The sequence below is a fragment of the Adiantum capillus-veneris genome, chromosome 19 (genome assembly GCF_014529385.1).
Source record: "Adiantum capillus-veneris isolate H3 chromosome 19, ASM1452938v2, whole genome shotgun sequence".
NCBI classification, from domain to species: domain Eukaryota; kingdom Viridiplantae; phylum Streptophyta; class Polypodiopsida; order Polypodiales; family Pteridaceae; genus Adiantum; species Adiantum capillus-veneris.
In genome coordinates, this window is record NC_140949.1 from 52,374,822 (window position 1) to 52,446,910 (window position 72,089).

A 72,089-nucleotide genomic window follows, 5' to 3' on the forward strand; every position below is an offset into this window, starting at 1 on the left:
ACTGATTAAGATCAAAGACTCTCAAATAATTACAAAGATTTTTGGAAAATTATTGATGGGACATCAAAATTTTAGGGCTCATGAAGAATGGTTTGACTAGAAGGGCACATGTCTTGTCCATCTACCAACAGCAGATGGAGCAGCAAAGTCTACCGAAGTACACCAAAAGAAATTAGTTCCTATAGACAAGCTGTAACATTTAGTGGCCTAGTAACTTGTGTGCAGAGAAAAATAACATGAACATAGTGAGCATTTCATTAGAATATATTCCCAATGATCATAGCAAGAGTGCTTGGGTGGAGAGAGCAACAAAAGGCATAACACCTAGTTAGATAGGCATGAACAATACTTCAACAGAGAGAGAAATTAAGCTATTGACAACAGTTGAGGACCAGATTTACATGGAGCAGGTCCGCTCTCCAAAAGGCTTTGTATTATAGGTTTCCCCCATCAAGGGAGACATTTTACAATACAATTTTTTGTGTTCCTTCAATAACTAGCTAGTGCAATGAAGATGTAAACTTCAAGCACTAAGCAAACACTTATTTAACACAACATCAATTCCCTCACGGTCTCAGACCCAAGACCTCACATACCTTCGAAGATGGTGAGAGCTAGCGGGGTATGAGAATAGATTGAGAGGAAGAAGGATTAGTCTTACGAGAAAGAAGTATATCTCCTCACCTAATCACTCATAATAGCTTAGCATAGCTTAGTAATTAGCATGGTAGAGGAGGTGAGCATGCATTGAAACTTGGCTCTTGGTTGGATTTGCATCACAAAGCCAAGAGTTGTTGGAGTAGGCCTCCCTTCTCACAAGCTTGGAGTAGGTGATGAGCTTTTTATTAAAGCTTGAGAAGGAGAGAGAGAGTCTTCTTGCTTCGCACATGAGATTGTGTGTGTGTGTGTGTGTGTGTGTGTGCACGCGCACGCGCGTGCATGTGCGTGTGTGTGTGCGTGTGTGTGTGTGATCATGCCTTGCCAAAATCAGCCCCCTCTCTCTCTTGGTCAACCCCTCTTGCAAATTACTCATGTTGGCACCCCATTGGACCCTGCAAAGCTTAGCCAATGAAAATTGAGAAGCAGAAGTGATAGCCTTGTGACATGTGTCCCCCTTTCTCCTTTTGTGAGAGCTTTAGGTAATGAAATAAATTAATTAAATTCTCATTGGACCTCTTTGTCTTCAGACCAATAGGAATCAGGCAAGCCATTGGGCTGTTGAATGCTCATTGGACCCCTTGGGAGACTGTCCAATAGTCTTCTAGAGAGCTTAATTCTTATTGGTTCTTTTATTAAGTGTTTTTAAATGAATTAAAATAGATTTACTCTAGCCTAATTCTCATTGGTCCACCTCTATGGCCATCCAATAGGATTTAAGTGCACCTTGTGGGCAATTGGCCTAGGGAGCTGACATGTGTCCCTTATTCCCTTTGTGTAAAGGGAGCCTGTGAGTGTGTGTGTGTGTGTGTGTGTGTGTGTGTGTGTGTGTGTGTGTGTGTGTGTGTGTGTGTGTGTGTGTGTGTGTGTGTGTGTGTGTGTGTGTGTTTCTCTCTCATCCCCTACTTACAGGGCTCGCCCCCTCCTATGTAGGAGTCTTGAAGACTTTTTGGTACACCCACAAAGCATCCAATTTCACTAAGCTTGACCATTGGACAAACCTTTGAATTTTGGAACCTTAGCATTTTGGAAGTCTTAATGGGTTGAACCTTAGGGTCTTGAAAGCCCATTTTTGCACATTGCTCTTTTGCAGATGGCCCACCCTTTGGATCCCTATTGTGGCTGGTCTGCAAGCTTAACCAATATTCTAGCTTTTTCTCCCCTCGTACTTCCCCATATTAAATGATCAGTTAAACATGAGAAAATATTTAAGAGAATTAGATATTAGTTATTATAACACAAGCAAAGATCCCATATTCAATCAATGAAAAAACAAAAGGTGGTGGATTGATAATCTTGACAAAGATAACATGAAAGCCCTAAAATGGTGGTTAAAATAATGGGAGCAGTGGATTGCCCATTGGGGAGGCATCCGATTGCATGGAAGTTTGCATAGTGGTGAGCGGCCAAGATTTTTACAATGTAATCTTCTAGACTCTTCTTTTCAACGCTCATATTTTTGTTCTTGGTGTAAGTTTGCAAATCTCCTTGGGAGCATGGTCAAATACCTAGCATCAACTTGTCTCGGAGTGTCCACGCCATCTGGTTATCGAGTGAAAGTGGAAAAAAAAAATTATTTAGGATGCATGTGTCACTGATGACTTGACTGCATATATCCGATATGCAAAGCGATTGGATTATGTGACAGGAAAGCTTATTAGATCTAGGTTTCCTATGGATTCAATGTTTTCCAAGGTGGATAAATAGCAAACACCAAGTCCTACGCTAGTCATAAGGGCATTGTAAGGTGTGGTTGTAGGTAGCAACCCATGCCTCCATGGCTAGCAAAATTACATGCATGGGATTCCAAGATTATAGTTAGTAGCATGATTATGACCTTCATGGTGGAGGTTACATAAACACAAAGGCTACATGTCACGTTTCGTTTACTCAAGGAGGGTCACTCTTATGATGTCCACATCAAAGAGGAGCATGTGATTTTTGGAAGAGAAAAACCGCTCAAAAAACATTTATTTCTTACAAACACATGTACTACGTGTACTTGATATTATTGGCCTTCAGCCCAAGGAACACGTGGTCATACATCATACCTTACCTTTGTGTTGAATCATCCATCTAAGGTGCATCTAATTCTACGTATGGAACTAACACAATTTTGAGTATTAGCTATTTTGTTGAATCCATCTATGTAATCATTTTGGATATGGTAATCATTAGTGAATATGTATTTTGTGGGGTCAAAACGAGAGCATGCAAATTTTGTTCAAAGGAGGGCTCTTCGACCAATGCCCTCTATATAATCTATTTTAGTACTGTACTGGATTTTAGCAGGTTTTCCACATTTTGGTGTGATGTAATTTTATGCACTTTGCTAGCGTTTTCTTTTGTTCTTATGTCACCCACATGGTCTATCGTCCATTTTTTATAATTGTGTGTTGTTGTGCAATAATCAATATACCAACGTGTAACTTTGTTGCTAGAAAGAAGTGACCAAAAGCTAAAAAATAGTTTTAGCTACCAAATCACAAAAGCAAAAGATCACAAATAAAACACTTGGCTAATGACTCATTCTTAACCATGAATACACAAGGGCAAGGGTGTGATTCTATTGGATCAACTGGTCATCGTTGACAACTATAGACATATGCCATCTAAACTCTCAAAGGAATCACTACTTTCTTTAATTCATCCCGAGTAATTTTTTACTATGTAATAGATTCTTCCTCCTTAGGTGTAACTATTACTATCCATTTTTAGGTGGAGTTGGGCTACTTCAAATGTTGGGTTGTCTTACAACTATCCCCTTTTTCATGCTACCTTTGACAAGGTTCTCCTATGAAACCTTTTTCTTTTAGCTTTGCTTTTACGTGTAGTACAATTGTAGAGACGATACTTTGCCAAGCTTAATAGATGCATCCTTTGGATCCACCTCTTTAGATTGTTGTAGCTCTAGGACTGCACTTTCTAATTGGTTCCCTATGACGAGATTTATTTTTAGTTCCTTTTCATCACATGATAGAATGCAAACTTACATCTTCTTCATATTATCAATGCTTGTATTGGCTTGTAGTTACAATTTCAAACTTATGACATTCAATATTTTCCATTTTTTATCTCAACAAGTTTAGAGGCTATATCACACTTGTATATGTTGACTTGTTAGAGGGACATTTTTGCATTACATAAATATTATAGACGGTGTAGAAATTGATTTTGTGTGATTTATTGAGAATCTCTTGCCCATATAGTAATTTTCCATCATTTAGGATTTTCAAATATTATTGTCAATGTTAGAGGCTAGTACTCATATTCTAGGGACAATTTGATTCATTAACAATCAGTAGCATTGTGTTTGTGATGGTTTGAGACATCATCTCTTTTCACGATGCATTGTTTCTTGAGTTAGATCTATCATACTCTCTTTGTGTGTGTGCCAAACTTTTCCTCACAAACTACAATCACGTTGGTTGATGAACAACCATCTTAGGTTAGCACTCAAACTCCAAGGTTGCTCCACTTCACCCGTTTCTCCTCACATTGTTATGAAACAAATCGGATTATCAGGTATTGTAGAATTTATTTTACTCAAAATCAAAGAATGCCCAAGAACATCATTAAATTTTCTTCTCATATTTAGGGGCCTTCAATCTCAAAAAAATAAAAATCCTTTAAAAATATATGAATTGCATAAGTGAAGGGTCAGTTTAGAATACAAAAACACCCGTGAAAGTGGAAAGTCAAAATACTTTCCATGTCCTTATAAAGTTATAAAGAGGTGGTCGAGTGCATATTGAGTCATTGATACACATCTTAATTGCATAAGTGAAGGGTGAGTTTACAATACGAAAAGACCCATGAAAGTGGAAAGTCAAAAGACTTTTCATGTCCTTATAAAGTTATAAAGAGGTGGTCGAGTGCACATTGATACATTTGTGTTTTTATAATGCTTTATGCTCCCGTCAGCGTTTTTTCTTCTTTAGAGTGTCTTTGCACTATGTAGGTCATGAATATATTTTTCTTGAAGCCATTAGAAAAACCTCAAATTTTTTTATAGTTTGTGACATTTTTCTTCTAAAATTAGATTGCATTCATTTAATTAGATTTCATTTATGTTTGCCAAAGTAAACATTATGTTATGCATTGTCATCATGCACGTTATTTTTCTTTCAAGAGATGGTTTTCCTTAAATTAGTGCTTGTAATCTGTAGGCTATTGTTGTAATACTCTGCATAGGGTTTGGTGGTCTGATATAAAGCTTCAAAGAATTGACAATTTTGCATGGGGCTTTTAACATTGTGACTATGGCATCTCGTACGGTGATAAAGATGATGCTAGTATAGAGGCATTGTATGGGAGACATAGTTTGCATCATTCGCACAAGTTGTCATGCCACAATTTGCACACCTCATTTGACAGAGATGTGACAAATGCTTTTGACAATCTTGTCCAAGCATTGACAAAGCACACTTTGCCCAGCTTCAAGAAAAAAAATTGAATTTTACTTTCTGAATGCCTTGCTCAAAGATGGAAAGATAGACAATGAGGTGCTTTGGATTCATGGCGTGTTATTTGTGATAGAGTAGCCTACCTAGACTTTGTAAAATATGTCTACCTCCATTTACACAATGCGAAGTTATCTAAAAACCAAAAGAAAAATGCAAAGGATCTCCCAAAGACAACATTCACACTCCAAGGCTAGATCTGACCTCTTCATCCACCATGTATGTGGGGGGATCTCTCACTAGTCTTAAAATGGCTAAGTAGCATGCCATTGAGATCAATGTTCTTAATTAAAACTCTAGAAAATGAGGTGATTGATTCAAATTTAGCTCTTCATATCCCTCCACAAGAGCCATGAGATCAATCTTTTCTTTCAATTGTATGGCTATTCGCATTTTTCACCCATTTCATTTTGTCATTAGGTGATCAATCTAGTCTTAAAATGGCTACTTAGCATGCTTTGAGATCAATGATCTTAAATAAAACTCTAGAAAATGAGGTGATTGATTCAAATTTAGCTCTTCATATCCCACCACAAGAGCCATGCGATCAATCTTTTCTTTCATTTGTGTGTCTATTGGCATTTTTCACCCATTGATTTTGTCATTAGTTGTGGAGTTGAAGGGTCAAGCATAGTCCCATCATCAGTTGTAACGGGCATAGTCACACTTGGAAAGTGCACCAAATATTGAGACAAGGGTTGAAAATTGGCATACAGGCACAAAACATTTGGCAGCTGAAGAGAAATTTTTACACACCTTCTAAGAAATCAAATCCAATATACAAACACAAGCCCCCCATATCACTAAATCCAGCAATCGCAAAATTGTAAATTATCACTTAGGCACTCTCAAACATTGCAAAAAAATACATATTTTAAATATAGTATTTGTTTACAAAACTTCAATATTGTGAAACTAAGAAATAAAATAGAACAGTTCGCTACGATTTGCAACTCAATCAACAATAGAGCAATCTCATAGCTATTGCAAGCACATGTTTTCCAAAGTTTGCTAAGAGATGCTTGATGCAACATGTGCTCATGTGACCATTATTCTTTGCAATCGTCCCTAGAAGATGGATGAACAAGGAGCTACCTCCTACATGAATAATTTGTAGGTCATGCCCTTGCTCCTACAACTCCTCTATGGCCTTAGCTAATGCTTCATTTGGGTCAAATAGTTTCAATTCCTTTGCCTAGGGGAAATCTACCTCCTCATCAATCTTTTGCTTCTGTTTTTTTTTATTGGCTCTTGTACCTCTTCCTCCAATTGTTTTGTGATGTGTTATTCATTTTTGCCATGTCATTTGGTATTCAAACTTGACACGTCAATTTTAGGGTCTGTGGTGAAGTTGATTCTAATAATTGCAACCTCCATATTGACCATTGCAACACAAGACCCATTGTTTTCACCATCCTAAATTTGTTGGAGCTCTTTGACCTACTATTGGGTTGCTCTCTATCTTCCCAACTGAAATGTTTGTGTGCTCCTTGACGATTTGCATGTCTTTGGAGTTGCAAAGGATAGTCAAACAAATCAAAATGCAATCACACCCAAATGTTCATTTGTATTCAAGACCATCTTTTTCAAAGGGGCAAAATGTTTGCAATGGAAAAATTAGGCTAGTTCTTAAGTGTAAAAGTTAACAATAGGTTTTTTTAATCCAATTTCCAAGAAAGCATTCAGATTTATTGGGGAGAACACGTTGGCAACTTCTTTGATTGGATAAAAGGAGTTATTGGTAAATGTTTCACTATTTCCAAGAGGAATAAACTTAAGTGAGATCAAAATATGCAAAGCAATGTGCTTAGTAACACCATTATTGACTTATGTCACACATTCTACACATCAATGGGTCATATGAGTAATATCAGAGGGAGATAGTTTGCAATAACAATTATTTCATGCCCAACTTATGCTCTCTTATCAATTCTGTGCTATTTATGGCCATTAGAGTTTGAGATTTGTACCAAAATACTACCAAAACTCTTATCACATATTTGGAAACTCCTTTGCCTATTGTTTATTGGATTTTTCTCGTGACTTTGCCAAAGTATCAGCTTGCATTTACCTTGGTCAAAAGTTTTTTAACAATATAGCAACATCATCTTCAAAGAGAAAACTCTTTAACATAAAGAAGTTTGATGGTAGTTATTTTGTTTTTGTGGCCTTAAGATAATAAATTTAGGATATTAATTATCTGCAAACTCTACAATAGGAGTACGATAGTTCCAATAATTGGTGTATGCCATCCATCTTCTAGATTTGAAGCCATTGCTTATACCACAACTAAGAAACTCGTTGAATTGTTGTACAAATACCATACAATTTCATCATATCATTATCAACGTACCAACAACATAAGATCAATAATGTACAATCCTTATAACCAAACTCGAGTAGACATTACTCAAACATCCAAATACTTATTTCCATTACGTACCAAGACAATTATCCTCAATTGTTACCAAAAAAATAACGACAATGATGTCGACAACTTGTAATATGGTTTTGTACTTGATGTTACTTAAACTGGTAAATCTAACCTCATGGTGTGTAAATTGGTGAATCTGTACTTGTGCATCGTAAACCACCATATCTACATTGTGTTTATGCTACTTAAACCGATGACTCTGCATTGTCTACTTAAAATGGCTAGTCATTGAGTCGATATTGTTTGGTATACTATCAATAGTATACCAAACAATAATGGATGCATGGGACATGAAAATGCTTGTATGTTGCTTATTAACGATGGCATTAATGTTGATTAGCATGACATTACGTGAATATAAATGATTTTAAGTACCAATTTGTCCAGCTATTGCACATCCTGAGTAGCATGCTACTTGACATTTCCAAACTACTAGTTACCTAATTACTAGTATGCAAAGTGGAAGGAACTCAAGAGAGCTCTTACATTTTCTACAAGGAGATCTCTAGCTTTGACTCTCCACTTATATTGGATCGACTTTCACCAATGCTTTTAGTAAATGTTGTAAAAACAAGTAAAATGGCTATATTTGAAGGTTTAAAACTTCCTCTAAATTTAGATGGTTTTCTCACCTTCAGATGTTTTAAAAACAGGTAAATTGGGTATATTTGAAGCTTTGTAGCTAAATTCCTCTAAATTTATAAGGTTTTCTCACCCTTAAAAGCTCTAAAAAATAAATAAATAAGCTGTATTTGAAGGCTTAAAACTAAATTCCTCCAAATTCTAAAGGTTCACCTTCAAATATTTATAAAAGTTAAAAGGGAAAACTTGTAGGTGGGATTACAATAAATCTTGGTTTTTTCTTGAGCAATGTGTATAATTCACATTTAATCTTTAACACCTTCCTGATACATCAGTTTTCCGAAATTGTAGGCGCCTAATCTTAGGTCTTGAGGAGGAACTCTCACTCTATGGCCAATCAAGTTATTCATTAATCTCTTATCTCCACAAAACCATCTCTTTTACAATAGAGTTTAAGGTGGGTCCACCAAATGAGTTCCCCCACAAGAAACGGCGATGCTTGCCATAAACATGTTACCACCAAGAGAGTCACATGGAGAACCTATCGCACTTAACTAGTTTACGTCCAACAATGATCAACTAACATGCACTACATCAAATGAGACAAAACAGCAGAGGTTGCATAAAGATCTAAAGTTTTATTTGCTATTACGAGGGTGAAGCTCTACCATTTATAAGCTTTTCATTTTCTGAGTTAAAATTACAAACATTTCAAGTCATCGACTTTCTTTGGAATTTTTTGGTGTTCTAAACCTTCCAAACCGCCTTGCAATCTCTGCCTCCGTCATAGTGTCCCAGACCTGCGCACAACGGCAACAAATGAGGCATACATAGCTCTAAATGCTCTTTCTCACAACATAAAAATTGGGGGTGGGGGGGGATTCAACCAAAAAAAAAAAACTTTCACCCACATCCAAATTTCCTTTGGATCCACCTACGGCTAACAAAAACGGTGCGTCCTTGCAAAATGCGGACGCAAATACAGCTCCCTGCAATGTAAGAAAACTGGTCACTCCATTGACATATCAAAACCCTGTTTGCCTCGAATGAAAATTTAACAAAAAAATACAGAACACAATTTTCAAAACAAGAAAATCAAGTGTTGTAAATGCCAATAGACAATAGACAGACCACTTTCGGGTTTTTCGAGCATAAACATGACGGTTGATTATCCTTTAGGTCCCATAGTTTCACCTGCACAATGAATTGGCAGCTACAATCTTATAAAGCAAACAAACCAAAATATCCTGAAATCATCATACTACCACTTCCTGCAAAAGTTTCAAATGAGTTACCATTTTGTCTGTAGAGCCTGTAGCCAATAGCTGTTGTGCCATACACAAGACATGCAAACTTAGTAAAATTCCAAAGGCTTAACAGATAATTGCAATCCGAAATGTGAAAAACAAAGAATTACATGTGGAGCAGCAGTATTATATGAGACCGTGCACACAGCTTTATCATGCGCATGTATGTTGAACAAAGGTTTTCCACCCTTCCGAGGACTACCAGAAGCTGAAGCAGGGGAAACCATGCGGATATCATGCCCGCTCACTATCCCGTCTTCCAAGCTTACCTACCAAAGTTTGCAACATTACTAGTGAATTGAATCAGGATGTTTTGTTTCATTGTCCACAATTAAGAAAAGGGAATACCCCTCGTATTTTATGGAATTCTCAAAACACCCACGAAATTTAAAAAATACCCAAATCACCCTTGTAATCTTCCTATAAGAAGTTGCCAAATATAATGCCTTGAGAGATGTTTGCAAAATTAATAAGGAGTAATTTGGAATTTTTGATAAAAATTTGAGGGCATTGGGATTTTTTACAAAATTTGCCAGATTTTGTGAAATTTGAGGGGTATTTTGGGAATTTCCACAAATTTCAGGGGCCTAAAAAAAAAGAGTACAATGGGAGCATATGTATATCCCTCCTCCACCTCCAAAAAAGAACATAAAAGCTCAAAAAAGGTAAACTTCACTAACCACAAAAGAATGGGACGTATGGGGATCCCAAGCAAGGGACTCCACATCCGCAGACACCGACCACCTCACCCCATCATGTGCCGGTGCCCTCATGTCCATCTGTCAACATTGCACCATCAGGAAAGCAGAAAAAGGACCGACTATTTGTGTGGTCAATGGGAGAAGACTCGGAGACTACATACAAGTAGCAGGGTGTGGTCGAAGGCTCCACTTAAAAGAACTGTGGGTTCTTGTTTATTCCATGCAACTGCCTGGACCTGATAAACATCAATAAGGACAGTTAGAAATGGAAAAGAATTGCAGATGAAAATTTTACGCTCTGAAAGCACTTCCACAATCTGAATAATTATTAACATTAATGGCAGCGACGCTTGCTTCTGCTTGCATCTCCATTGCCGTAACCGGTGACGGGAGAGTCTTCATCAGTGCTCGAGTACGAGCATGGGAGGGGAAACCTTGAACTTTCCAGGTGGGAAAGGTATGATGTTTTACTACTTTCCCCAGCATCAAGGATTTTCGTCATTGCCCAAAATCCCCCAAAAGACCATCATTGTCAGGTCAAGTTTAAAAAGACCTCTATCAAACATTTGCAAATACTGTCCCAGAAATGATATCTGTATTAATGCATGCATGCAAACGTAAAACAGTTGAAGCACATTCTTACAGCTGGAAACTGATATCCAGATGTGGAATTTCACCCAAGGACACAAAGGATCACATGGGAATGGGGGTTTTCTTCTTTATGTTTTAAGGGGGGAGATTAAGGGCTTTGCAGAAGGCAACTGATAAAATGCCTCTATCAGATCCACAAAAATAAAAATGAAGAGCTCCCCTCCAGAAAGCTTCCACCTTACTTTAACTGCACCTAAAGCCCTGCCCACAGACTCCTAGCCCTCCAGCTGAGTTGGGAGTTTAAAACAGCCCTTGGTGCAAAACAATCCATGAGAGAGCCTCTTTCATTGTCACGTGTTAAATCAAGATCTTTTGACAGAATTATACAGCACTTTCCAAGCACACGTGCTCTCCTACCATGCCCACCACATTATAAAAAAATAGATGTGTGTGTTCAGCTTCCACAATTCCTTGCAATTTGATGTAATGACAGTAGGCACCTTATCAGAATGCGAGGAAATAGTATGCTCACACTTCTGGGTTACAATATCCCATATTTTTATAGAAGAATCAGCACTACCACTTGCTAAGACGTTCCTGAAATATACAACGTCGACGAGATCATAAGTGAATCACTTAACAAAAACCAACACAACTCAAACTTGCAGTTGCCAAAGTCCTCACATTACCTATACTCATTGTTCCAAGCTAGACATAAAACAGCATCTGAGTGGCTACCTTCCTTCAGCTTTGCCCCCTGCATTCAAAAATACAATCATTTGAATCAAAGTTTGAAGCCCCTGTGTAAATATACTGATTTTATTCTAGAAATAGACATGCACAACCACATGCACCCAGAAATCCTTACTACTCATAATTCAGTAAAACCCTTTCTGTCGCAGGAAAGTCCCCTCCCCAACTTCTTGTTATACAATGGGAGAGATAGTGTTACTTTTCAGCAAACCTTTTTCTTCTTCTTCTTTTCACTGTGTGATTTTGAAGAAGAGGATTGTCTAAATCCCCCAAGTACAATAGCAGGCTCCACAGCATCCAACTGCAAAGAAGAAGAAGAGAAGTACAATATTATATTCTATAACCAGAAGCTATGGTCAGGATAAGCAACCCATTCGGAATCAGAAAATGAGAGTGCATACAACATCAAGGTCCCAAATTTCAATTTCCGGTTGCATGGTTCCAATTGCCACATAGTTTCCTACAAAATACTGTCACACACTCAGCCTAAGTGCTTTCCAAACAATAAATTTTCCAATGTCAAATCTTACCTTTGTCACCACCTTTAAGGTCGCAGTCAAGCCAAGCTAGACTCAGAGGAAAAGCTGGCAGCATTACATCATGATGCACATACATATTTTGTGTGCCATCTTCTGTCAAATCTTCATAAATCCATACCTATCTCAAAAATAAGATAAAAACGGTTAACTTAATCATAATATGTACTTTATCAGTGTACTTCAAATAAGCTGCATGCTGTCACAAACCTCAAGATGGCTAACATCGTCTTCATTGCGAGCAGTTAAAATAAGCAAATCTGACGGCTTGATTGTCATGTCCTCGATTTCCTCCTCGTCGTCACTCTGGCATGACAAATTGGAGAAATTACCTTCATAAAGATCCAAAATGCGTACCACAATTTCAGTATCGCGGAAATGTTATTCAAAAGCCAGACTGGAGGTAAGGAAAGAGAGAAAATCGACACCATACTGGACCAGAAGACGGGAGATCCTATATTGATGGGGAGAAAAATAGTACAAGCAACCATAAGATGGGACAGGATAAAATTAGGCAGTGAGGGCTGTTTTGTGGCTATGCCTAGCATATGTGCGTTGTGAGGTAGACGTACCTGTACCGGCCTGTGGAGCCATGCATGTGCCCACTCGGTAGACTGGAGGTAAGTGGAGAGAGAGAATCAACACCACAATGGGACCATAAGATAGGCTGCCCCCCCCCCCCCCCCCGGGAAAAAGAGTATATACATTGATGGGGAGAAAAACAGTACAAACATAGGAACCGGATGGTGGGGCAGGAGTAAATAAGGCAGCGAGGGCTGTTTTGTAGCTGTGCCCGGCCGCATGTGAGGTAGGCGTACCTGTACCTATGTGTTGAGCCATGCAATGACTCCTATTCCTAGGCGTCTATGGGGTCAAATTATTATTGATGACATAAATGTGCTACTTGGTACATTTAGTTGAGGTGGCATGTTTTGCTGATGTGGCAGTTTTTAAGCAGGGGGACCCCATTTATTCGTGTCGTGGGATGTGGGGGTGTGAATCGAGCATGTAGCGGGGTCCCCATATACCCCAGGCCCACATTATATCCATAGGTCGCAAAGTTCAGTCTGCGTTTGGCTCTCTCCCTCTTTAGTAGAGATTATTTTATTTGGCACAAAAAGTGGTTGTATATTGTGTACAAAGAGACCCCTAGGGATGCCTATCACCCAAAGGATGTACAAGATGAAGTACAATGTGAGTGCTATGTGTACATCAAGGTGGCATGTATGAAGAAAGCAAAATGAACCACTTGGTGTGTGTGTGTGTGTGTGTGTGTGTGTGTGTGTGTGTGTGTGTGTGTGTGTGGTTGGGGGGGGGGGGGGGGGGGGGGGGGGCGGGGGGGGGGGAGGATCACAGATTTCTTTACACCAGCCAGAGGAGCAGTCATCACAGCAAATCTCAGAGCCCACCCACACTAGAGGTACGTTGATTGATCGAGCCATTGAGCTAGGCAGACCCACCATCGACGAAGGCTGCAGCAGAAGATCCAGATCACTCTAGCTCGACGTGCAAGACGCCCAATCAGAGTACTCACCATAGAGGATGTTGATGAGATTCGACAACGACCTATGAGAGATTTCATTTGAATCCACCACCCCCCCTCCCTCTATCTCGTTTTCAGTTCCGGATCAGCTTCAGATTCATTTCATAGTGTTTTAGTATTTTAGTCTTAGTTCTTTGTACTTTCCGTACTCAGACATGGTATCAGATTCACCAATTGTAGCTTTTTGGTCTCATAGGTCATTTTGGCCTTCCGAAGACATTAATATAACATTTCATATCTCTCTCTCTCTCTCTCTCTCTCTCTCTCTCTCTCTCTCTCTCTCTCTCTCTCTCTCTCTTTGTGTGTGTGTGTGTGTGTGTGTGTGTGTGTGTGTGTGTGTGTGTGGAGGCCACTTTATATTGCGAGATGCTATTTCCCCCCAAGAACATCTCCGCATGCATCGCCCAAGGGGCAATCACCATACATGATTTTAGATGAGGACATATGGGAGTTCTCTAGGGATGGGGATGTCATCCTCCTAGGGAACTTCGATGCCAGGACATGCCACTCTCAAACAGCCTTCTATGATACCCAGAGTTACCCGGAACGGGAACGGGGACCCCCGGAACACACCCCCACCCCCCCCCCAAAAAAAAGGCGGAACGGGAACGGGGGCTGGAACAGTAAGTTTAAAATATGCTTAAATTAAGTTGGATTTAACCTATATGTTAGTAGAGAGCCATACACACCCATTAGTCCAAGTAGAATCCTATTTAGGCATGCTCTGCAATGATTCTTCAGTCTTAAGGCTTACACGCGATTGCGCAATACACAATACATGATTTGAGATCATCCTTTACAAAAGCATCTTGATTCTTCATAGAAAGAACATTAACTCAAAGGTGAAGAATAGAGTCCAGACCACACTAAAGCTTGGAGCAAAAAGAGGATAGATCATAGATTATAAAGATGGCTTACAAGGCCAGCCAAGGCGCTACAAAAAGACATGTAGAGGTTAAGAGTGCTAAATAACAACTGTAAGAGTCAATAGGTGATATGTCAAGACTCAATCACTTATATGGTAGTGCAATACAAAAAGGGGACAAAGCCGGCGGCCACAAAGGAAACAAACATCAAAAACCAATGAGCAATGAGTCATGACTCATGCCTGATGTTCACCTCTGGGTAGGGACAAAAGAGCATCCCACCTCCCAATCTGTAGTGGAGTCCTGGACGTCGTGAGTATCATCCGAAAATCCTCCTGCATAGGCTCATCCTAATGCATTGATCCTCCTGCCTCTCCAAGCACCTCTGTCTCTACCTCCATCTCCCATTGTAGAAAGGGATCTGTCACTTTGGATGTTGACTTGCAAAGCATTCTTAAGTTTGCACTGACAAAAACAAGGTCATTTGCTTTCTCCACTCCAAGTCGGTTCCTCTTTCTAGATGCAATGTGGCTATATACACTCCACTCCAAGCAAGAGGAGCTAACCGCTTGGCTGAGAATACGGACGGCGAGTCGCTGAAGATCAAGACTATCTAAACCAATTTCTTGCCACCACAAGACGGAGGAAAACTTGGTGCGATCAATTTGAGCATCGACTGTCCCATCCTCGCATATCCTTGTAATATGCAAGCTAATCCTTTATTTTGCGTTGCATGTCACGATCAGGGTGAAGCTTCTTGAAGATGGTGTTCCAGTGTGTGTTTACCTCCGAATCATGCTCCTGCCCTGCACCCTGGGACTCTGGGTCCAACACAAAAGCTGCACCATGAAGAGGTGAACTATAGGCATTCCGCCTGCTACTACAAAGCTCTTTGATTTCTTCGAGCCTATCTGGGTTCTTCTCATGCTCTTCAAGGGCCTCGACCATGCGATCCATTGCTTCATAGACCTTGCCAATACAAGGTTTCATACCATCCATCACTCTAAGCAAGTGGATCACTAGTTTCACCATTTTGTCAATACTCTTTAGGGACTCCCAGAACTCAGGATCCTCCACCTTCCCTGTACAAATGATCCTTGCGACTGTACTTGCATGGGTAGTCTCAGCAAACTCTGTACTGATGAAGAGTTGCCTCACTGCACTTTGACACTCTACAAAGCGGCTCTAACAGACTTCGACACTCCAAGTCGAGAATCTACCGCGACAGCACAAATAACCACTTCAAAACAGTTCTCAGTTCACAATTGATTCGACACTGACCCGGCAGAGTTCCGTGCCTAGAGATATAGGCCCCAAAGTCTGGCGCCCCTTTCGGTATTCCTTTTTATATTAATCTATGTTCAAAGTACAAGAATGCAGGCAGATGCTCACATTCAAACTCTGCGTCCAAATGCTCTGAATTATGAGTGGCCTACCCACTTATTTAAAGAGTACAAGGGATGCCAAAAGCAGAGCCCCAAAAGCTGTTTCAAAAAGCCTCTTAATAAAAGAATAAAGCTTTTCTCTCACAAGCCCTCTTTTAGGGAATAAAATAATGCCCAAAAGCTACTAAAGCTTTTGCGTGGGATTCTCTCCTGCGTAGACAAAAGCGGCCAAAAAAGCAAACTGCCATGTACTGCTGCCAAGTCATCCGGCCCGTGAAACGCGCCGCAAATTTACAAGGCTGTTTTGCTGCGTTTTCAGCGATACGCAGGTTTTGGCAGTCATGGAAATCTTCCCCTTTTGCATCTATTTGTTCACAGATGCATTACAGGTCAAGGGCAGAAGAGGGGGCACTCGATTTATGCTGGGGGGATGCTTCATTGAGAAACTGGTCACAGATTAAGAGCTATGGAGTGCTTTCTTTCCCTCTAATGTACAGTGTGGTGCTAGGAGTGATGCCCTACACGCTACACACTGCTCTCTCTCTCCCCTACGTGCAGTTATGTGATGCCCCACAAGAGGGCTCTTCATTTGACTAATGTACAGTTGTGTGGGTTCATGCTTTTGTGTTGAGGCAAGAGCCTCCTTGAGCAGGAACAATGGTAGCTAGCTACTACTCCAAAGCAGGCACCGGTGAGGGTCATAACCTCACCGTACAGGTGCAAATTCAGCGTTGTGTATGTGCAGAAAATTGACTCTTTGTCAGCCATACGAACGTCAGAACCCTTGGGAATCGTGCCCCACTGGCAGAGGACAGCTAGGGGACTGTTTGGGGCTAAAAACATGGCAAAAACCAGTAAATACAGCGTGCTGAATTTACTGTTTTTGGGCAGGAATCAGAGGGTATACGCCAGTAGAAGTGAGTTCTAGCAGGGGAATTGGTTTCGCGCAAGTTCTAGGGTTGTTATGCTTCCGAAATTTGGCCAAATCAGATGGTATCTAGCTGGAAAGAGGTGAAGGATTCCTAGGACTCTTCTTTGTAATTTACCCTCCTAAAGAATAAAGAAATACCGAAAGGGGCGTCCATTTTGGGGCCTACAGGTTGTCGGCTCGGAGCATTCTAGCTTCCAAGCCGTGTGTGTACTTAACTGTTAATTCCCGTCGCAGGTTTCCTTTGTAAAGTGCTCTGTGTGTGTGTGTGTCTAAAGTAAAGAATTTCGGGTGAAAGCCAAAGCCTACCGCCCCACAGGCCGGTTTCACATGCAATGTAGATGAACATAGAGACGGAGTGCCAAACCGTTCATCAAATTTTATCAAGGAGTTAGCTTCTCCTTTCTGCTCTTTTGATCAAGGAGTTAGCTTCTCCTTTCGGCCAGATCGGAACTCTTGATATTCCGGCGTAGTAAAATTAGCCATCACACCCACACCGTACTGATCTTCCACGGGTGTCTTGATGCACTAAAATTACATACCCAGGCAATCTCATTCAATTAGGAATATTCAATAATTGGCACATCACAATGCAGCACAAATGCTCACATATGCATGTTACAAGACATAGAAACATAAAGCCGCCAATGAACACTCCTCCCGCATAACCTAACAAGGTCCGGGGCAGGAAATATTCAACGACTCCCTCATCACTCCTCCCGCATAACCTAAAAGGTCCGAGCCGGGAGATATAGAGGCCTTTTACAACCAAACGCCCCCCAGACCGCAGCCTGCGTCGTTTGGAGGTGCTGAGAGTAACCACTGCTCACACTTCTTAATACTCCTCCCGCATAACCATCCAGGTCCGGGCCGGGAGTCACAACAATAATTATTTTACAAGCATACAACAAAACGCTCCCCAGGCATCGGCCTGCGTCGTTCGGAGGTTTTCAAACATACAACGAAACGCTCCCTAGGCATCGGCCTGCGTCGTTCCGGGGTTCAAACAATACCAAAACAGTATTTCTCACTTCTCCACCCAGGAGTAAAATCACCAATCATTGAAACCAATATCAAACCAGAGTCAAACAATTCAAATCGGCACCAAAACAGATTCAAAACAGATACCATCCATTTCAAACAAATTCCAAACAGGATCACCAAACAAGATCAAACAGAACTCAAACTTAAAAAGCAATCTCGCAATCAAGCTCGAAAAGTCGACTGACTTTCCATCTTGAAACCTGCACCAAAAAATGAGGGTTAGGTTCCTTCCATGAGGTCGTAGCCGAGCACAGCATGGTCCATCAGCTCTTGGACAGACAGTGTTTCTTTGGTGGCGATGGTAGTCCCAAGAGAGAGCAATCACACCGAATGAAACCGGCCTGTTCAATCCAAAAAGGGCGGTAGACTTTACTTTAAACCTTGATTTAGCTTTCACCCATTATTAGTCGTCTATTTTACCTGTACTTTCAAGACACAACAAAGGGGAGAGGGATACAGGCTGCTAGATTGCACCTGTATGAGTGGACAGACACCAGATTGGCCCCTAACTTAGGCGCCCCTTTCGGTATTTCTTTATTGTTCAAAAGAGGGAATAAACGCTGTGGTTCCTACAAGCTGCCCCGCACAAACTCGGCTGAATTTCCACTGTTCCAGCCCGATTTCGGCAGCATAACTGTACTAGAACCTTTCACGGTCAGTATTCCCACGCATTGACCGACTTTCCCGACGCATACGGGCACTTTGCAAAACCTGGCGAGAATCTGCAGCACGCTGAATTCTCTGTTTTCAGCCCTGAAAATGCGCCAGATCGCCTGTACAGCGGTCCCCTTGCGTCCCCGAACCTCCTGGGGGTATTAGGGTCCGTTTAGGGCCAAAACCCTAAACCTGCAAAAATACACAGCAGGCTGTAATTCACTGTTTCGGGCTCCGTTTCGCGTGCCGGTCGCATCCCTAGCAAGTCCTCGAGCTCCCGCACCTGTAGGGCTACTTGCCCTTTGAATCGGACGAGATTTCTGGCGTGAAACCTCTCCGAATTCACCTGTACCTGCGGGGGGATTAGCCGCTAGCTAATCCAGTACCTGTGCAAGAGGCTCTTGCCTCGGCAATCGCGCATGAACCCACACAACTGTACATTGGTCAAATGAAGAGCCCACTAGAGGGGCATAACATACTGCCAAAGGGGAGAGAGAGGGCAGTGCGTAGCGTGCAGGGCATCACTCCTGGCACCGCACTGTGCATAAGAGGGAAAGCAAGCACTCCATAGCTCTTAACCTGTGACAGAGACTTGCAAAATGAGCCTCCCAGCTATAAATCACGTTTTTGCCTTCTCTATAAGTAGTAAACTGGCCTCAGAGTGCCAAGTGTCACTCACTTGTGCATTTTCCCGCTTTAGACCCTCGGGTCTAAAAATATCTCACCTGCAGCCTCTGTTGACTTGGCCACAGAGTAACAAAATGATCCCCATGTCAAACTGCACGTAATGACGCGAAGACATTTTCAGGTCCCAAAATAGCAGTTCCCTAAATTTTAGGAGATGCTGCCATTGTATCTTTCTAGGTCATCCGACCCTCTTTGTACACTGCGGCCACATCCAAAACTGAAATGTAGCCTCTGTAGCAAAGGATTCCACTTTGGCTAGTCAATGACCCCACTTGGCTAACCATAGTCCTTGTCCAACCTTAGTGCTCTCTTGCCCTCAGGCCTGGACTCCCTCTGGACAGTTCCACACTAGCTATGCAATGCAGGGCAGTTAGATTTCCCGAGGGGTGTTTCCAAAAAGTGAAAGTAAATAGATAATAAGAAAGAAATCAACAAAAAGGATAGATAGTAGTCACACGCTGGTGACATACCCTCCTCTTGAAATCTCAAACGTCCTCGTTTGCATCTATGTCGTCCATGCTTACTGTCAACACTGATGTATTCAACACATGTCGACACATATACGACACATACATGCTCATTGTCAACCCTGGTGTATTCAACACCTCGTCGACTCATGTATTGCCTGCGTGTGAACCCTGTCCCAATGACATAGTGGTAGCTTCGCACTCTGCCATTGCTTTGAGTCACTAACTTTCCAATGACAAAATGGTAGCTGCACATTTTGCCACTGTCTTATAGTACACGTTGGATCCCGTAACACTTTCGAGCATACCCAAACCGACAGTTTAAGAATGCAGTTACACATGTACTCCTGAATAGAAGCAATCATTGTATCCTTGACAAACTGACAAGAAATACTCACTTCTATAGCACTAACCAAACTTTTGGACATTCCATAAGAGCAATTGCCAAACTGACAATCTGTACAGCTCTAACATTCATGTAACAGGTATTTGATTTGAGCTCACTTTAAATACCATGTACATCATTTGTTTCAGAAGCCATTGTCACACTGACAATCCATGTAGCTTTGAAACTCAAGGGGTCAAGGTAGGTTGCAAATCGAAGGCTTCCAGGTAAAGTGATAACACAGTTGGTGACTCTGCAAGTTCACCTTCTTCCATCCACTTAGCATCCATTGGTGGATAGTTTCTGAACTTTACCAAGTAACGCCTAGCAACCTTGCCTTTCACTTTCCTTTCTTTGTGTGCCAAAATCTGTTCAGGGACCAAGATCTCGTCAAGTTCCTCGACTTCCGGCTGATCTTCAGCTGGCATATCTTCTGGCACATCACCCACATAGGGTCTGAGAAGACTCACATGAAACGCATTGTGAATCTTCCAACTGTCAGGCAATTTCAGCCTATATGCAACATCACTGATTATGTCGCACACTTGAAAAGGCCCATAGTAACGCATGCTGAGCTTTGGAAACACTCTTTCCTTGCCCTTCATCTTCTTTAACCTTGCCTTTTCAAAGCGTAAAAGCACCCAATCACCAAGTGAATATACCACTTCACGACGGTGACGATCAGCTGCTTTCTTTTGCTTTGCCTGAGTCCTTTCTAAGGCCACTTTGACCTTCTTGTACATTTCATCCATGTCTTGAACATACTTATCTGCTTCAAATATCTTGTCCTTTGTATGCAGTATGGGAGGAACTTTCTTGCCACCTTCAACTATCTCAAAGGGTGCCTTGCCAGTTGATGAATGCACTGTATTATTGTATGCATACTCCACCAATGGCAAATACTGCTCCCACCTTCCTTTATGCTCTGACACATAGCACTTCAGCAGATCTAGGACAGTAGAATTTGCCTCTTCTGACTGCCCATCTGTTTGAGGATGAAATGACGAAGAGAATTTGAGCGTGGTGCCCATATTCTCAAACAAGCCTCTCCAGAACAAACTAGTCATGCGTGGATCACGGTCGCTAATAATCGACTGTGGCATGCCATGATACTTGAAAATATTGCTCATAAACAAGCGTGCCATCTGATCTGGCTTTATCTTCTTCCTGACAGGAATAAAATGAGCCTGTTTGCTGAATCTGCAAATAATGGTCCAAATACCATCATTTCCTGTCTGCGTTCTTGGAAGATCAAAGATAAAATCCATAGCAATACTTTCCCATGGTTTATCTGGAATAGGTAGTGGTTGCAATAACCCTGGTGCCTTTTGCCTGTCAAACTTGACCTTTTGGCATATTAGGCATTCTCGCACAAAGGCATCCACATCCCTTCTCAATGTAGGCCAATAGAAGAATGTCTCAACCGCTTTAACTGTAGCATCGATACCACGATGCCCTGCATACGGTGGGACATGACTCTCTTCCATAACTTTGCGTCGCAATGGCTTTGTGACACACAATCTGCCATGCATCATCATGAACCCGTCTTTAAGAAGATAGTGTTCATGACGTTGTCCATCCATTAGTTGCTCGAAGACCCTTGCAAAATCTTCATCATTTGCATACTGTTCTCTCATATCATCAAGTTCATGATGATAAGGAATTGACACAGCTGAAATTTGTGGCTTCCTAGACAAGGCATCAGCCACAACGTTCTTCTTGCCTTCCACATGCACAATCTGAAAATGGAACATGGACAAGATATTTGCCCATCGCATATGCTTCTCAGATAACTTTGTCTGTGTCAAGAAGTATCGCAAGGTCTGATGGTCCGTTTGGACAACAAAGTCTGCACCTAGCAGGTAGTGTTTCCAACTTAAGAGCGCATGAATCACAGCCAGTAACTCTTTCTCATAGACCTGCATGGTCATCTCTGGCCCTTGCAAAATTCTGCTCTCATAGGCTACTACCCTGCCATCTTGCATTAGCACAGCACCAATGCTACTACCGCAGGCATCACACTGGACAACAAATGACTTCCTAAGATCTGGCAACACAATGACTGGATCTGAAGTCATCTTTTCCTTTAAGAGATTAAAAGCTGAAATCTCTTTCTGTGTCCATCTAAAGGTGACTGCCTTCTTTTGAAGAGCATGTAAAGGTGAAGCAATCTCAGCGAAATTTCGGATAAACCTTCTGTAATAGGAGCATAGTCCCAAAAAGCTTCGGACATCATGCACCGTCTTCAAATTTGGCCATGACTTGATCGCTTCGACTTTTGCAGGATCCATTCTGACACCGTCCTTTGAGACAATGTGTCCCAGAAAGTGAATCTCTTCCAGAAAAAACTCACTTTTCTTTGCATTGATGAGCAACCTATGACTGCGTAGCTCTTTGAACACAATGGCCAAGTGATGCCTATGCTCCTCTTCATTCTTTGAATAGACTATCATGTCATCAAAGAACGTACCAACAAACTGCTGGTGTGGACGGAAAATTCTGTCCATCATCCTATTAAACGTAGCAGGAGCATTTGTGAGACCAAAGGGCATCACTAAAAATTCGTAAAGGCCAAACGTTGTTCTAAAAGCAGTCTTGTGCACATCCTCTGATCTAATGCGGATCTGATGATACCCACTCTTTAGATCTATCCTGCTAAACATAGCTGCTCCTTCTAATTTGTCCATAATATCATCAATTCTAGGTATAGGGAACCTATTCTTGATGGTATTCTTGTTCAGTGCACGGTAGTCGATGCACATACGCCATGAGCCATCTTTTTTCTGCACCAACAATACTGGAGAACAGAATGGAGATGAACTGGGCTGAATCAGCCCTTTTTCTAACAGCTCCTGTACTTGGCCCATTATCTCTTTCTGCTGAGCCGCACTAACCCTGTACGGAGGCTTATTTGGTGGGCTACAGCCTGGCACCAAATCTATCGCATGGTCCTCGGGTCTCTCTGGCGGTAATTGAGACGGTAATGAATCGGAAAAACAGTCACTATACTGTTGTAAAAACATTGACCTTTCTTTATCTAGCACAGATAAATTTGATTCATCACAATCTGACACTTCACGTGCAAAAACCAAGTACGCAGAAAGATGCTTTTTCATTACAGAAGTAATAGCAGAAGCTGATACAGTAGGAATAGACTCCCCTTTAAGCTTTACATCCAGAATGTGAGTCTTTCCCCTGCTCTGTACAGTGATCTTTTTGTTGTAGGCATCCATGATTCCCTGTACACGAAACAACCAAGGAATACCTAACAACACATCACATCCGTCCAGTGGCATGATGTAAAATTCTTCAGCATCTACATAGGACTGGATATGTAGACGCAACTTTCCAATGATGGGTGTCACAGCCTCTGTATGGCCAGGACATGCCAAACCTGCCTCTGCTGTATACCCCATCTCTTCAGGTCTGATTCCCAACTTTGAAGCCAATTCTGGGGAAATAAAGTTGGCTTTGGCACCTGGATCAAAGAAGATAAGCACTGTTTGATCCCTGACCTTTCCCCATGCTCTGCAAAGCTCACTTGCATCCGAATTTGGCTTATCGCCCACCATATCTGGCACTAGACCAGCCATGGGCTTCTTTCCTTTCTTGTCTTCCTTGTCTTCAGAATCAGCTGGCCTTTTCTTTGTAGGACAGTTGTAAGCAATGTGGCCAGGCTGCTCACATATAAAGCATTTGTTCTCTGTCCTCAGGACCTTCTTTTGCTCTTCTGACTTGCGAGGAAAACGTCTTTTCCATTTCTTTGCTGGTCCTTTTTCTGATTCAGCCGTAGCTTTGTCTTTCCCTGCGTTGGCTGACTCCTGAGTCCCTTTAGGAGCCTCATTGGGAACGTGCTTCTTGGCTGAATTTTTCTTGCCTGATCCTGCCTTGACGCCAGTGTTAAATTCACAATCTTCTCCCTTGAGCAAACCATTGCCAGTGTTTGTTACCTCGATGAGCTGCGTCAAAGTAGTGACTTTTGTCTTCGTACAGTACTTTCTCAATCCTTTAGGTAGGCCACAACAGTATTTTTCAATCTGTTCTGTCAATGGCACAAACCTATAGGAAGTTACTGGAAGTAGAGCTTTCCAAAACTTCCGATTGTAATCATCCAGATTTCTGCAAGTGGCAGCATTTAGCTGGTGCCATTCTGTCATGACATCTGCTTCGAAATCATCAGATAACCATGCTGCTGCAAAAATCTGCTTGAAGTAAATCCATGTGGACGGAGCTTGCCCTTGAAGCAATAAAGTTGTCCACCATTGTCCCGCATTCCCTGTCAAGAAAGTGGCTGCCTTGCGGACCTTTGAAGCCTCTGTAAAGTTTCCCCTGCATAGGCCTTATCAAACTGCTGGAGGAATGAAAGAGCCTTCTTCCTGTCATCAAACCCTGTAAAGGTCGTGAATGACACTCCTTTGCCACCTTCTTTGTACGGAGTTGGCCTCTCCAGCGGCGTTAAATTGTCATATGGAAGTGACTGAAACATGGGAACACTATTAAGGTTCATCTGTGTTCCTTGGCCGCTATTAACTTGACCTGGAAATGCCATATTTGGCTGCTGATTTGTAATTCCAGCCATACCAAAATTTGCTTGTGGCATCCCAAATTGTCCCTGAGTGCTTTGAAACCCTGGTTGCATACCCATGACACTGTACATGGGGTTAGGCATCATCGTTTGAGCACCCGCAAACACTGTTCCTGGCGTATAAAACTGATTTCCAGGTGCATGACCAGCCATGCTCTGAAATACCGATCCACCTCCAAAATAGCCAGGGTGTACTGAAGGTGGTGGGAAGACCTGTTGCATAGCCTGTAAGTTGCTTCCCTGCCCATTAGAACCAGCTATAGGCTGCTGAAAGGTGGCGGGCTGAATTGGTACAGCTTGAAAAACTGGCATCTCAGCCACCTGTTCTTGCACCTTAGGCACAGGTTGTGGAGACTGCATGTTCTCCGTCAAGTGTACAGGTGTTTCCATTGACTGTGCGGTATGAATCACCTGTGTTCGAGCCTTAACAGGCTTTTGAATATGATCCAGTGACCCAACTTGCTGAGACGGAACAGGAGGTTGCAGAAAGGCTAAAAACCTTGGGTTCTGCATTACTTGTGTGAACATAGCCACAGCAGTAGCCAACTGGGTCCTGAATATATCATCATCAGTCTGTGGTGGTCTTGAGGACTCACCCACTTCATGTGTCTGTTGACCCTGTGAAGAGGAAACCTCTTCAGTCACATCATCTGGTCTGTCAGCCATAATTACAATTCCCTGTGTCTCGTCTATGATCCCCTGTGTCTTCAAGCCCAAAACTGACCAAGGCTCACTTCTATGGGAAAAAGTGATTTAATCCCGTCGATGGAACCATGAAACCGGCCTGTTCAATCCAAAAAGGGCGGTAGACTTTACTTTAAACCTTGATTTAGCTTTCACCCATTATTAGTCGTCTATTTTACCTGTACTTTCAAGACACAACAAAGGGGAGAGGGATACAGGCTGCTAGATTGCACCTGTATGAGTGGACAGACACCAGATTGGCCCCTAACTTAGGCGCCCCTTTCGGTATTTCTTTATTGTTCAAAAGAGGGAATAAACGCTGTGGTTCCTACAAGCTGCCCCGCACAAACTCGGCTGAATTTCCACTGTTCCAGCCCGATTTCGGCAGCATAACTGTACTAGAACCTTTCACGGTCAGTATTCCCACGCATTGACCGACTTTCCCGACGCATACGGGCACTTTGCAAAACCTGGCGAGAATCTGCAGCACGCTGAATTCTCTGTTTTCAGCCCTGAAAATGCGCCAGATCGCCTGTACAGCGGTCCCCTTGCGTCCCCGAACCTCCTGGGGGTATTAGGGTCCGTTTAGGGCCAAAACCCTAAACCTGCAAAAATACACAGCAGGCTGTAATTCACTGTTTCGGGCTCCGTTTCGCGTGCCGGTCGCATCCCTAGCAAGTCCTCGAGCTCCCGCACCTGTAGGGCTACTTGCCCTTTGAATCGGACGAGATTTCTGGCGTGAAACCTCTCCGAATTCACCTGTACCTGCGGGGGGATTAGCCGCTAGCTAATCCAGTACCTGTGCAAGAGGCTCTTGCCTCGGCAATCGCGCATGAACCCACACAACTGTACATTGGTCAAATGAAGAGCCCACTAGAGGGGCATAACATACTGCCAAAGGGGAGAGAGAGGGCAGTGCGTAGCGTGCAGGGCATCACTCCTGGCACCGCACTGTGCATAAGAGGGAAAGCAAGCACTCCATAGCTCTTAACCTGTGACAGAGACTTGCAAAATGAGCCTCCCAGCTATAAATCACGTTTTTGCCTTCTCTATAAGTAGTAAACTGGCCTCAGAGTGCCAAGTGTCACTCATTTGTGCATTTTCCCGCTTTAGACCCTCGGGTCTAAAAATATCTCACCTGCAGCCTCTGTTGACTTGGCCACAGAGTAACAAAATGATCCCCATGTCAAACTGCACGTAATGACGCGAAGACATTTTCAGGTCCCAAAATAGCAGTTCCCTAAATTTTAGGAGATGCTGCCATTGTATCTTTCTAGGTCATCCGACCCTCTTTGTACACTGCGGCCACATCCAAAACTGAAATGTAGCCTCTGTAGCAAAGGATTCCACTTTGGCTAGTCAATGACCCCACTTGGCTAACCATAGTCCTTGTCCAACCTTAGTGCTCTCTTGCCCTCAGGCCTGGACTCCCTCTGGACAGTTCCACACTAGCTATGCAATGCAGGGCAGTTAGATTTCCCGAGGGGTGTTTCCAAAAAGTGAAAGTAAATAGATAATAAGAAAGAAATCAACAAAAAGGATAGATAGTAGTCACACGCTGGTGACACCGAACCTCCAAGGTCATCTGCTCGTGAAGAGACATCTATTGAGAGATGCCGAGAAATTTCAAGTTATAATCTGCTAGGGTTTCCATGGCAAGCATTTCAGGATACCCCACTGAAACCGGCCCGTAGGGCGGTAGGCGTTGGCTTTCACCCGAAATTCTTTACTTTATACACACACACAGAGCACTTTGCAAAGAGAACCTGCGACGGGAGTTAACACTTCAACTCACACACGGCTCGGAAGCTAGAATGCTCCGAGCAGACGCCGACAACCTGTAGGTCCCAAAATTGGCGCCCCTTTCGGTATTTCTTTATTCTTTAGGAGGGTAAATTACAAGGTAAGGTCCTGGGAATCCTTCACGTGTATCCACCTAGATACCATTTGATTTGGCCAAATTTCGGCAACATAACAGCCCAAAAACTTGCGCGAAACCAATTCCCCTGCTGGAACTCGCTTGCACTGTCGTATACCCTCTGATTCCTGTCCAAAAACAGTAAATTCAGCACGCTGTATTTACTGGTTTTTGCCCTGTTTTCAGCCCCAAACAGTCCCCTAACTGTCCTTTGCCAGTGGGGCACGATTCCCAATGATCCTGGCGTCCGTATGGCTGAAAAACAGTCAAATTACAGCGCATACACAGCCCTGATTTTGCACCTGTACGGTGAGGTTATGACCCTCACCAGTGCCTGCTTTGGAGCAGCAGTTAGCTACCCCTGTTCCTGCTCAAGGAGGCTCTTGCCTCAGCACAAAAGCATGAACCCACACAACTGTACATCAGTCAAATGAGTAGCCCTCTTGTGGGGCATCACATAACTGCACGTAGGGGAGAAAGAGAGCAGTATGTAGCGTGCGGGGCATCACTCCCGTCACCATACTGTGCATAGAGGGCAAGGTAAGCATTCCATAGCTTCTGTACCTGTTGCAATCCGCCTGTGGCTGAAAATGGCGTCCCCTTTGATGATATGCAGCTCGTTTTTGCCTCCCAGAGTGGCAGAATCGCTCACAAGCTGACACGTCGCCCAGTTTCCGAGTTTGGGCTTTCCCTGCTAAAAATATCTCAACTGGTGCGTCAGTTGACTTCGCGGCAGAGTTGTAAAGTGTTCCCCTAGTCATACCGAAGGTAATGACGCGAACACATTTCGTGGCCCAAAATAGCAGTTCCCTAAATTTTAGGAGATGCTTCCGTTGGGCTCCCACTGGTCTTCTGACCATCTATCCTCATTGGGACCGCATCCAAAAATGCAATGTGGCCCAACTGTCGGATACTTTTTGTTGGAAGTCCCACCTTGACTTTACGCCTTAATTGAGTTCACTTCCTAGTATCCACCAACTTGCTAAGTGCGACGGGGGGACCTATATGATCTTGCTCTGAGCCTAGACATCCTCTTACCATACGAATTCCAGTGCCGACCACTTCCCGTCTGCGGGTGAATCTACCGTTCACATTGGCCATACAATGTCCGACCGTTTGCTACTTCAAGAAGAGGGTCTTAAACAAATAAAATAAACCCCATTGGAAAGAAACCAACAACCAAGGTTAGCAGTTGCCACATCTCTGTGACATGGTTAATAACTGCCACGTCCTCGTGACATACCCCCCTCTTGAAATCGCAAACGTCCTCGATTGCATACCATAAATACACGCCATTGATGATCTTGTGCTATTAACACTCTTTTATCATCGCATGTATCCGCAAGAAAGGTCGTAACATACATAGATACAAATGACTTAATGAGGCCTTCATACTTTTGCCATTTCCATCTATGGCACTGAATTCATATGTACATTTGATGTACTAGCTCTATCATTACCCCTCCTTTGCACACGTTGGGTTGGGGCATAAGTAGGCTGTAACCCAAAGGCTTCAAGGTAAAGCTGCAATACATTTGGTGACTCTGACAGTTCATGCTCTTCCATCCACTTTGCATCCATAGGGGGATAGTTCTTGAACTTCACCAAATAGCGTCTTGCAACTTGTCCTTTAACTTTTCTGTCCTTATGTGCCAAAACTTGCTCAGATACCAGGATCTCATCAAGTTCCTCAACTTCTGGCTGATCCTCAACTGGCATATCTTCTGGCACATCACCCACGAAGGGTCTTAGAAGACTCACGTGAAACGCATTATGAATCTTCCACGCATCAGGCAATTTCAGCCTGTAAGCCACATCGCTGATCTTGTCAAGCACTTGAAAAGGCCCATAGTAACGCATGTTGAGCTTAGGAAACAACCGTTCCTTACCCTTCATCTTCTTTAACCTTGCCTTTTCGAACCTTAAAAGAACCCAATCACCAGGTGATAGTAGCAATTCACGACGGTGACGATCAGCAGCCTTTTTCTGTTTTGCCTGAGTCTTCTCCAAGGCAACTTTAATCTTCTTATACATCTCATCCATGTTCTCAACATATCGATCTGCCTCAAAGATCTTGTCCTTTGTGTGCAAAATGGGAGGAACCTTTTTGCCGCCTTCAACAATTTCAAAAGGTGCTTTTCCAGTAGATGAATGCACCGTATTATTGTACGCATACTCAAGCATAGGCAAATACTGTTCCCACTTGCCCTTATTATCTGACACATAGCATTTCAGCAGATCTAAGACAGTAGAATTGGCCTCTTCTGACTGTCCATCAGTTTGTGGATGAAACGAAGACGAGAACTTGAGCGTAGTACCCATGTTCTCAAAAAATCCTCTCCAGAACAAACTGGTCATGCGAGGATCACGATCACTGATAATCGATTGTGGCATACCATGGTACTTAAACACATTGTACATGAACAAGCGTGCCATCTGATCAGATTTTATCTTCTTCCTGACAGGGATAAAATGGGCATGCTTGCTGAACCTGCAGATAATGGTCCATATACCATCATTCCCTGTTGGCGTCCTTGGAAGATCAAAGATAAAGTCCATAGCAATGCTTTCCCATGGCTTATCCGGAATCGGCAGTGGTTGTAACAACCCTAGTGCCTTTTGCCTGTCAAACTTGACCTTTTGGCAAACTATGCATGCTCGCACAAAGGCATCCACATCTCTCCTCAAGGTAGGCCAATAGAAGAACGTCTCTACCGCTTTAACTGTTGCATCAATGCCACGATGCCCTGCATACGGTGGGACATGACTCTCTTCCATGACCTTATGTCGCAGTGGCCTAGTGACACAAAGTCTGCCATGCATCATCATAAAACCATCTCTGAGGAGGTAGTGCTCGTGATGTTGCCCCTCTTGTAACTGTTCAAAGATCCTTGCAAAATCTTCATCAGCAATATACTGTTCCTTCATGTCATCTAACTCATGATGATAAGGAATTGACACAGCTGAAATTTGTGGCTTTCTTGATAACGCATCAGCCACAACATTCTTCTTGCCTTCCACATGCATAATCTGGAAGTGGAACATGGAAAGAATGTTTGCCCATCGCATATGCTTTTCGGATAACTTTGACTGTGTCAAGAAGTATCGCAAGGTCTGATGATCTGTTTGGACAACAAAATCAGCACCTAAGAGGTAGTGCTTCCAGCTAGAAAGCGCATGAATCACGGCCAAGAGCTCTTTCTCATAGACTTGCATAGTCCTCTCTGGCCCTTGCAAAATTCGGCTTTCATAGGCTACTACCCGTCCATCTTGCATTAGCACTGCTCCGATGCTACTGCCACACGCGTCACACTGGACCACAAATGACTTCCTGAGATCTGGCAAAACAATAACTGGATCTGAAGTCAACTTTTCCTTTAAGAGACTAAAAGCTGAAATCTCTTTTTGGGTCCATCTGAAAGTGACCTCTTTCTTTTGCAATGCGTGAAGAGGCGATGCTATCTCTGCAAAATTTCTGATAAACCTTCTATAGTAGGAACACAATCCCAAGAAGCTTCTGACATCGTGCACAGTCTTCAAGTCTGGCCATGTCTTGATAGCTTCGACCTTTGCGGGATCCATTCTAACACCATCCTTTGAGACTATGTGGCCCAGAAAGTGGATCTCTTCAAGGAAGAATTCACTTTTCTTAGGATTGACAAGCAACCTGTGACTGCGCAGCTCTTCTAACACAATGGTCAAGTGACGCCTATGCTCCTCTTCATTCTTCGAATACACAATCATGTCATCGAAGAATGTTCCAACAAACTGTTGATGCGAGCGGAAAATCCGGTCCATCATTCTGTTGAACGTGGCTGGAGCATTTGTTAGCCCAAACGGCATCACTAGAAACTCATAAAGACCAAATGTCGTTCTAAACGCAGTCTTGTGCACATCCTCTGGGCTTATACGAATCTGATGGTACCCACTCTTCAGGTCTATCCCGCTGAAAATTGCAGCACCCTCTAAACGATCGAGAATATCATCAATGCGAGGAATAGGAAACCTATTCTTGATGGTATTCTTATTCAACGCACGGTAATCAATACACATGCGCCATGAGCCATCCTTCTTCTGCACTAGGAGCACTGGGGAGCAAAAGGGTGAAGAACTAGGCTGAATCAGCCCCTTCTCTAATAACTCCTCAACCTGGCCCATAATCTCTTTCTGCTGCGCCGCACTAACCCTGTAGGGAGGTCTATTTGGTGGGCTACACCCTGGCACCAAATCTATCCGATGGTCCTCAGGTCTCTCTGGAGGCAATTGCGACGGTAATGAATCAGAAAAACAGTCACTAAACTTTTGCAAAAATGCTGACCTTTCTTTATCTAACACAGATAAATTTGACTGATCACTATCTGAGACATCACGTGCAAAAATCAAGTACACAGAAAGATGATTCTTTATTACAGAAGTGATAGCAGAAGCAGATACAATAGGGACTGACTCTCCTTTAAGCTTTACATCCAAGATGTGAGTTTTGCCCCTATGCTGTACAGTGATCTTTTTGTTGTAGGCATCCAAGACTCCATGCACTCGGAACATCCACGGGATCCCCAACAAGGCGTCACAACCTTCCAGCGGCATGATGTAAAACTCTTCAGTGTCCACATACGACTGAATATGCAGACGCAGTTTTCCAATGATGGGAGTAACACACTCTGAGTGGCCAGGACATGCCAACCCTGCCTCTGCGGTGTACCCCATCTCTTCAGCTTTGATGCCGAGCTTCATAGCTAACTCTGGTGAGATAAAGTTGTCTTTGGCACCTGGATCAAAGAAGATGAGTGCCGTCTGATCCCTAACTTTACCCCATGCCCTGCATAACTCACTGGCATCTGTGCTGGGCCTGTCACCCACCATGTCTGGCACTAAACCTGCCGTGGGTTTAGGCTTCTTGCCTTTCTGGTCTTCTTTATCCTCTGAGTCAGCTGGCCTTTTCCTTTGTGGACAATTGATAGAAAAGTGACCAGGCTGCTCGCATATAAAGCATTTGTTCTCAGCCATTAGGACCTTCTTTTCCTCGAGCGACTTGCGCACAAAAGGCTTCCTTTTCTGTTTCTTTGCCTGCGCTCCAGAAGTCCCAGCTGAATCCTTGTCTTTGGTGGCCTGTTCTGACCCCTGTGACGCATCAGGAGCCGATTTCACAAAGGGCTTCTTCGCTGAATTTTTCTTTTGCTGCCCTCCTTTATCATTGCTCGGAAATCCACTGTCCTCTCCTTTCAACAGGGCAAGACCAATGTTCGCAACTTCCATAAGCTGAGTAAGGGTAGCCACTCTATTCTTTGTACAGTAATCGCGAAGCCCTTTAGGCAGCCCACAACAATACTTCTCTATCTGCCCTGTCAATGGCACAAATCTGTAGGAGGTCACTGAGAGTAATGCTTTACAAAACCTCCTATTGTACTCCAGCAAGCTCTTGCACGAAGCTGCCCTAAGCTGGTGCCAATCTGTCAAGACATCGGCTTCAAATTCATTTGATAGCCAAGCAGATGCAAACATTTGCTTGAAGTAAACCCAAGTGGCGGGTGCCTGTCCTTGCATTAACAATGTCGTCCACCATGTAAGCGCATTGTCCTTTAAGAAAGTGGCAACTTTCTTGACCTTCGAGGCCTCTGTAAAATTCCCTCCCGCATAAGCTGTATCAAACTGCTGGAGGAAAGTGAGTGCTTTTGTCTTATCCTCGAAACCACTGAAGGTACTGAACTTTACCGCTGCACCACCTTCTTTGTAAGCCTTCGGCTTCTCTAGTGCCCCCAAGTTGTCATACGGGATGGTCTGCAACATGGGCACTGTAGTAGGCATGATCGGCACGTGTTGGCCATTCACATTTTGCGTCAGAGGTGCGATATCTGGCTGCTGTCCAGAAAAACCAGCCATGCCAAAATGACCCTGTGGCACCCCAAACTGGCCCTGGTTGCCGTGGAAACCTTGCTGCATGCCGATAGTACCATACATGGGGTTTGGCATGATGCCTTGCATACCCCCGAACACTGTTCCTGGCATGTACGGCTGACTTCCAGACGCATAACCAGCCATACTTTGGAACACTGATCCACCCCCGAAATACCCAGGATGTACCGTGGGTGGTGGAAAAACTGAGTGCATAGCCTGGTATCCAGCTCCCTGTCCATTCAAGACAGCATGCTGGCTCTGAAAGGTGGCGGGCTGAACTGGCATAACCTGTGGAATAGGCGTTCTAGCCACCTGTTCAAGCACGGGAGGAACCTGCTTTGGAGCCCCCGACTCCGCAACATGCGAGTGTTCCCTTTCCTCCTGCGCCTCATGAAGTACCTGGGCTTGAGCTTCAACAAGCTCCGTACGCGGCGTAGGTTGCCTATTTTGATGTTGCACTGGTGGCGCTTGCAAGAATTCCATAAACCTCGGATTCTGCACCAGCTGCGAAAAGACATTCACCGTGGCAACTAACTGAGTCTTAAACGCATCATCCTCGAGTTGCCCTGTCATAAAGCCCTGTACTACTGGAGGGACATTCACGTTGACAGGAGGTACAGACTGACGTGGCCGTGAGCTCTCGCCAATCTCAAAAACCATAGGAATCTCCTGCCTGTCCTTTGGAGAGGAACCCTCTTCCATAATTCCCTTCCCCTTGTCGGTCATAGTGTAATCCCCGCGTTCTTGCAATGTGTGTCTTTACCCTGAACAATCCAGGCTCACTCTTTGAGGAAAAAGTGATTGATGTCCCGGCAATGGAACCATGAAACCGGCCCGTAGGGCGGTAGGCATTGGCTTTCACCCGAAATTCTTTACTTTATACACACACACAGAGCACTTTGCAAAGAGAACCTGCGACGGGAGTTAACACTTCAACTCACACACGGCTCGGAAGCTAGAATGCTCCGAGCAGACGCCGACAACCTGTAGGCCCCAAAATTGGCGCCCCTTTCGGTATTTCTTTATTCTTTAGGAGGGTAAATTACAAGGTAAGGTCCTGGGAATCCTTCACGTGTATCCACCTAGATACCATTTGATTTGGCCAAATTTCGGCAACATAACAACCCCAAAACTTGCGCGAAACCAATTCCCCTGCTGGAACTCGCTTGCACTATCGTATACCCTCTGATTCCTGTCCAAAAACAGTAAATTCAGCACGCTGTATTTACTGGTTTTTGCCCTGTTTTCAGCCCCAAACAGTCCCCTAACTGTCCTTTGCCAGTGGGGCACGATTCCCAATGATCCTGGCGTCCGTATGGCTGAAAAACAGTCAAATTACAGCGCATACACAGCCCTGATTTTGCACCTGTACGGTGAGGTTATGACCCTCACCAGTGCCTGCTTTGGAGCAGCAGTTAGCTACCCCTGTTCCTGCTCAAGGAGGCTCTTGCCTCAACACAAAAGCATGAACCCACACAACTGTACATCAGTCAAATGAGTAGCCCTCTTGTGGGGCATCACATAACTGCACGTAGGGGAGAAAGAGAGCAGTATGTAGCGTGCGGGACATCACTCCCGTCACCATACTGTGCATAGAGGGCAAGGTAAGCATTCCATAGCTTCTGTACCTGTTGCAATCCGCCTGTGGCTGAAAATGGCGCCCCCTTTGATGATATGCAGCTCGTTTTTGCCTCCCAGCGTGGCAGAATCGCTCACAAGCTGACACGTCGCCCAGTTTCCGAGTGGGCTTTCCCTGCTAAAAATATCTCAACTGGTGCGTCAGTTGACTTCGCGGCAGAGTTGTAAAGTGTTCCCCTAGTCATACCGAAGGTAATGACGCGAACACATTTCGTGGCCCAAAATAGCAGTTCCCTAAATTTTAGGAGATGCTTCCGTTGGGCTCCCACTGGTCTTCTGACCATCTATCCTCATTGGGACCGCATCCAAAAATGCAATGTGGCCCAACTGTCGGATACTTTTTGTTGGAAGTCCCACCTTGACTTTACGCCTTAATTGAGTTCACTTCCTAGTATCCACCAACTTGCTAAGTGCGACGGGGGGACCTATATGATCTTGCTCTGAGCCTAGACATCCTCTTACCATACGAATTCCAGTGCCGACCACTTCCCGTCTGCGGGTGAATCTACCGTTCACATTGGCCATACAATGTCCGACCGTTTGCTACTTCAAGAAGAGGGTCTTAAACAAATAAAATAAACCCCATTGGAAAGAAACCAACAACCAAGGTTAGCAGTTGCCACATCTCTGTGACATGGTTAATAACTGCCACGTCCTCGTGACACCCACTCTGCCAGAAGTTGCACTCCGAAGGGAGTGTCAGAAACCATATAACTTCGGGCAAAAATTTTCTTGAAAGCTTGCCAAGTACTTGGAGTGTGCTACTTGGTAGCTGTAGACGTCAACATCTGCATGGCACTGCTTCTGAGAAAAACAGTGACTTGAAACAAATATGGATCCTTCTCTTGCAAGTGATCTTAATTGGCTTATGCCCTGTAAGACATGAGCGGTGAAGACGGGAGCGCGCCAGCGATGCGCGATGAAGTAAGGGTGGGAGTGGCTAATAAGTCCGGGTTGGAGCGCGAAGATACCTCAAATAAAATTCGCTCTGTCTACTCTTTTGTAGGACCGGTATGCTTTCAGAAAAGCACACGCCTGATGCTCTGATACCACTGTCACAAGACAAGCACCACGTGCCAATAGAAAAGAACAGACTGAAACAGACTTTTAGCACTTCAATAACAACTGAATTGAGAGAGAGAGAGAGAGAGAGAGGCGACACGCGACACGAAGTGGCGGAATTCCACCCCAAAGAGTATTGGCCCCAAACTTTGACGCCCCTTTCGGTATTTCTTTATATTGCATCAAAGTAGTACAAGCCGGTACTCGAGACTCTACACCTTCTCCAAGAAGCATGCCAGAGAATGAGCCCTAACCTCATATTTAAAGGCCCTTGGCCTAAAAAGCAATTACAATGAAAAGCCTTCAAACTTAAATGCATCTGGTCTAAAAGCAGAGCCAAAAAGCTACCAACGTAAATCACGGAAATCCGTACAGCCTACCACGTCATCAACCGACGCAATTTTCAAAAATCTCCCTACTGCCCTTAGGGTTAGAGTTAGGGTTTCTGCAGTTTTAGGGTTAGGGTTTCCAAAATTAGGGTTTGCAAGTTTTAGGGTTAGGGTTTCCAGAATTAGGGTTTCAGTAGTTAGGGTTTCTAGTAGAAATTATGGTTAGGGTTTCTATTTTCATCTTGTTGATTATTCATGTGCGCTCCCGTTTGTGACAGTGGTATCAGAGCTCGGATTCCTCTCTTTCTCTGCGAAGAAGGACGATTCCGGAAAGGAACGGGAAGAACCATGACAAGCCACGGAAGAACCGCTGAAGACGAACTTCAGCAAGTGCGAGCCCAACTCGCAGAATTGCAACAACTCATTTCGTTGCCGGCTGTCCCAAAGGATTTGGACGGAATCAAGAAACCACAAGGAACGGATGCCGATGGGCGTCGGGAAAATCCTGCTAATGGGAATAACCCGCAGGTGAATGGTGCCGAAAGAGGTGCCGAAACGCACAAGGGATCTCCGGATCAAGACAAACGGCCTTCCAAGAGCAAGGGCCAAGAAAAAGAACTCTCTCCTTAACAAAAGCAAGGATGTCTCTATCTCTTCTCCATCATATTCTCCTGACTATACTACTACATCTACTTCTCATACAGTATCTAAATCTTCTCCCAAGAAGAAAACTCCTACTACTTCCCTACATACTACTAAAGAGAAGCCCCAATTCAAGAGGGATAACCGCAGACGTCACCGCAAGATGCGGATTTTCAAATCCGGTGACAAGGATGTGAAGTTTGATAACTACACACGACGGAGAGATATCTCCAAGACACTGTCTTTCATCAGGCAGTTTGAAGTTGCTTTTGCCAATGGAAACTTCACTGAAAAATCCAAGTTGCGTCATGTTGGGACGCATCTCAAGGAGACTGCAAGCAACTGGTGGCTAGCCAAAATTCTGGAAGGTACTCAAGCTAGAACCTGGGCTCAATTCAAATCTGAATTCTATGAACAATTTCTTCCACCTGATTTCGAGAAGGACAATCGGAAGGAATGGGACTGGCTCGCCCAGAAGGAACATGAGAAAGTCACCACTTATGTTGACAAGTATTGGTCGGTTCTTCTAAAGGTTACTCCTTTCATGAAGATCTCCGACGAGGAAAAGATGCGAAAATTCGAAGCGGGTCTCCTACCACAGATTCGGAAGAGCGTGAAGGTGTATCCTCATAATACCCTTCAGAGGATGATGGAGTCAGCAATCATTGCGGGACCTACACTCTAACTACAGAAGAGATATTCCAACCGGAGCAGACTATCCATCATCAAGACCGGACACTTAAGTCTGGAAAGATTCCACTCTAGATGCTCAGTGGATAGCCGAGCAAGAATTAGGCCTGTGTCACACAAGGGCGGCGCCCATCCATGACATGGCACGTTTGAGGCAGGCGCCCATTTTCGGTCAAAAAAGGATGTCCGAGTATCCAGTCAGACAAGGCAGACGAAAGTAATATAAAAAAAATTGACACTGCAGGAAACTGACGAATCAGAGCCGCCGAAATCCTTCATGGCCGCGCGTAGGCGGAGTGGGAGGGTCGCCCAACTGTGAGGGGGTGTTGTCCATGACCTGGCACGCCAACACAGCACTGAGGGAGATGTCCTCCGGACGTGTGTGACAGCTGAAAGCTATGGCAGCTGCTTCGATTGGTCCAACGACGCATCAGAGAAAGGCGTCCGCCCTCGTCTGACAAGGGTCTTAGCATCCTATCTCGAGATTCTGGAAGAATATGTACAAGCACTACAATTGAGGACAACTGTTTAGAAGCCAGAGGGATGTTGCTAAATGGACTATTTTCTTATTTTCTCGAGTAATTTCTTTTTATTGAAATTAGGATATTTCAAGATGTGCACTTGAACCTTAAGGTTAGGAACTGTAGATCTACTGGAATTATTAAAAAGCCATCAGGAACGGAAAACTCTGATGCATCATATGATGGGTGACATTAAGCATCGCGAAGGGGTTTTACCATTAGTTCGGTAGGAGAGACCGGTAAACGAATATTCCTAATGCGTCACGTGATGGAGTGATGGGAGCATCGGAAAGGGAATATCTCGTTGGTCGGGCAGGAAACCCGAATTGGAAAGTGGAATACACATAAAGACCAAGCACAAGAATAAAGATGGGTTCCGAGAAGCTTTCCTTAAAAAGCGGAATATTTTAACGAGTTTTTTGGGAAGAGCGGACGCTTTCCCGCGAGGAATCTATGTCTGCATTACATTTGTGCATGTGGTTGCATCCAAGGACGCCTGGGAAGTGCTATGAAAGGCATTGTTTTTAACTTATAAGGTTTTATTGAGTTTTTTTGGGCAGGTTCAAACCATTTATAAAATATACAGACCGTCCACTTAATAAGTGGACAGCCACTTAGAAAATAAAGCAACGAAACCAGCCAGCGAAATCTCTCTCCCTATTTCGGGTAGAACAGAAGGAAAAAAAAAAACCGCTGCGATCTCTACGGGGCCAGCCTTTGCTCAGCTATCCTATTGTGGCCAAGGAGCTATAAAAGCACCACATGCCCTCACTCAGAGGAAGAGTTGCCAACGCCAACAAAAGAAGACTCTGCCGCCAGAAGACGCAAGAGATCGCGAGATTACGAAGCACGGACATCGCTTTTCCCGCGCAAGAGCGACAGGTATCTATTGTGGATTCGCCATACGAATTGTTGTCCCGTGTTTGTATGTGTGTTTGCAGGTCTTCATCGCGAAGGAGAAGCGGGAAGGCTTTGGCCTACGCTTGGGAATTTCGGGAACGGAATTCAGAAATTGTCTGCGAAGTCTCGACTCTGAGTACAAATGGAAAAAGGATTGATCTCGGATTTTCCTTATGGGAAGGAACGACCATCGAGTCAAAGAATAAGAACGGAGGGGTTTTCTCCGGTTCTTGTGCTTGTTAAAAGATTCTCCCTAATAAAGGATTCTCTTTAAGGGGAGGGACCAGCCCATCTTCTGGTCCCAAATACTATGTCAAACTTCTCCCTCAACTTTGTTTAGTTGAAAGATTATTTATTTTCATCTTGTTGATTATTCGTGTGCGCTCCCGTTTGTGACAAGCACTTTGCCCCCCGATCGCTTCAAGAACTCGGCTCAAAGTATGTTGTGGTTGTTGATGAAAGCAACCACATTGGACGTGGATGCAATGAGAGGCTCTATCCAAGGTAGTTTGCTGAAATCCTTCAAGAGGTTGTTAAGGCAATGTGCCATGCAAAAGGACACTGTGATGTGAGGATAAGCGCCTTCCAAAATAGCTCCGGCTGCCCACTTTGATGCCTCCCCATCGGTGACCAGACCTATCACAAGGTCCGACCCAATGGTCTCTACGGCGGAGGCCCACTCACCCGCAAGGACATCTGCTGATTTTCCTGTCTCCGTGGCGTCATGGGAGTGGGCAAAATACATCTCCCCTTTGGAATAGGCAACAATGCCATGGATGGACCTCCTAGTGTCGCTCCATCCATCCCCAATGAGGGTCACGCCATACTTCGTCCATTGCCTCTTCATGTTGAGGATTGCCATCTCCACAACGGCCTTCTCTCTATCGAGTAGAGTATTACGGAGGGCCTCGGAAGAGGGTGGCACGTAGCGTACCCCATACTCTCCAGTCCTCGTGCACGTGGTCTTGAAGTACTCCGACCTAGACATTGCACACAAGAGATGTTAGTAGTATTTACTATTTGAGAATCGAGATGATTGATTGTATGAAAATGATACTAAGTTTTACCGAGCCTTTATGAAGGGGATGTGATCGTGATAGAAAAAGCGGGCAACACTTGTATCCACAGCCTCTTTCCTTTTTGGATCCCAAGTGGTATGTAGGGTGCGTTGGTAAGATTTGGAAGTGGAGACCAGAGTAGTGTTAGGCATTGAAAATGCCGATCAAAATGATGTCGCCGCCGTCTTCGTCGTTGCCGCATTGCTATCACCACCAACCGATGAAGAAGGTGTAGAAGAAAGAAAAACCAAATTGTTGGGATAGATTGCGGGACGCTTAGGCCTTGCCGCTTCTTTCTCTCCTTTGTTGGCTTTGATGACGGCATCCTTGGCTTCAAATACCTTCAACAATTGCTCGTTGACGGCCTTGCATATTGCTACTTGTTGTCCCTCTAGCTTAAGGAGGTGAGCACGGACTTTGGTTGTGCTGGATTGCCGTTCGAAGCCACATAGTTTGCACTTCCATGCGCGTGCACCACCGGATGTGCCATAACTGATGAGACTCGAGAGAGGAAGAAATCTTGAGAGAGAGAGAGAGAGAGAGAGAGAGAGAGAGAGAGAGAGAGAGGGGGGGGGGTGATGATGGCGCGATGGAGAGTGATAGAGAGGCAGAGTCGACTCTCAAGCTTGAGCCTTGAAGCTTAAAGCCTTGAGGCCCAAGGGAGAGGGAGAGAGGTGATGAATGAGTGAATCATGAACCGAGAGTCGAGAGAGATAAAGAGATGGAGAGGTGGAGCTTGAGGAAGAAGTGGAGCGGCAAGCCTCAAGCTTGAGGCTTGAGGCTTAAAGCATTGAGGCCCAAGGGAGGAAGAGAGAGTGCCTTGCCTTGCCTTGGCCCTTGACTCTTGACTCTTGAGAGAGGAAAGTTGAGGGGGACAATAGATATGGCATATGCCTCATTGCCTTGAGGCCGTTAGCTTATATAGGAGAGGAGAAGACCACCCCACCCCCCCCAAACCAAAACCGTTCAAAGGCGTTCACTAAATCCCAACCAAAACTTTTTCAAATCTGTCCCAACGAACAGTTTTTTTTTAACTCGCCGTTCCATTAGCCCGTTCCGCCCGCCGTTCCAGTGACAGATTTTCCGGGAACACCGTTCCGCCTGCGTCTCCGTTCGGGCTCCCCGATCCCTTTGGGAACGCGTTCCGGGAATGAGGGGCCCGTTCCGCCTGTTCCCTCTTACTCTGATGATACCTCAGAAAACATGTTAAGAGAGCTTGATGTCAATGATATGAGATTGGCCAGGTGCTCACAGGATGTGGTGCATAATGAGGACTGCACATGGATAGGCCATCCTGAATGGCCTACAGAGATTTCCAGCAGCAAATGGGTTCACTTCTTTTCAAGGGCCCCCCACGCCGTTGCCAATGTGGTATTTGCTTTTGATTGCGTAAATGGAATGTACACACAATGCAATACCTCAATGCAGACTCTAGTGACTCGAATGATGACAATCGCCACGGTAACTCCTAGGAAAAGGCACCTCCGGGGCTGATTTGATGCACCTTGGATCCTTCTCGATGTGGGATTGCGGATGGCCACCAAGGGGCTGATTTGCACTCCCAATGTGAGAGGAATGCAGGGCTGGAAACGCAGATCTCGACGAGGCCGATGATGGACAGCAATGGAGCACTCGATGACGACGGGGGAATGGCCGAGGTGAGGGCTCAATGGGCTGCCGAAGTGCTGGACCGCATCTGGATTGGGAAAACGCTAGCAGATTCCATACCATCACCCTGGCGATGGGCTGAAAACTGAAAACGCTGGCCTGGTCTGTTGGCTGAATCCAGTGCTTGGGCTGAAATCTGAAACCCCGGAGGCCTAGCTGAAATCTGCAAGAGGCTGGTTGGTCTTTGCTGAAAACGCTGGCTGAATCTGCTCCACTCTAGCGCTTGTCACGAGGACGTGGCAATTGCTAACCTTAGTTGTTGGTTTCTTCCAATGATTTTTGTTTTATTTTTGAGACCCTCTTTTTGAAGTTGCAAATGGTCGGACATTGTATGGCCAATGTGAACGGTAGTTTCATCTACAGACGGGAAGTTGGTCGGCACTGGAATCCGTATGGTAAGAGGATGTCTAGGCTCAGAGCAAGATCATACAGGTCCCCCACGTCGCACTTAGCAAGTTGGTGGATACTAGGAAGTGAACTCAATAAAGGCATAAAGTCAAGGTGGGATCACCAACAGAAAGTATCCGACAGTTGGGCCACATTGCACTTTTGGATGCGGTCCCAATGAGGATAGATGGTCAGAAGACCAGCGGGAGCCCGACGGAAGCATCTCCTAACAATTAGGGAACTGCTATTCTGGGCCGTGAAATGTGTTCGCGTCATTACCTTCGGTATGACCAAGGGAACATTTTAGTACTCTGCTGCAAAGTCAACTGATGCACCAGTTGAGAGATTTTTAAGCAGGAAACCCAATGCGGGGAAATTGCATGCATGAGTGCCAAGTGGCACTTTTTGGTCAATTTACCAAGTTTGGGAGAAGAGAACTCGTAACTAACTTTTGAGAGCAGTTTTGGAGGCTATTAACTTGGATTTTCAGCCATTTCTCTCCATTTTTGAGCTTCCCATGACTTTGCCTAGGTCCAAGGAGCTCATTTTCAGCATTGAAAGGCATCAGATGCGTGTTTACAGGGCTGTTTCGCTGCGTTTTCAGCGATACGCAGGTTTTGGCAGCCATGGAAATCTTCTCCTTTTTGCATCTATTTGTTCACAGATGCATTACAGGTCAAGGGCAGAAGAGAGGGCGCTCGATTTATGCTGGGGGGATGCTTCATTGAGAACCTGTCACAGGTTAAGAGCTATGGAGTGCTTTCTTTCCCTCTCATGTACAGTGTGGTGCTAGGAGTGATGCCCTGCACACTACACACTGCTCTCTCTCTCCCCTACGTGCAGTTATGTGATGCCCCACAAGAGGGCTACTCATTTGACTGATGTACAGTTGTGTGGGTTCATGCTTTTGTGCTGAGGCAAGAGCCTCCTTGAGCAGGAACAGGGGTAGCTAACTGCTGCTCCAAAGCAGGCACTGGCGAGGGTCATAACCTCACCGTACAGGTGCAAAATCAGCGCTGTGTATGCGCTGTAATTTGACTGTTTTTCAGCCATACGGACGCCAGGATCATTGGGAATCGTGCCCCACTGGCAAAGGACAGTTAGGGGACTGTTTGGGGCTGAAAACAGGGCAAAAACCAGTAAATACAGCGTGCTGAATTTACTGTTTTTGGACAGGAATCAGAGGGTATACGACAGTGCAAGCGAGTTCCAGCAGGGGAATTGGTTTCGCGCAAGTTTTGGGGCGGTTATGCTGCCGAAATTTGGCCAAATCAAATGGTATCTAGGTGGATACACGTGAAGGATTCCCAGGACCTTACCTTGTAATTTACCCTCCTAAAGAATAAAGAAATACCGAAAGGGGCGCCAATTTTGGGGCCTACAGGTTGTCGGCGTCTGCTCGGAGCATTCTAGCTTCCGAGCCGTGTATGTATTCAAGTGTTAACTCCCGTCGCAGGTTCTCTTTGCAAAGTGCTCTGTGTGTGTGTATAAAGTAAAGAATTTCGGGTGAAAGCCAACGCCTACCGCCCTACAGGCCGGTTTCATGGTTCCATTGCCGGGATATCAATCACTTTTTCCTCAAAGAGTGAGCCTGGATTGTTCAGGGTAAAGACACACAGTGCAGGAATACGGGATTACACTATGGCCGACAAAGGGAAGCGCATTATGGAAGAGGGTTCCTCTTTACAGGACAGACAAGAAATTCCGCATGTTCGCCCTGCCAAAAAGTGGTCAAATTAGGGCTGATTTTCTGCTGCGTTTTAGGGTTTGCAAGTATGAACCAAGATGAGATAGGGAGAGGTCTCACTGTGGTAGATTGGCCACTAGATCTCCTGCGGGAGTGATGTGGGTCTGCCAGGTGACATGCTGCTTGCCGATTCTCTGAGGCGATTGCTTGGATTCTATGACGCATTGGTAAATCATCTTGAAATTTGAGCTTGCTTGGTCGTGGGTAGTACGCCGCAGTGTTGGTGGAATTATGCTCGTTTGCAGAGGCAAGAGCCTTTTGCATACGTAAAAGTTAAGGGACAGGTTGCAAGATGCTATGGTGAAGTTCAAGAACTATCCACCTATGGATGCAAAGTGGATGGAAGAGCATGAACTGTGAGAGTCACCAAATGTATTGCAGCTTTACCTTGAGGCCTTTGGGTTACAGCCTACGTATGCCCCAACCCAATATTTGCAAAGGAGGGGTAATGATAGAGCTAGCACATCAAATGTACTCATGGATTCAGTGCAACAGCAGTGTACAGTTTGACAAAAGTATGAAGGTCTCATTAAGTCATTTGTACATATGTTTTGACAGTCTTTCTTGCGGATACATGCGATGTTTAAAGGGTGCTTACCACACAAGATCATCTATGGCATGTATTTATGGTATGCAATCGAGGACGTTTGCGATTTCAAGAGGGGGGTATGTCACGAGGACGTGGCAATTGCTAACCTTAGTTGTTGGTTTCTTCCAATGATTTTTGTTTTATTTTTGAGACCCTCTTTTTGAAGTTGCAAATGGTCGGACATTGTATGGCCAATGTGAACGGTAGTTTCATCCGCAGACGGGAAGTTGGTCGGCACTGGAATCCGTATGGTAAGAGGATGTCTAGGCTCAGAGCAAGATCATACAGGTCCCCCACGTCGCACTTAGCAAGTTGGTGGATACTAGGAAGTGAACTCAATAAAGGCATAAAGTCAAGGTGGGATCACCAACAGAAAGTATCCGACAGTTGGGCCACATTGCACTTTTGGATGCGGTCCCAATGAGGATAGATGGTCAGAAGACCAACGGGAGCCCGACGGAAGCATCTCCTAAAAATTAGGGAACTGCTATTCTGGGCCGTGAAATGTGTTCGCGTCATTACCTTCGGTATGACCAAGGGAACATTTTAGTACTCTGCTGCAAAGTCAACTGATGCACCAGTTGAGAGATTTTTAAGCAGGAAACCCAATGCGGGGAAATTGCATGCATGAGTGCCAAGTGGCACTTTTTGGTCAATTTACCAAGTTTGGGAGAAGAGAACTCGTAACTGACTTTTGAGAGCAGTTTTGGAGGCTGTTAACTTGGATTTTCAGCCATTTCTCTCCATTTTTGAGCTTCCCATGACTTTGCCTAGGTCCAAGGAGCTCATTTTCAGCATTGGAAGGCATCAGATGCGTGTTTACAGGGCTGTTTTGCTGCGTTTTCAGCGATACGCAGGTTTTGGCAACCATGGAAATCTTCTCCTTTTTGCATCTATTTGTTCACAGATGCATTACAGGTCAAGGGCAGAAGAGAGGGCGCTCGATTTATGCTGGGGGGATGCTTCATTGAGAACCTGTCACAGGTTAAGAGCTATGGAGTGCTTTCTTTCCCTCTCATGTACAGTGTGGTGCTAGGAGTGATGCCCTGCACACTACACACTGCTCTCTCTCTCCCCTACGTGCAGTTATGTGATGCCCCACAAGAGGGCTACTCATTTGACTGATGTACAGTTGTGTGGGTTCATGCTTTTGTGCTGAGGCAAGAGCCTCCTTGAGCAGGAACAGGGGTAGCTAACTGCTGCTCCAAAGCAAGCACTGGTGAGGGTCATAACCTCACCGTACAGGTGCAAAATCAGCGCTGTGTATGCGCTGTAATTTGACTGTTTTTCAGCCATACGGACGCCAGGATCATTGGGAATCGTGCCCCACTGGCAAAGGAGAGTTAGGGGACTGTTTGGGGCTGAAAACAGGGCAAAAACCAGTAAATACAGCGTGCTGAATTTACTGTTTTTGGACAGGAATCAGAGGGTATACGACAGTGCAAGCGAGTTCCAGCAGGGGAATTGGTTTCGCGCAAGTTTTGGGGCGGTTATGCTGCCGAAATTTGGCCAAATCAAATGGTATCTAGGTGGATACACGTGAAGGATTCCCAGGACCTTACCTTGTAATTTACCCTCCTAAAGAATAAAGAAATACCGAAAGGGGCGCCAATTTTGGGGCCTACAGGTTGTCGGCGTCTGCTCAGAGCATTCTAGCTTCCGAGCCGTGTGTGTATTCAAGTGTTAACTCCCGTCGCAGGTTCTCTTTGCAAAGTGCTCTGTGTGTGTGTATAAAGTAAAGAATTTCGGGTGAAAGCCAACGCCTACCGCCCTACGGGCCGGTTTCAGCGCTACTGCAATCTAAATGAAAACAATGGCTAAATGCTTCCTTTTATATGTGAACTTGGCAGGTTATTGTCACAAACGGGAGCGCATAACAATATAAAATATACTCGGATAAATAGAATTTATCACTTAATATTGAAGCCAGAGGATATAGAGAGAAATAGATAGAGAGAGAGATAAAGAGAGTGAGAAGATCGACACAGTACTGGGGACCAGAAGATGGGCTGGTCCCCCCCGTAATAGTATCTTTATTACTGAGGAGAAGTCTTTACAAGCACTTGAACCGAACGTATTACCACGTTCATTCTAGAATAAGACTTGATGGTTCCCGGAAGCCTTGGCTTCCTATTCCTAGGGCAAAACCCTATTCCAAGAAACTTCCGTTCCTTATTCCAAATCCTTGAGAACCAAGGTTCTCGCCTCTGGATCTCACCTTCCAGACTCGGGCATGGCATCCCTGCAACTCTTTTCCGACTCTGTTTCCAAAGTCCTCTTCTCGCAGAACAACTCTGCTTTCTAGGACGCGAAGTCCTTACTTGGGAATCTCAACTTCCGGATCACAACTCGAGAGAGTACCTCTCTCTGATCCGTGGATCTACTTCCCAAACTTGGGTACGAAACCCTTGGGCTGATCTGGCTCTAATTCCTCAGAGCGCTAGAGGCTCATGCCTTCCTCTGCTCCTACTCCCTCACTAAGAGGAAGTACACCTGCAAACAGATACTTAGAGATCATAACATGAAAATCGTTACCTTCAAAGTCTCGACGCTCAAAATGCAACTCGGTTCTCGAAAAGCAATTCCCCGGAAGAGATCTCTACATAGAAAATCCTCTCTTCCAATCCTACACACAAAAGAGGTGTGTTCTCGGGTTCCTTCTCGTAAATCAGCCCCGTCTACGACGTTTATAGGCTGAAAACAGAGAAAAACAACAGCTTGTTGCGATGGAAGCAGGCTCCGTAGACACTTCTTCGCGAGGGAACCCCACTGGGTCCTGGCGACATCTGGTACACTTGGGGCAGCCATGGGCATCACCCGCAAAGTCTTCTTTGCGGATGAAATCTGCAGCAGCATCTTCTTCTTGCAAAAACCGATCTCCTCTCTAAGAAGGGAGTATGATGCTTTTATAGCTCCCTGGCCACGGCAAAGATAGCAGAGCATTGGCTGCTCGCATAGAGATCACAACCATTTTTTTTAAATTTTTTTTTTGGGGGACGCTGTTTTGCCAGAAAAAGAGAGAAAAATCGCTGGCTGGTTTTTACTGCTTTATTTAACCAAAGGCTGCCCACTTATTAAGTGGACGGCCGGTCACCTTTAAAAATGGTCTAAATCTGCCCAAAAACTCAATAAAACCTTATAAGTTAAAAACGATGCTTTCACAGCACTTCCCGGGTGTCCCTGGATGCAATCACATACACAGTTGCAATGCAGACATAGACTTCCTGGCGAGAAAGCATCTGCTTTTCCGAAAAGCAATCCCGCTTTCTCAAAAAGCATCTGTTTTTCCTCAAAGTTTCCTCTGAACCCATCTTCATTCAAGTGCTTGCTTTTCTTTGTGCACAATTTTAACACAGTTCGGAGTTTCCTCCTGACTATGGATATTCCCTTTCCGATGCACCCGTACCCACCTTGTGACGCATCAGGAATACCCAAAACCTAGTTCTTTCCTACCGAACTTACGGTACAATCTCCTTCACGACACTCTATGTCACCCATCCTATGACGCATCAGAGATGTCCGTTCTCGAGATAGTCGAATACTTCTTTCCAATGCTCCCTGTCACCCATCCAATGTGACGCATCAGAAGTACCCGTTCCTGGTGGCCTTACACATATTCCCGTTCTCAGTGCTCTTGTCATTACTTTGAATGACGCACTAGGAATACTCTGTACTCGGATGTCTCCAGTGAGAAAAACCCTCTCACTTAAAATTCCAATAGTTCATTAGAATTATTTTTCCTGGTGTTCCAAGCGAGAAACCCTCTCACTTATAAATCCAATAATTCATTTAGAACTATAAAGCCAATTTAGCAAGTTATAAACTTATTAGGCCTTAGGTAGGGCAAGTGTCCACCAAGTTACCCAACAAATAAATCATAAAAATGATTTATTTAAAAATGAGCCAGCAGGTATGAATTCAGGTGAAACTACGCACATTTGAATTTTGCCCACCCGGGAATCCGATTGACGCGAATGGCTCGTTGGATTCCTCTTACCTAAAATTATATGCACGTCATGCCAAATGCCCACAGTAGTGTAATAACATCTGTCAAAACGCGTGTACAAACCATTTACGCAAATAGGAAAACCTAATCTAATGGACTTGTCCAGGCATGCAGGTCATGCGAGCAGGCTCACAAAATTGTCGGTACTAATCTGGCTAGGATTCTAGACATTCCTATCTAAGAAGAAGGGGAAAACTGGCTCTGGAAGTCGATGAAGCATGTCCACGTGGCACACAGAGCACACAGAGCCATGTGTACGTGACACTTATCATCATAAGAGTAAGCGCATTCAAGTTCAAAAAATAGGTAGCTTTCATGACCATTGAAACTTTTGTGAAATTTCTGTTCGAGACAGCAACATTAAAATGTTGGATGAAAGACTATACTTTTCAATGTCTTGATTCCATAAAAGCGTCGAATTTGACACTCCAACATCCTCCTTCATGGGTAATACAATAGAAATAGCTGAAGTGGAGGACAGTTACATGAAAATGAGATGCATCATCAGTGGTATATTAAACGGCACAGAATGCTCTCCACACAGAGGACAAAAGAAGAAGAGATAGAGGTGTGAAGCCATGCATACACTAAGAGATCTCACAACCATAGCAAGACAAAGAAAGGATTGAAAACCTATAACAAGGTATGGAGGATAATGGGGTTTTTGGTGAAGCAGCTGGTAGACAGATTGACCATGAACCTTAACAGAAGCCATCTTCCTATCTATACCCACCATAATAAGGTAGTTCTTTAACCCCTAAGAGGTAAGCTGGACTACCACCATGAAACGCCATATATTGATTTCATTATACTTCTGAGAGGCTCGCTTTGATTGTGTATTACAACGAACCAAGGACCCTTAATTGAGAAACAAGATGAGATGATTGAAGATCAAGCTGACAATTACATGTGGGACATAAAACACGAGTGGGGGTAGGTTGCTTCATTAGCCCAACCCAGCTCTAAGATCTCCTAATGCATCAACAACTGCTTAAGGACTTCATAAAAAACACAACTGTAGCCATAATACAACAAATTGATCTTAAATGAGACTACTCTCAATCTTCAGCAAACAGACTAGGAATTTCCAATTTAATGAAACCTTAAAGAAAATGTTTCATTCTAGCCTTTGAGAGTACTAAGTGTGTGTACATCTTTTTCCACAAGATATGGATCCACGTCATTGCTACTGTAGTATGCAGCACCTAGACCCCCGTTCCCAAACAGCTCAATCCCTGCAAGCACAAACAAAAGTCAGCATCAAACAAAGAACTTGTGAAGGAAATTACTGGACCTGAAGGTAAAAGAACCTGCCTTCGTCTTCATTATCATAATTGTCCATATCAAGCTCTGCGAGCCCAGCAGCAACTTCATCAAGTCCTTTGTCTACATTAGCCTTTCTAGCTTCACAACCCAAGGCACGAGCAGCATTTAGTGCCGTTGCTACTGCCATGGAAGAACTTTCAATCTCTGACTCTTCGTTTTGATCCACCATATCCTCCTCATCTGCACTGCAGATATTCCAAAAGCATAGAACATGTCAATTTAGCTACAACATCTGATCAACACGACACCATTTCAAGGACAATGTTATTTAATCCTTGTTATACGTTTTGCTGTCAGATGCTCTAAAGCGGTGCACAAAGGGACTCAGTAATGGTTCATTCCACCAAAGGAGATTAGAGTACTAGGCCCATCTTCGAGGAAGTGGAAAGATACCAAACAGCAGCAGCAATAGTTGTCTGGAGGATATAGGCCACCATTGTGTGCACAAAAGTGGACACCTAACAAACTAATGCGCCGCCAAGCCACACAAAACACGTCCAAATCAGCTACGCAAATGTAACATGCTAACTCCTTGAAAGTGTACTTATGGATTGTATTTACCCTAAGCATGAAATATTAATGTTAAAGACTTGGAATATAAGAAACGAGAGCGAAAGACAAAAGAAAGAGACCCTTAACAGAAATACATTGGATTACAAGAAGCAAAATGGCACTCTCTTAGATCCATCTTCCAATAAAGATCCACACCTTGAATGCTTGCACTGACTAGCTTTTATGGATTGCCTTGCCCTTACTTTGGCTTTCTTGCCCTTGCTTGGCTCTAGAATCCTCCTTTTGAATGCATAGCAATGAACTTGTTGGATCATTGCCCAATTTAATTGGCAAGCCACTGGCAAGGTGGTGAATCAACAGCATACACGACTGAACTTGATAGCACTTGAACTGAAAAGTGTTTATGTTATGCATCGCAAGTGAAAGCCCAGTGCGATCCTATTTACTTAGTTTGTCATTGAACACTTTAAGCACTTCAAATAACAACTGAACTGAAAGAGAGAGATGCACACGAGATGGGGAGTGGCGGAGTTCCACCCCGAGAGATCACTAGCCCCAAACCTTGGCGTCCCTTTCGGTATTTCTTTATATTGCTTGAACTCAGTACAATGCCGGTACTTGCGCTCTGCACCTTCACCAGAAAGACTGCCAAAGACTGAGCCCTCTGCACATATGTAAAGGCCCTTGGCCTATGAGAAGCAGTTTACATGAAAAGCTTCAAAGTCAAAAGCATCTGGTCCCAAAAGCAACCAGCGCAAAAACTGTAAATCCGTACAACCTGCCAAGTCAACAGCCACCAGCGTGAAACACGGAATTCCATACACCTGCCACGCCAGCATGTCAACGCAAATTGCGGGCTATCCATACAGTTGGTGCCACGTCATCAGTTCTTCACGCAAGAGATTGAGAGAGAGTGTGTGTGTGTGTGCGCGGTCCTGCTTTATTTTAATGCCTTTAGGTCCCCTGGGCCCCATCGGACAGGGTCCCATAAGTTGGTGGGAACTCTTCTTTAAAAATAGGCCACTCGACGAGACTTTGCAAGTTGGTAAAACTTCTTATGTTGCTTCGTCTTCTTCTCCTTCTCCTTCTTCTAGGGTTTAGGCCCCTTGGCCGGCATCTGCAAGTTGGCTCCGTTCTCCAGTGGCTTGACACGTCAGCAATTGTGACAATGCAAGTCACGGTAGCCTCATGGGCTTCCTGAACATCTATGCATCCAACCATATGAGTACACGGGCTAATTTTTGGTCACAAATGGTGGAGTCCTTGCCTCATGCAGAGCAGTGGTGTGTTGGGAAGGACTTCAAAATGTTGGAGGACCCCTCGGAGAGGATTGGAGGCAGCCATGCCTATTGTGCACGGGGCTAAGTTGGCAGCTTGGGAGCATTTATGTATGACCTTGAGGATTCCAGATGTTTGGTAGCATGCAAGCTTTGTGCGGCCCTCAAATAGCCTATCTTTCTCTCGATCTAATCGCAGATTTGGGGTCGTGAATCTATCTCAAATAGATCGCTTCTACGCCAGTGACCACATCTGCGACATGGGAGGATTTGTATGCACTTTGGCAGGCACTACCCATGCACCAGTGATTCTTATTGTGGCAAACAAAAAGAGGAGCGGGAGACTGAAGTGCCATGCTACACATCCCCAAGAGGATTCTACTGGATACAAAGCTCAGAGAGCGGGTGGTGACGCTTTGTTGTTGGACTTGCTGAGCTTAGTCGTTTCTTTCCAGAGTCTGTAGCTCGCTTGGCTTCAGCCAAGGAGGAGGAGAAGCGGCTCTGACAAGGCATTGCTTCCCTACAACGGATGCAGGAGCGCCACCCTGGTAATCCTTGGATGGAGGAGCAGATGCAACAGGCTCGACACGAGCTCGACACGAGCTGATCACCATTGAGGAGAGGCGTTTAAAGCCTCCCCCCCAAAAGTGCAAAAGAGCTGCCCACACCAGAGTTACCAAGGAACGCGTTCCCTAGGGCCGCCATCTGGGTAACTCTGGCCCAAACCACCCCTTTTTTTTTTTTAAAGGTCATATTTTTCAAACTTAGGTTCCGTATTCCGCATGCCGTTCCGGACCACGTTCCAAGTGCCGTTCCAATTATGCCTAGGAAGGGAACAACGTTCGGTCCCCGTCCCCGTCGAAGAAGTGCCCAGCTTGGGAACACGTTCCGAGAACAAAAGGGCTCCGTTCCCTTCCCTATTACTCTGATGGCACTACCGACCACCAGTGTGGTTGTTCCCTCCTCTCATCTCGTTTGATGTAGTCCGCTATAGCGGGCCCTTTGAGCAGTATTCTTAACTAATGGAAGGATCCTTCTCTTGGAGGGGGGGGAAAAACTTTAAATAAAAACCTAAAATTGAAGGTAAGTAGGGGATTCAAGTGTGAGGACACAATGCGGAAGCGTGCAAAGGCAAGAGAAATTGTCACAACTGCTGACTTGTCCAAAGCCCTGAAGAAGGAAGTCAACTTGCAGATGTCGGCCGAGGGGCCTAAACCCTAAGAAGAACAAGTAACAAAAGAAGAAGTCCTACCGACTTATGGGGACCCCGTCCGATTGAAAATTACGCTGGCTGATGAAGTGGCAAGCTGTACGGATTTCTACGTTTTCCGATGGCTGATGACGTGGCAAGCTGTACGGTTTTCCGTAAATACGTTGGCAGCTTTTTGGCATTGCTTTTGGACCAGAAGCTTTTGAGTTTTGAAGGCTTTTCACTGTAACTGCTTTTCATAGGCGAAGGGCCTTTAAATATGTGCTAAGGGCTCATTCTCTGGCATGCTTCCTGGAGAAGGTGCAGAGTTTGGAGTACCAGCTTGTACTGTGTTGATGTAATATAAAGAAATACCCAAAGGGGCGCCAAGGTTTGGGGCCATTACTCTCTGGGGTGGAATTCCGGCACTCTGTGTCATGTGTCGTCTCTCTCTCTCAGTTCAGTTGTTATTGAAGTGCTAAAAGTCTGTTTAGTCTGTTCTTTTCTATTGGCACGTGGTGCCCGTCTTGTGACAGTAGTATTAGAGCATCAGGCGTGTGCTTTTTTGAAAGCATACCGGTCCTACCAAGGAGCATACAAAGCAAGATTGCACTTTCAAAAGTTCATTGGAAATTTTAGCTTCGTGTTCCGATCCCGGACTTATTAGCCACTCGCACCCTTGCTTCATCGCGCATCGGGCGTGCTCCCGTCTTCACCGCTCATGTCTTACAGGGCATAGCCATTAAGATCACTTGCAAGAGAAGGATCCAGATTTGTTTCAAGTCACTGATTTTTTTTCTCAGAAGCAGTGTCATGCAGATGTTGATGTCTATAGCTACCAAGATGCACACTTCCAAGGACTTGGCAAGCTTTCAAGAAAGTTTTTGCCCGAAGTTATATGGTTTTTGACATCTTCTTTCGGAGTGCAACTTCTGGCAGAGGGGTATATCCTGAAATGCTTGCCATAGAAACCCTAGCAGATTATAACTCAAAATTTATCGACATCTCTCAGTAGATGTCTCTTCACGAGCAGATGACCTTGGAGATCTAGTGCGATTGCTATCTTGGGACTACCATCGCCGCCAAAGAAACGTTGTTTGTCCAAGAGCTGATCGACCATGCTGTGCTCGGCTACGACCTTATGGAATGAACCTAACCCTAAATGTTTTTTGGTGCAGGTTTCAAGATGGAAAGTCAGTCGACTTTTCGAGCTCGATTGATGTCGAGATTGCTTTTTAAGTTTGAAATCTGTTTGAAAACTTGTTTGGTGATCCTGTTTGAAATTTGTTTGAAATGGATGCTATCTGTTTTAAACCTGTCTTGCTGCCTTTGGTATTGTTTGAACCTTGGAACGACGCAAGCCGATGCCTGGGGAGCGTTCTGTTGTATGCTAGAAAACATCCGAACAACGCAGGCCGATTCCGGGGGAGCGTTTGGTTGTATGCTTGAACCTCCAAGCGACGCACTCTGCGGTCTGGGGAGCGTTTGGTTGTACAGTCCTCTGAGCTCATGGCCCAAACCTTTTTAGGTTATTTGCGGGGGGAGTGACGAGGTAATCGTTGAGTAGCTTCATACCGCAGACCGTTTGTCTCGCGGGAGTGCTCAACGACGTTGTTTGTTGTGTCTTGTAACATGCATATCTAAGCATTTGTGTTGCATTGTGATGTGCCAACCACTGAATATTCCTAATTGGATGAGATTGCTTGGGTATGTAATTTTAGTGCATCAAGACACTCGTGGAAGATCAGTGTGGTCTGGGTGTGATGGCTAATTTTACTACGCCGGAATATCAAGAGTTCCGATCTGGACGAAAGGAGAAGCTAGCTCCTTGATCAAAAGAGCCGAAAGGAGAAGCTAACTCCTTAACAAAAAGAGAAAACTGATTGTCCCTCGGAATGACCCTCGGAAATTTTTGAGCTAACTTGAGTTGTTTTGCAGATATATTATAATCGCGGACGATTACTCTCTTTCAAGAAGGGGAGATGTCACAAATTGCTGACGTGTCCAAAGCCCTGAAGAAGGAAGTCAACTTGCAGATGTCGGCCGAGGGGCCTAAATTCTAAGAAGAACAAGTAACAGAAGAAGTCCTACCAACTTATGGGGACCCCGTTCGATGGGGCCCCAAGTGACATAAAGGAAATAAAGCAGGACCCATATACACACATAAGAAATTGCGTAGCTGCTAATGACGTGGCAGATTTTTGAAAATTACGCTGGCTAATGACGTGGCACGCTCTACGGATTTCTGTGTTTTGCCCTGGCTAATGACGTGGCAGGCTGTACGGATTTTCGTAAATTACACTGGCAACTTTTTGGCATTGCTTTTAACCCAGAAGCTTTTTAGTTTTGAAGGCTTTTCACTGTAACTACTTTTCATAGGCCAAGAGCCTTTAATTATGTGCTAAGGGCTCATTCTCTGGCATGCTTCCTGGAGAAGGTGCAGAGTCTGGAGTACCGGCTTGTACTGTGTTGATGCAATATAAAGAAATACCGAAAGGGGTGCCAAGGTTTGAAGCCAATACTCTCCGGGGGTGGAATTTCGTCATTCTGTGTCGTGTGTCATCTCTCTCTCTCAGTTTAGTTGTTATTGAAGTGCTAAAAGTCTGTTCAATCTGTTCTTTTCTATTGGCACGTGGTGCCCGTCTTGTGACAGAAATACACGAGAGAGAGAGAGAGAGAGAGAGAGAGAGAGAGAGTTTGTTGACCAACCAACTTTGGCAATGCATTGATATTTATACAATGGGAGCTAGGTGTACTTATATAGTCATCTTAGCAAATTGATCTACCCACACGAATAAGTAAAACAAATACCTAAAGCCAATATAAATATTGGGATCACATTGAGCAGTTCACTTGAGATGCCTAGACTTTAACACCCTCTCTACCGCTCACAGTGACATAAAAAGTGAGACCAAGTCGATGAAGAAGCTACCATGGACACCCCATTAGTACATCTACTACCATATACACCTCGGATTTGCTACCCTCAAATTTTTACCTTAGAAGAGTGCCATCTTGAGCATCGGTTTCCTTTTAGGAAATTGAACTGTAGACCACACTACGTCCAAGAATCCTCATTCATTAACTGTGAACACATCACGTCCAAACATTCCGAGACAATGAACTTTGAAACACATCCTGTAAATAATCCGACCAACAACAATGGATTGGTGCACTCATCCATAGTGTTTTTTAGATACGAGTGGCAGCAATAGTCCTCTGACTAGAAATTTGCATCAGGTCGCTGCCACGTGTGGCATGTCGATCTCCTCTGTCAATTCTTTATCATCGTTGTCTCTGTCCAGCTTGCCTTTGCCTTTGTCCTTATGTGAGTTCCTGCTTTTGCCTTTGGCTTTACATTACCGAGCCAAACAAAGCGTCTTCTCGTATTGATAACAACGGCTCTCGGACCTCGTGGGTATAGAGGCAACTAATTGAGCACTAGTATCATTGACCTCGTCGAGCTTGCCTTTGCCTCTGTAATCTAGCGAACTCATCCATTTGCATTTGGCTTCACAATCTCGAGCCAAACAAGTGGATGATTTCTTTGAGGCCTTCAATCAAGCATAACCTGCTGACTGGATGTCCGCCGATTTGCTATCCATAGCCTTTTGTTGGTTTTGGTCGTTGGTAGTCGAGCACGCCGGGGAGGGGGGGGGGGGGGGGGGGGGGGGCTCTTCTCGTGGATACACTTCTTAGCAAGTAGAGCTTCCTCCTCGTACTCCCAAAAGCCTTCGAAAGATCCCCCAAGTCGTTTTAAAAACTTCCCACTGCACAAAAGAGAGGCTCCAAAATCCCCTGCTTCCAAGTCACCATGACCTTGGACTTTCACCCTTGAGGCGCCCACCACTCCTCTGGCTACAACGTTTTAAAACACCAAGTCACAAGGTGGCTGCCAAAGGGGAAGGGAGAGTGGTCGTTGCAAGGCTCCACACGCTAGCGTTTTGATATGTTGTCGAGAAGAAGCACCACCGTTGCCTGGCTCGCAATGACATCCCAAAACGCTCGCCATTTGTGGTGATGGTGGTGGTGGTGGTGGCGGCGGCGCCAGAGGGAAGTTTACCGCAAGGGCCACCAATGCCTAGCATTTTGCTGCTCAGTGAGAGGCTCCAACAATGGGTTGCTTCACAACACTCCAACGTTTTGGAAACGCTACAAGTTCAAGCAAGGGGATGCTGCCCCTGCAGAGAGAGCCTCCAGGCGCCTTCACCTCATGCTCTCCTTCTCCAAGGTGCCGATTCCCTCCTAGCAATCACCGAGCTTAAGGCTCTGATCGCATGTTGAGTACACGATGCAGAAGCATGCAAAGGCAGGAGAAATACGAGAGAGAGAGAGAGAGAGAGAGAGAGAGACAGAATTTTTGTTGAACCAACCAACCTTGGCAATGAATTGACAATTATACAATGGGGGCTAGGTGTACTTATATGGTCACCTTAGCAAATTGCCCTACCCAGAGTTTGATAAATAAGTAAAATTAATACCTAAAGCCAAAATAAATATTGGGATCACATTGGGCAATTCATTTGAGATGCCTAAACTTTAACACCAAGGCTATATTGAAGCAAGCAAGCTAAATAAATAGACCATAACTCAGAAGGGAAGAGATCAGCACCAGCCCAAAGCATTTACAACATTTTCACTGTAGACCCAACAAATCAAACTCCAACCATCCTAAGCCTATTGCCTTGCCCCAACAATCAGCCCGAAACCCCTAAAAATCTCACTATATTAGGTGATTTTGCCAATAGTACGTATTTTTACGTACCTAAAAAAAAATTTCTATATGGAACAACGTACAGTACATAGGGTTCCACCACATACATTATGTACACATCAACCTTGCCTCGTTATGGACGACTCTCTGGTGTAGGCTTTTCAATTTGACCTTGCTAGAGTTTTTGTGTGTGTTGTATCCCTTGGCCAGTTTGGGTTGCAACTTAGTCCGCTTTTCTTCAGATGAGTGATCCCATATCACCCTTCGCAAGATTGGACTTTTGCAGGCCTTTTGGCACTCCTTTTACGACCAATCTGTTTATCTCAATTCAAACCTATTATTTGGAGTAGTATCTTTCCTTCGCAAAACGGAGTACATCAGTTCTCTACACTGCTCGTAACAGAATCTTCTTGTTGGTATTCTCGAGATAACTGCTACATTCATGGAATTGTCCTTCGACCGATATCACAACAGACATCTTCATTAACAGCCTCACATCTTCGGCCTCTTGCGGTTTGTTCAGCATGAGGTGTTGAGAGGGTGCTTCACTATGGTCTAGGGCATACTTGTATGGCTAGTTTGTCTCTTGAGCTGGCCAACTTTACATCTCACGCATGGGTTGCATCTAGTCTAACCCGACACTTTTTGGACTCGCCACCCACTCTTTTTTCTCAGGCTCACTAGACCTCTTATTTCATAGGCGCCCAGGGGCGCCCCATTCATTTATGGGGCGTTGATATAATCGGGTCAATTGCCCTACCTGCCCCTCTTATGCTATATACGCGGTGGTCATTTGACATACATCATGGATGGGAGGCATATTTTGAACCATCGCAAATGAAGCTCCCTGTTCTAAAGTTCCTAAAGCCACTACCACTTATGAAAGGCGTATTTCGAACCATGGCAAATGAAGCTCCCCGTGCTAAAGTTCCAGAAGTACCTTTTCCCCATGTATCTAATTCTTCCATTAGATACCTTGTTGTGCTCGATTTGGAGGTCCTAATCCTTACATAAATCCAGGATTTTCTACATATTACCACCCATCTATGCTGCTAAGGCCTAAACGTTTTTAAGACAATAATTGTATTGTGAAGTTTGATGTCTTCTCAAGAGTCAAATACATGCATGCTCTTAAATTCTTACAGCAATTTCATGTTGTTATTAACAGCAATTATTATATAGAAGACTCCAAAATTGTTAGGGTAGCAGAAATTCAGAAGGAAAATGTTGTACAATGGTAGAGCTTTGTTATCACCCAACCTCATGCACCTAAAACATGAGTTGCCTTTGCCAAAAACAATTTCATTGACAATTGAGTGAGACCACTCACACAAATCTAGGTTTAAGATTAGTGTCCTTGACTTTAATCTATAGGCTGAAGGGACCCAAAATCTACTAAAAGCATTTGCTCATCGTACAATTGCCCAGTGCCACGTCATCACGTCCGTACACCCCTGGAATTTGCGCCGCAATCTATGTCGTGTTTTTGAGAGCGTCCGTACAACCATGTTAGCAATCTCCGATCTTTCTCCTCTTGCTTTTAGGTCTATGCTCCATACGGTGGACTTTTGCCACATCATCAATCAATTACACCAAGACCATCTTCCAGCATTCTATATATATTACACCTAGAAAACGCACGATAAGCCCAAATTCACCTTTAAAGGAAAGTGCAAGGTATAGACTCATGGTAGTAATCCACAAGAAATATAAACATCAATTCCATCAAAATAGTATTGACTAATATACTACAACATCCCCACTAACGTCATCAGTGCCTGTGGTCAGGGTAGAACTAGATACTAATATATGCTCCCACTCACCCACACCACACACATGATATGATTGTTGTGCCTCGAGACCCACATAATGTAGGTTGAGCTTCATCTTCATGAGCAAAATGGGAATGATCAACCAAGCAGCTAAAAGTTCAAATGGATTCAAAGCTTGACCTAAGAAGGAAAATCTTAAGATGATGGCCATACGGTGAGTGCCCATAGCTACTAGAGAAGCTACTTAAGGCTTACTCGAGACTTTTTGTGCCCCTCTCATGAATTTGATGAGTAGAGATACTCAGACAAGAGAGTAGTAAAAACCAAATGATCCACTCTCCTTTTTCAAATAAATCCAACACCTCATGAACAGAAAAATTGTCCTAGTTTCGAGTTTCATAGGCACACCCTAAACCATCCTGGGTCCCTTCAGGGACTAGGTACCTATTTGGAAACTTTTTCAGCTTTTTTTCATGCTTGAGGACCCACATGACGGGAGTTAAGCCTTGTTAACCCAGCCAAGGCCACCAAAAAGTCTTTCTTGAGAAGAGTGTACCCTCAGAAACAAGCAATGATGTTTCCAAATGAGAGATAACGAGCCTTGCACTGGGAGTTGTGTAGTGGCATACGTGAAAGGGGAAAGCTTACCTGGAGGCGGATGTATGCCCATGGAGCCGAAGAAGAGCCTGCAACTCTTCAGGAGATGGGGGCTCGATTGCTTCCGGGACTGGCTTGGTGGCTCCCCTCGGCACCCAACACACTGCCGCGATCATTTTCGCAACTCAAAAATGGAACCCCATGAGCACATCAACGCTTTACGTTACTCGTATTTCCTTGAGGCCCGAGAGAAACCCTTAAGCTCGGGTAAAACCATTTTCTTAGCGTTGTTATTACTTTGTTAGCGGGGCCAAGGTTAAAGGGGTCCAAACGGGAGACAGTCTGTGGATTGCTTCTTGCTGCTCCATGCGATAGCAGAACTCCCAAGTGAGAACATGAATTCACTCTAAAAAAACCTACGCCGTCAAAAGCTACCAACTGCCAAGTGAATAAAATAAAAAAAGCATTCTACGTTGCTCTCAGCAGCAATTCGATCTTATCCACAAGCAGTTCCCAGAAGCAGCTCGGAGCTTTGTCTGCGGGTTTGTCTCTAGCCACTGTTTGAGAGAGAGAGAGAGAGAGAGAGAGAGAGAGAGAGAGAGAGAAGGCTCTCAGCAGCAACTCGATCTTCTCCACAAGCAGTTCGCAGGTTCCCAAAAGCAACTCGAAGCTTTATCTACAGGTTTGTCTCTGGCCACTGTTAGAGAGAGGAGAGAGAGAGAGAGAGAAGGCTATGAAGCTAGTAGCATCTTTTGACGCTCCTCCTTTCAACCAAAGCCATCATCGCAGCACGTTATAATTTTTGCACACACATAATCACAGGAGTAATTGCTACACGAGGCTGTGACTTCTTTCTAGGTAGTATTGTAGGAAGTAACAAGCATTGTTGGATGTGGGTCTACAGATTACCCTTCTCTTTCCATGATTTTCTTCTGTGCTCCAAAATAGCTCGCATGCTTAAGCAACTTATTAGGAGGTTAATTAGTAGCTTCTACTCACATATGAAGTCATATAAGAGAAAGCAATCGAGAAAAAAGTTAAAAGTACTTGCTCGCATAGAGCTTTAATGGAACCATCAAACGCGGACCCTACTGCCTTCGACTCATCCTCTTATCTATGTTGCTGGGAGTGGCAACACCCATCTATGGTGTTGGAAGTAGCACCGCCCAGCTAGCTATTGTACTGGCACCTTATACATGTTCACATGAAAGCAAAGAGCCATGAAGAAAAGCCTACCTCGTCGACATGGCGAGAGCATTCTTCAATAGCATAGAGTCTGTAGGCCAAGCTCCTCCCTATTCATTCCAGCAGTAGAAGGTCAACAATGTCACTGTTTTCCTCATCGGCATATTGGAATCGACCTTCTTTTGCAATGAAGCCTTTGCGCCTTCCCCGCGTAGCAATCATAGCAGCTTTGTGTGCAACAAGACCCAGTGGCTAGTTGAACAGTATGTCCAGCTTCAACTACCTTACTCAGCTCGTTTCTGCAGGTGCAACTAGTTATGACCAGCATTATGCCGCTCCCAAGTATAGCTCATGCAGATTCAACAACCCTGTGCCCTCAGCCATCCTTCAATGTTCATGGAAATGATATACAGCAGGTTCGATGCCTAATTCTCAAGATTCACACTAGTTCTTTTCCGCGCAGTATGCACGCGTAGTAGCAAGCCAGACAGAACCAAAAAGGAGTATCGAAGATCATTCAAACCCTGGTAATATTTCGCAGATCATCAAGATGGAGAATACTTTGGATGATTGCCGACGTGATGAGCACTCCCAAAGCTCAGATATTTCATGTGATTAACCCATGGCAGAGGTATGTTCTACTAGTGCTACTGAAGCAAAAGATATCAGATTTCAATCGATGATCAGTTGGTCTGATCTGTAGTCGAATCACCAAAACTCATCGCAGCACGTTATAATTTCCGCACACACATACTCACGGGAGTAATTACTTGCTCGCGCAGAGCTTTAATGGAACCATCAAACGCGGACCCTACTGCCTTCGACTCATCCTCTGATCTATGGTGCTGGGAGTGGCAACACCCATCTATGGTGTTGGAAGTGGCAACGCCCAGCTAGCTATTGTACTGGCACCTTATACCTGTTCACATGAAAGCAAAGAGCCATGAAGAAAAGCCTACCTTGTCGACATGGCGAGAGCAGTCTTCAGTAGCATAGAGTCTGTAGGCCAAGCTCCTCCCTATTCATTCCAGCAGTAGAAGGTCGACAATGTCACTGTTTGCCTCATCGGCATATTGGAATCGACCTTCTTTTGCAGTGAAGCCTCTGCTCCTTCCCCGCATTGCAATCATAGCAGCTTTGTGTGCAACAAGACCCAGTGGCTAGTTGAAGTATTCATTCAAAACTGAACCAATGGGCCATCTCAACATCCGCTCAAAATATGCAGAGCGCTTAGGCCTAGGTGGCCTCGACACTGTGAAATTGAAGCTGATCTCAGCCTCTTTACTATCAAAACCTATCTTAGCACAGAAGTGGCATTAAATTGTTTGCAAATCCCAATCATTTCAAAGAGTGATAGCGTCCACTATGTTGACTCATCGCCCCAGGCACTACGACAATGAATCATTCCTCACAACAATAATGTCGTGTTGCACCCTGTTGATCAGTATTGCACACGACCACAAACTCTGTAGAAGCTTACATTTTATGACTTCCACAAGAATTACATAGTGATGAAGGGAAAAGAAAAGGAGAAAAGGTCTTTCAGAGGAGAATACATACGGCCAATCGCTGCAGCGACAACACCGACTGGTCCGTTTCACAGACTTTCACCCAGCGCATCATCCGGAGGCTTTCTTTTACAACGTGTTGCTAAAGAGCATCACCTTCAAAAATGAATCCCAGCTGCTTTCATCTGAGAACACGTCCAGGTCATACTATCTTGGGTGCAAACTTAGAAATTTGATACTGACAGATGAGGACCTTGAGATGTACATCACAGAGTACAAACAACGAAATATGCACATGACAGATCAAACACACCAATTTCACAACATGATACTACAGAAGACATCCTCAACAAAGGCTGCCTCATTTCAATCTCTAGATGTGCAAACAGACTACGAGCAACAGGACACGTCATCTCGTATCTTTGCACTTCTAAACGAGCTTCAGAATGTCCAGAACGTGTCACTGACAATTGAACAAGCAGAGATCTACAAGAAGCTCTCAACAGCAAAGGGTGGACTGCATGTGATCACTGTCTTTTTGTTTTTATTCAAAATATTAAAGACATAACAACTTATCAGCTGCTTCGATTTAAATGCTTTTTCTTTTTCCGTTCAGAATGGGTAGGCCAATTCCAACCGATCTGATTGAGCAGCAGACAGAATTTGAGACTGCAGTGTATAAGTTGCAATACTGCCTTTACCCAAATTTGCAAGAGCGGGTGCTCAGACACTACATGCATAAATGGACTGAGTTCATTCCATGGCTAGTTCAACCACCTACCCCATGGCATCCACATTACATCACTTGGAATACACTCGGTCGACAAATCACCATCAACATCGCCGTACTAGCTAGTTACTCCAGAAAACACCATTGTATGATGTTCGTACAGATTGCGGACGTGGTCAGCCTACTCGAGACTATAGAAATAAACTACTCTAATGTGGTCCCCAACCACCTTGAGTCAGCTAAACAATTCATTTCACTCTACTTTCCTGACAACCAGTTAACCACACGTGCAACTTTGAAGAGCACATTACCGATATAGCCCTATGTTCCTGCATCAAAAACTCCCATTGATATGTGTTGTTACCTTGTCCTCCTCCTCTTCTCCGCAATAGTTTTGTCCATTGCATTGTAAAGCAGTCATTGCCTGCTACATTTCAAGGTCTTCCCAACTCTCTCTTGCTTAGTTCCGTTCTTAATTCATCAACATTTTTTTTGCATACTCTCTACATCAAATTGTTTCAGTGACTTGTACTCACTTAGGGTAACAAGATTTGTGCAAAACAAATAATAAGCTCTCTCTCTCTCTCTCTCTCTCTCTCTCTCTCTCTCTCTCTCTCTCTCTCTCTCTCTCTCTCTCTCTCTCTCTCTCTCTCTCAGCTTTCATTTCTACGTTCTTCTTTATGGATGTATACTCTTGTTTAGTGCTTCCATGAGGACAAAATAGTAAATACAATCTTGAATGTATGAGTGACTTTTACTCAGTGAGGGGCCTCTCTCCAGATGCAATCACCTACGTACTCCCAACTGCAATCACCTATGCAGCATGGTGAAGGCATGTGGTTCTATGCAAGGTGCTGATATGGGCACAAAATTTCACAAGCTCTCTCTCTAATTGCAATCACCTTGAAGGCTTGTACCGTTCCACCCGTTTGTTATCCACTTGCGGTAATGCAGGCTAACGAAGCACTCTAGTTACTGCGTTAGTCTATGATCTTAATTCAAATTTGTACGGCAGCCAAAAGTCAGTTATAGATCTTTAATCCACTCACAATTGTGAGTTTTGCTATTAAAAAAAAGAAAAAAAAACAACTTTAAGGTGGGAGCAATTTTGATGGTGGACTACCACATGGAAGCTCCCACTTCTCTCGCATCACGTGGCCGTCTCTTGTAAAAAATCTCTCGCCTCACGCCTCAAGCCTATGTTTAATGCCACTCAGGCGACCAGCTCTCCCTCGTGATGCAATGACGCTCCACTTATGGGCTCCACCAAGCTGGCTTGTACACAATTACTCTTGCCCAATCCCTTTGGGCTGCACACTACCACACGTAAACTATCCAGACTTTCCTATATCTACACCCGCCTTAGGCCTTTGTGCTCGCCTCTTCTCCTTGCTCGAGTTCTGCACCTGCTTCCTAGCGGGCCGTTATCCTTCACCTCATATCAAGTTGTTGTCCTTCAATGATGCACCTATGTGGCTCACGTATCCTGCTAGCTATGGTGGCAGCACCTGCAAAGCCACCAGACACAGCGCCACATGCATGTTGATGACCTCAACATCCCATCATCTACAATCATTGCTCACGTCCCCTGTAGCTTTGCCAGCTCTCCAATTGTCCTTGGGACAACAACGTCACATGCATGCCCCGTCACCTACTTTGTCATTGCTTTGGACAGCATTGCTACGTAAAGAGCTAGAATCAAAGATTATGCAACAAGAAGATGGCATGGACACTTTCCTTCCTAGCATCAAGGATATTAAAGAGCAACTCTCTTGCATTTTGTGTCATGGGTTGTATAAGCTCACTTTGTATGAGAAGTGTGGGTAGAATTTTACAAATGTGATTGTGGAATTAAAGGTTGTTCCAGATGCAAAACTTTGGCATGCACGTTTTGGACATCTCAATTTTGTCACTTTGTTGCATTTGCAGGGATGTGGTATGGTTGCTTCTTTGCCGCCTCTTGAAGCACCTTCTAAGCATGTTTGTGAAGGTTGTATTTTGGGTAAGATACAAAGTTTGTGGCTTCTAAAGGATAATTTAATAAGGTTCACAAGCAGGTTGCAACTTGTGCATAGTGATGTTTGTGGGCCTATTATCTATATTTCGTGACTCTTATTGATGATTACTCCAGATATACATGGGTGTATCTGCTTAAATTTAAGCCCAAAGTGTTCATGTGCTTCAAGCAATTTCTAGCTACATTTGAAAATGTCTCTAAATGTACTATGGGCACCCTCCATTCAGATCGAGGGATGAGAGTATACGTCTCATGAGTTTAATGCATTTTTGGCTAATCATGGGATAAAACACCTATGTACAATACCTATACACCTCTGCAAAATGGTGTTGCTGAAAGAAAAAACAAATCACATATGGAGATGGCACGATGTATTGGTCAAGAATCAAGCTTTACCACATTCGTTTTGGCTTGAGGCTATCATGTGTGCTACCTATATACTTAGCAGGTGTCCTACGCAAGCCTTGCAATCTATGACTCCTTATGAAGCGTGGCATGATAAGAAGCCATATATTGATCACATACGTATTTTTGGTTGTTTAGTTTATGCTTTGGTGCCACATATACAACGCAAAAAATTGGATAATAAGTTTGTTAAATACATTTTTGTTGGTTACAGTACTAAAAGCAAAGGTTACAAGTTATACCATCCATAAAAAAAACATATCTTGGTTTCACGAGATATTGTGTTTGTGGAAGATTATGTTTAGCCTTTGTTATCATGTACCAGAGACGATAATATAAGCTCACAGGACATTTATGACACTTTGTTGCCTCTTTTTAATGGTGGAAACTTGAATGTGAAGTCCAATGAGGCAAATGTACAGCCTATGGTTATTGATGCAGATGTACATTATGTAGTTGATGTGGAAAGGGTTGAGAATGAGGAGGCTAGAGGTATGTCAAATGGCTGGTGGATATTTTGCATATGACAATAAATTGAAGGCACCTATGTCTAGTCGTTTTCGTTCAAGTTCTCGCCATGCATCTTATGCGTCATATTGTTATGCTTTGGTTGTTTCTAGTTTATGTGATAAGGAGGAACCTCTTTCTTGTAATGAAGCATAAGATTTAGAAAATTGGATGGTTGTCATGCAATCAGAATATGATGCACTTATAGAAAATGACACATGGACTTTATGTGATTTGCCTCTTGGCAAAAAGGCCATTGGTATGAAGTGGGTTACAAGTTGAAACGTAAGTCGGATGGTGAAATTGATTGCTACAAGGCTCAAGTTGTTGCAAAAGTTTATGCACAACAGAAAGGCATAGATTATAAAGAGGCTTTTGTTCCCACTTTTCATATGACTACTGATCATTTTCTATGTGCATTGGCAGCTCACTTGGATGGGATGTACATGAATCAGACATTGTTATTGTTTTCTTGAATGGTGAAATATTTGAGGAAGTTTATGTAACGCAACCTCACGGTTTTGTCAAGAAAGGACAAGAAGATAATGTGTGAAAATGTAAGAAAGCTTTGTATGGGTTGAAATAGTCTCCTCGTGCTTGGTATGCGAAATCCAACACTCATTTGTTAAATGAGTCTTTTGTAACAGTCCAACTGAAAGCACTCTGTATGTCAAGCATGAGGGCGATGTATTTCTCATCGTCCTTCTATAAGTAGATGATTTGTTGATTACTCGCCCAAAAGGGACACATAATGCTGAATTTAAAGATGATTTGAATGCTAATTTTAAAGTGAAAGACTTGGGGTTTTTGCATCATTACTTGGGCATACAGTTTAAGCAATGTGATGGAGATATTGCTTTGTGCCAAGCAAGATACATAGAGACTTTACTATGTAAGTTTGGACTTGAGGACTGCAAACCTATTGCAACTCCAATGGAGACTTAAGTCTTCATGATGTTGGAGATCTTGCTAATGCTACCCTGGATGCCTTATTTATGTATGCAATACAAGGGTAGATATTCAGTTTGCAATCTCACAAGTCATCATATTTATGCATAGCCGAGGGTCTAAGTGTTGGCATGCTGTTAAGAGGATCTTTCGCTACTTGAGTGGCACGTTACATCTTGGGTTGTTTTATCCCAAGGAGGGATCATGGCTGTCTGATTTTCATGCTTTTTTGGACTCAGATTGGGCTGGTTTTTATGACATGTGAGTGTCCACAAGTGGTTTTTGTTTCATGCTTGGCAGTTCATGCATATCATGGTTGAGCAAGAAGCAACCTACTATGGACACTTCTAGTTATGAGGCTGAGCATAGGGTAGTCTCCACAACTATGGTTGAATGTGTATGGCTCAGACGCCATATGGCTGATTTGGGTGTTGGACAGGACACTACTAACATCATCTACACTGATAGTCACAACGCATTAGCAGTTATGAGGAACCTAGTTTTTCGTGCTTGCACAAAGCACACTGAGGTGCATTATCACTATCTCAGAGAGAGACTCTTAGCAGGAGGGATTAGCTTGGCTTATGTGCCGATGCATGACAACCTTGCAGATCATGTCCTCAAGGCATGGCACTTCCCTATACACTAGGTACGAGCTCTTGTTCATGTTGTGGGAGCGAATCACACCACCTATAAAGTGCATACAACACAAACTAGATCAACATAATGTCAATCGAGGACATAGATGACACAATAGGCACATGAAGGAAATTTCTTTAGCTTGTCAGGCTGAGACCATCCTACACATACAACACTCTCGAAGGGCAACTAAACCACGATCTAGAATCTCATTGCTCTCAACTACACCACCTACCCACATACACACAATGGAAGGAAACCCATCAAATCATGCTAGAACCGTACGAAACTTAAGGAACACCATCCCCTCACTAGGATACACATGTCCCAAAGCCTCTACACTCAAAAACCTTGCTCTAAACCCATCTGTGAAAAACGTGTATAAAGACAAAGCAGAATTTTGAAATGCCCAAAACTGAAATCTATGAGTACCTATGCATAGCTTATGTCGCCCACAATTCTATTGACTACCTGCATGCAGAAAACAAACATTGTTTGATATACTTACAACCACAAATAGCTCGTAGATGAGCAAGTGCGTTCGCTCCGTTCTTTGAGGAATGCTTGGCGTTGTTGCCTAGCTCTCCTCGAGCCTAGCATGATGGTGTTGTCCGATCTCCAATGTGATGAACGGGCCGGGCGTAGCATCAGGATGAAGGTCACGCTCTCTCTCTCTTCCTTTCTCTCACACAGTCGACGGCAGCTTAAAACTTTAATCATGATAAAAGTTGTCTTTACAAAATGACCTAGGTACCTTATATACTAAGGTTACCTTAGGTTTAACCTAAAATAGAGTTCAAGGGATCAAATGGATTTATATTTACAATCTAAAAGTGCCATTGCACCACAACTTCTGCAACCAAACTAACTACTCATTACAAATGATGTTTTTAACCATAATCCGCAGCAGGAAAACCGTGACCTCAAAACTCACCTTAGTGAGTTAGAGGCGCGCTTTGATTCCGTGATTGGTCTTACAACCAACAAAGTCAAGGAGGTGGAAGCAAAGGTCACACACGTTCACTCGGCAACCATTGCCAAAGTGCACACATGTGTGACAATGGAACTCCACGAACAAAGATTACAGCAAGAAAACGCCTTGAAGATTCGCATAGGTGGGCTTCCCTCACCATGGTGTACTATCGAAGACACCCTTGAAGAGGCAATTTGTTTGAGGATAGATCAAACGGGCACCTAGTTGGTCGAACACGTTGGTGCAGCCAAAGTGTGTCGACTCTAGAAGGTGGCATGGACAGGTGTGTGTAGGCAAGCAGAGGCATGGCAAAGGACTGGAGCAGCTAGGAAATTCATGGGATGGCAGGTAGCAGCGGAGGTGTATGCATGATGCGGCTTATAGGCCAAGGAAGGCTCCATGATGGGCTAATTGGGGTAGCAGATGAAGGAGGTGCAAAGTGCAGCCTTTGGGTCCAGGAATGAAAAGCTCAAAGTGCTGAAGGAGCAGGTCCAGACGGCTCATCAAACCGAGCTACGGAGCCCAAGTTATTGAAGGTTGAAGCTTTAGTGGTTTGCAGATTTTTGCCGGATAGGGTAGCTGGGGACAGGTGATCCAAGTGGAACTTGAGGTATAGATGTGTAGAGCTCGATTCATGGAGCCTACCCGTCTTTTCGGATTGAGGATCGGAGTCATGGTTTGCAAGGTATGACCATTTGAAGTTTTTTCGGGGGTCGAGTCTGAGCCCACTTGGGCGCATTGGAGAATGTGCCATCCGGTATCTTTTGAGCCTTGACGAAGTTCTAGAGCAAGGTGTACATCATACGGAGCTAACAGAAAGTGACTGCATGCCAAACGGAGTCCGGAGCAAGGAGTTACAACAGTCGGGAGCTGGGGTGCCTTTGTCCAAGGATGGTTGCATATGATTTTTTCACTTTTTGAGAGCCTTGGTTTGAGGGTGCCGATGAATCAAAATGTAGAGACAGAGGGTATGGTTGGAGCCGGGAAAGTGGAATTTCAGTAGGTGGTTACAGATTGGCAGTAGGAGATTGGAGCAGTACAAGAGAGCCATATAAAGGCAGGCCAAAAAGATTTTTTTGTTACAAAAATAATGGGGTTTTTTTGAAGCCCTTGAGGCTCAAGGCTTGTGGCGCCGCCACGTGGCGGGATGAATATCCCACATGCGCAGTAAATGGGCCAGGGGCCGCGGTATAAGTCCAAGGCCGTGAGGCCATTTGGTATCACAAGAGGGGAGAGAGAGGGGAGCTCTCCCTCCCATGGCTATGGCGCGCGAGCGCCGGGCACTGCAGTGGTGGGCTTGGTGGCGGTTTTAGCGCGAGCCGACGGTGCGGAGAGATGGCGCGGCCGCGGGCAGCCGCGTGGTGGTGCGTTTTGGTGATGACATGGCGTCCTATAAGGGCAGGTGCCCACGCCCGCAAAGGGCCGAATTTTTTTGAGGAGAAGGCCCCCCCTCAATAGCGACATCGCTATTGCCTCGACAGGGGAGGGGTCCCGCTGCTAAGAGGTGCCAACAAGTGGAAGTTAAAGGGTAAGCCAAGGCAAGAGAGGCTCAAGAAGCAAGCAGGGCGGCCAAATGGAAGGGGTAAAGGACAAATGTGCCCACCATGGGATTCTTTCCAAAAGTGAACTATGCCAAGTGTTGGCAATGCAATCAAATGCTAAAAGAAGCTCTAAGTGAAGGCCACGGGAGGGGAAACTCATCCTTTTTTCTTTTTTTGGGCCTCCTAGAGGCACCCCTATAAAAGGTTGTAAATGCGAAAATTTGAGGGTCTTTGGACCAATGGTGGCTTTTTGCCTGTGTGTGTGAGTGGAAGCTTGAAGCTTGTGTGTTGTTAAGCTTGCCATTGAAGCTGCATACTTGGTTGTACTACTCCCTATGCAATAATACCACTCATTTGCCCCAATCTCTTGTGTTGCTTCTCCCCACTCCCCTCCTCTTCTCTCGCTCTTCATGTATTGGCCATTGCTTGTAGAGGGTTTGCCTGCAGCTTGAAAGGTGCTACCGAGAGAGCAGATTAGGAGTGTTTTGTGAGTTGGAAAGGGTGAGTTGAGCAGTGTGGGTGCATTTGTGTTGTGGGTGTTTTTTGCAAGGTGTGAGGTAGTTGTTTTGTATGCTAAAGTGGAGTTTTTAGTGCAAATTAGCCAATTTGAAGGTGTTATTTGAGAGGTTAGGGTTGCTGTGGAATCCCTGGGCTATAGAGAGGCAAATATTTTGTGTGTTGGGTGTGTTCCCTATTCCCCGTCTCCAACGTAGCCGAACACCACATTTGTAGTCTATTATTTTGCCGAGCTAGTGTAGTAATACTCTGTATAAATCCTTATTCCAGAGTAGTAGTCAATTCCCTGAGTTGTAATTCTGTCAATGACAATTGTAAAGGTACATGTGAACTGGCCAATGGCCATTTAATATGCCCTAGGTATAAAGGTCAATAACCTTAATGTGAAAGGAGGCTTATCTTTAGAAGAAGAAGGGAGCTCAAAAAACGTACGCTCAAGCTACGAGCTGGTCCCAACTTGTAATCGATGCAACTAATGATTTGGTAATCTGTTTTCAATTCCGAAACTTGCATTGTGTTCCTCTCTCTTTGCTCTTTAATTCAAGTGTAAGCATTGTCAATTTTGTTGAGGTTTGTGACTACGTGTCTGTGAGCTGTAAATACAGATTTGAGTGCTTAAAATCATTTTTTATTGTCGTTTTGACCACAGGAGAGTGTTCTTAGGCCATAAGATGACATTTCTGGCATGTTCTGTTGCAGTTTTCATGACCTTTTTCATGATGGATCGTGATTTTGGTACCTTGTTGGATTGCAACCAGACTTCCTAGGATAGTGCCCCTAGGTGTCCTAGACCTCCTCCTAAAGTTCTGTTGCATTTCGAGTCCGTTCGAGTGCTGAAATGGCGTGTGATGACCTAGAGCTTTGAGAAAGTACATAGGCAGATTTCCCTGATCATTGAGTGTTGGTTTGCTTGTAGAGTTTTGTGTTTGCTTGTTAAGGTTCACTTCGTGAGATTGACGATCTCATATAGTCTCCGTGCTTATCCGAGTCACTTTCCCTGAGTATTGACATTATGTTAGTGCCAGAAAGATATGTCGTAGATGTCCATCGCGGCGATCCGCTAACATTGGCCCCGCTAGCGGGGATCGAACCCGATTCTTTTACCTTCGGAATAGGCATCACTGCTTGTGAGCCCACCCCATCTGTGGTATTGGCTACTTCCTTGTATCTAAAGGTGCCTCAACTACCGGCTCTTCCTGGTCTCTGTTTACAATACCCTGGCTCTCCAATTCTTGGACTTTATCACGTATTAGCACCTCCATTTTTGGAGCATCTGGAACTGGTTCCATAAGAGCTTGGGCCTTCTGGATGAGCTCCTTGTACATTTGCAACCTCTCTTTTTCATACCCTGGATGAGAGTATGTTAGCCATCTATCCTCTTGGGTTTGGTTGGGTTCTAGACTAGCTTCATAAGATTTCAAGATTGCATC

General features: G+C 44.3%; 1 protein-coding gene across 1 annotated transcript; it reads right to left on the reverse strand.

The window, feature by feature from the left end:
- Window positions 1–8,737: 8,737 nt before the first annotated feature.
- LOC147434017 (uncharacterized) lies at window positions 8,738–59,976 on the reverse strand. Its single transcript, XM_086490643.1, has 16 exons — window positions 59,742–59,976; window positions 49,617–49,813; window positions 49,455–49,537; window positions 12,235–12,330; window positions 12,019–12,145; window positions 11,890–11,948; window positions 11,700–11,789; window positions 11,425–11,492; window positions 11,236–11,332; window positions 10,306–10,380; window positions 10,124–10,222; window positions 9,554–9,712; window positions 9,432–9,461; window positions 9,268–9,330; window positions 9,048–9,125; window positions 8,738–8,936 (listed from the first exon to the last, which is right to left on the reverse strand). The coding sequence occupies exons 1-16, from the start codon at window positions 59,864–59,866 to the stop codon at window positions 8,853–8,855; spliced, it is 1,530 nt and encodes a 509-aa protein (XP_086346769.1). The 5' UTR covers window positions 59,867–59,976; the 3' UTR covers window positions 8,738–8,852.
- Window positions 59,977–72,089: the final 12,113 nt, after the last annotated feature.

What these genes read in the sequence shown, in the direction of transcription:
- LOC147434017 (XM_086490643.1), bottom strand. Translation starts at nt 59,866, where the DNA reads ATGATCGCGGCAGTGTGTTGGGTGCCGAGGGGAGCCACCAAGCCAGTC. An exon ending in ACGATGTTAGCCATCTTGAG is followed by an intron (nt 12,146 to 12,234) that starts GTTTGTGACAGC and finishes TTTTTGAGATAG; the next exon opens with GTATGGATTTATGAAGATTT. An exon ending in GCTCGAAAAACCCGAAAGTG is followed by an intron (nt 9,126 to 9,267) that starts GTCTGTCTATTG and finishes CTTACATTGCAG; the next exon opens with GGAGCTGTATTTGCGTCCGC.